Source organism: Boleophthalmus pectinirostris, unplaced genomic scaffold (assembly GCF_026225935.1).
Source record: "Boleophthalmus pectinirostris isolate CB_2022bp ecotype Guang Dong unplaced genomic scaffold, ASM2622593v1 HiC_scaffold_9, whole genome shotgun sequence".
Lineage (NCBI taxonomy): Eukaryota > Metazoa > Chordata > Actinopteri > Gobiiformes > Gobiidae > Boleophthalmus > Boleophthalmus pectinirostris.
Genome location: NW_026571541.1, coordinates 6,594,619 through 6,649,820, shown reverse-complemented (window position 1 = coordinate 6,649,820; position 55,202 = coordinate 6,594,619). Strand labels below are relative to the sequence as shown.

Here is a 55,202-nt window from a genome sequence, read left to right as displayed (position 1 = left end):
TCAACAATCTCCAAAATACTATGTATGTAATTTTAACATCCCTGCATTTGTCGATTGACTGTAAATTATAATAATTGATTGCTTTTAGTATTGACTAGGATGACGAAACCTGGACTCCAGAAATGGAATCTCAAACACAGTCTAAAATCCTCTGAAGAGGACGAAGACAAAGGAGGTGGACTCAGATGCCTCTGATGTGTTTACAGCCAAGATCTAAGAAAACTAAACAATACCACTTGCATTTCTTATTTTCGTCTAAGGTACTTCGTGTTTTTTTCCTATGTATGTATGGCATTGGCTTGGTGAGTGTGAAATGTTTTACTCCAACCCCCAACACAAAGAATCTACTTGGCACATATTTGGGGGTACAAGACTGATCAGATTGTTCTTTTCCTGTCACACCCAGCTTAATGACATTTGCATTTTCACACCACAGGGCTGGGGGTGCACAGAAACAACCATTTTGTGTTGACACATTGCCACAGATTCACATGGATGAAACAGTCCATGATGAGCCTGATGACTGTGAAACAGTGGAAGATGCCGTCCCTCCTGAGACTGCTATGGCTGTTACTGAGGAAGATGTTTTGGGACAACAAGCATCCATCATCTATCATGATCTCTTGAAGCAGCTTCTACACTACCTAATCCTACCTGTGGACAAATGCACAGCTAAGACTTGACAGTCAAAGAAGTTTGCACTGATGCACATTCACAGATATCTTCACTGTTTAGTAAGTGGCTTATATTTTGAAAAGATTCTGTAGTGAGTCTGCGGTGAATATTAGTGATATAATTTGTGGATTTGTTTAATTACAGAGCGTGGAGAATAGAAAGACAAAGGAATAAAACACTCACCGGATATCTGGCATGGTGCTAAAAATCTGAGTAAAAAGATTTTGGCTGTATGTTGATTTTTATAATGAATACATATTTTTATATTATGAATTAATTTTTGACATTGTATGCTAATTTGTTTGTGTGATTAGGCTGGACGTCAAAAGGAGTGCCATTTGCTGCTCACCTGGAACAGGGATATAACGAACCACTTCTGGTACTGCTGTAAAACAGCTGAAACATATGAACACTTCATGGTAACTATAAAATAAAGATGTAATTTTATATCTGTTTTTTTTTTACACTGTAGAAATTTCTACTCAGGTGCATCCCTGGATGAATGAGGGATTATACAAAATGTCATTATTCATACAAGAATTACAGTAATAATCATATTTCTTATACTTCAGGACCTATGGACTGGACTTTTACACCATGTGACTGGTGTTCATCAATGGTACTTTGGCTCTTGCCATTATGACCCCTTGGAAAGCGAAATGAACAAGCCACTGATTCCAAAGGGCTCCGTGGCTCATCAGCGGCTACGTGACTTAGTGCTGGATTCACGATGGCTGAAGACTGTCACAAAGTTCCTGTCTTTTAGGTAAGCTTATGTGTTACACAGAGATGGGTAAAGTAGCCAAAAATTTACTCCATAGTGAGGAGAAGCACAACGTTGTGATCCAAGGGGGAAAATAATCAAGCAACATTAATTGTAAGAGTGTAACTTCTGATTTATAATTTCAAGTTGATGTAATTGGAAGGAACAAAAAATAATTTAATAGTGTCAACACAAAGCTTTGTCAATTATGGAGTTATCATTGGGGAAGATTAACCTAAACTTTTACTCAAAGTAAATGTAACTGATAACTACCCACTTCTGATGTTACATTTGTATACTTGCAGTCCTAATTTACTTTTAAACCAAAATATGACCTGAATACACATATTGTCACACTAAGGTCCACTGCAGAGCTGGAGTCATTCCACAATCATATCTTGATGTATGCTGGAAAACGCTTTGCATTCTCCAAGAAGGTTTATGAGGCACGAGTCTACTTGGCATCTTTGGACTACAACAGTCACCTAAACAGAGGACCCAGGAGGAAAAAGGATGGCTCCACACAGTATGTGTTTCCAAACAACAATCATATATTTATATATCATTTACATTTGAAAAAATAATGCACATAGCTGGGTGTAAATTTATAACCAGTTGTGTATAACCAGTGTGTTTCTGTCTAGAAAGGCAAAGCTTTACAGCAAGAGGACAAAGATGTGGCGTCTGTACACATACAAAGCCCCAAAAGAGTACAAGTACATCCCTGATCTGCAGGCACTCATACTCCAATCAAGGCTTTTGTCCCAGAGAGGAATGGCAGATAGTCACCCATTAAGACCCGAGGATCCACGAAGGCTTGGGCCCCTAGCAGGTGGCATTGCCCCAACAATACAAGAGCTGGAGCAGCAACATGTCAGCAGAGGGCTATGTAAGTTGGCTGTACATCAAGTACAAATTTAAATAGAATATACTTATTTCTACAAATATCTACTGGTAGTACAAAATTTCATTCATCACAGCTATTGTAAATAGTACTTGTTAGAGGTAGCAGTGGGAAAAAAAATCTATCAGCACTATGCTAATACTGTTATTTTTTATGAACTAACTTTTATTTTTTTCCAAACAGGGCAAGCATCTGAATAAAACTCAAAACATGTGACCGGCATGACCTCTGACTGTAACTGTGTATAGTGATGTAAAATTGTGTGTGTTCTTTATTAAAATAATATTATTTCTAAGATTGTTTTACTTTTATGAACATTATTGACATTACTAAAGGAAGACAAAGCAAAAGGAAAATGTCTAACAAAATATATTTATTGGTATTGCACACACTCATAAAACAAGGTTACAGTAAATATGTGATAGTAACTCAATCTAAAACATATTGGCTTGAAGGAACAAAGCCAACATAATTATCATGTGGATCTCTATAACGGTCACGTTTTCCACACACAGCAACTTGGTATAACTATCCTGTTACCTCTTCCAAGAATACCGTACCTCCACACTACAAACTGTCTGTAGGCTGCAAATCTAAACTCCCGATTGCTTTCTCCAAGCTCTTGAGAGTCCTCCTCAGCCCGCAGGTCATTCCAAATTCTGCGAGCAAGTCGCAGAACACCATCCTCTAAAATAAACAGGTCCATGTGTGGCATCAAAGATATACAGTGTTGTGGTGGCTTTCCACAGCACTTGCGCTCTATTAGAGTAGGCATGTCCCTGCACTTTCCGCAGACACACCGGCTCAGAGTTTGTAGAGGAGGGGGGTCTTCTGGATTGGGATCAGTGTCCAACAAATCAAAAAGGAGACTGGGCTCACGGTTGAGGCACCGTTCCAGCAGCAGGTGAGATTCATTGAGGCTCAGTCTCTGAATCCTAGCCTGTAAATACACATGAAAGTCACAGTTATTACTTTTTTTAAACTAACAATAATGCAGCAAAGTAAAATAATTTAAAGTGGCCTATGTCTTGTCTAAACAAGGACAGGCATCATGCTAATGTGATTTTATTTTTATTTGTATATAATAAAAGATTCAATTTAATACTAATGGGGAGTAATGTACTGCTGAAACATACCCGATCACTAGCAATCCTCTGAACTCGAAGATTTTGGACCCTGGTTAGGTCCTCCTCGGTCAAATTATGTAGTATATGGCATTTTTTTCCTTTCTTTTTTTCCTCCAGTTTTTCCTGCTCTGTCGCGGCAGACGTTCCTCTCACGCTGTCTCCTGACGTTGAAGAAGGTCCTGGTCTATCTTTGAACTCCATGATCAAGAAGCGCGTGGCTCACCCACGCTCTACTATAAACCACAGCCGCGTGTCAACGCGAAGTATAACAATGATTATTGCCCGACCATTTGTAGTACAAACAGAAAAGGAAAACTACAAAAAATATATAGTGTTATCAAAAAAAATAGGATTGTAGTGTAACTGTAAATCTTATACTGCACAGGAAATTCTAACTCGCAACAGCATGCTAAATGTCATTAGCCTGGATGGAAAACGTTTACTTCACAAACAAATTCTCCGACGGTTCATCTAAGACTGGTTTTAAGTATAGAATTGTGTTTAGTCCTGGTTTGACCTGGTTCAATTCGGTTTAAGTGTAGATAAGTTACCATAGTTTGATTTTGGGTGGGAACAATATGTATGTCTGCTTGCGATGTTTGTGTTAATAGGCGGCAGCAGCAGGCACAGCAGCAACAGTCGCTATTCAAAAGGGCGCACCGGCTGTAAACAAACCTGTTTCTGGCGTAAGGTGGAGGAGGGAGGAGGCGTTTCTACGTAGGGAACTGTGGGGGAGGGGGGGTGGTTTCACGCATGCGCAACATTTGAAAAAGGACAAACAGTCGCTGGATTTCTCATTCCTTGGAAAATCCTCTATACAACCTTTAACTTAAATGTCAATGGTGTAACTTTTTTGGTAGAGGCTCCTTCAATTGCTTTTCTTCACAGAGATGTTATTGAATGTTTCACAGTATGATATTAAACCTTTGTATCTTCATGGAGACCAAACCAGACCAAGTTACAGGTCAGATCTGTGGAGAGTCAGAATGCCTGTCTTTCTAGGTATTTTTGAGCGATAAAACCACCTGTAATTGAATAAATGTAAGGTAGAGCTGTTTAATGTCATACTGCGGAACCTTCTGCCATTGTGCGGAAATACTTCTTCTGACTCTGGCTCTGATTGGCTTACATTAGGATCTTGTGGCTCCTCTTTCTCTACCTGCTGCAGTGAACCTCGACATTTTGGTCTTAAAATGTTCATATTAACCCACTGTACATAATCCTGAATTTTTCATTTCATTATTTTGTCCCTAAATCAGGAAATGAACATGAATAACAAACCAATCAGGACACCTTCATTGACAGCTGGTGTGTTTCGTTGCTAAGTACCATAAATTACAAACTATAAGCCGCTACTTTTTTCCCACACTTTGAACCTTACAGCTAATAAAACAATGTGGTGAATATATGGACGAATTCTTTGTTTGGCAAATTGTCCATTCATATAAACGGTCTATGGTTTGGCAACACAGCGGATGCGCGCAGCCTGAGTGCAGAAAACGCTGCTGTGTGTGAAGTTACACATGAATCTAAGGTTATTGAGACTAACAATCGCCGTGTGATCAAATAAGTTAAGATGCTAAATGAACATTAGTGAGTGTGATCCATCTTACCCGTATGTCTAAATGACGAGAAGAAACGTCTCAAATGTCAGTAGCCGGACATCCACTCATACCTGATAGATAGAACTAACTCCGCCCCCGAGAGAGTCTGAAATCTGCTGAATTCCTGCAAGACACTGACATGATACAGACAGGACAGAGGCTCTTGCAGGAGACATGTGCAGTAGACCTCGGGTAGAGTCGGGGGTGATGCGTCAAGGAAGATGCTGATTGTGTTTTGAACAGTTATTTTGCACTTTATGCACACACGAAAAAATGCAGATGAGGCAGCTTTTAAGTTAAGGCAATTGATGTGGCTGTCCAAGAAGGAAACAGAGCTGCTGCACGTGAGTTCAGCATCAATAAATGGATGGTGAGATTTTGGCGATGGCAGCGTGACGAACTGACTCAATGCAAAAAGACGACAAAAGCTTTCAGAGCCGAGAAAAGCAGACGGCCCGAATTTGAAAACGTTTTTGAAGACGTGGAAACCTACTGCTTATATTCAGGAACAGTCTATATATGTACAATTTTAAAATTTTGTTAAAATTTTGTTGATGCAGCTTATAATCAGGTGCGCTCAATAGTCCGGAAAATATGGTAAGCCCCCTTTCCGCTTTCTGGTGAGAAGGGGCGGGCACATTTTATGACCTCTATCACGATTGGCTCTTGTTGTTGCTAAGATATTCGCGATCAGATTTCCAAATATGGAGCCTGGGTCCAAATTCGCTCCTGTAAGCATGAGCATCGGGAGCTTCATTTGACCGGAGCTGAACTCTACGGGTGACATCACACTTGCTTAGTTCTTTTACACTGTCTATGTGACAGACCTTTAACCAAAAAGTTACATGGTGCACCTTTAAAAAACACAACAAGTTAATTTTAACTGTTTACAGTTGTCCAAAGTTATTCCTCATTTTCCTTGTACATTCACAATTCGCAATGAGTTTGAACATGCGTTTCTCAATTTTTAGAGGGCAGAGCGGAGTTTTGTTAAGCTGCCAACAACAACACACTTTCTGGTAAGTTGAGGAAAAAAGAAAATGCTTTAAAAACTGACACAGCACACAATGGTCTCATTGCGACCCTAAGAGCTGAAACAAATAGTAGGTCTATATATGCCACAATAAAAGAAAATACGTTTTTGGATACTTTTTGCAGTGTTGTTTATTGTGTATAGTTATTTTTAAGTGACAAGAGAATACTTTGCATTTCCACATAAACCATGAGTCAGTGAAATCATTGCTCAAACAGAGAGATCCACCTCCTTGTAAAGAAAACCACAGACTTGAGCAGTGAGTCTGTGGTTAAATTATAGTGCTTAAATGTGCGGAGGGAGAAACAAAAGCATTTATTCCAAAAGCAAGTGCATGTGTGGACATAAAAGTGAATCCTCTATAAATCTGTGAAATGTAAACAACAACTAAGTCAGAGCAAAGGAATTTACCTCTGCGCAAAATCACAAGCTCAAAACATGCCTGTAGTAAAATAATATGGTAACATTTTAGCTTAGAGGCCCCACATTACGCTTTTTTCTGATCTCATAATGTTTCCTCATCACAAAATTACCAGGAGTTGTGTTTTGTTTCATTCACACTTTTAACACACAAACCCTGCATATTTAGGCCGAGTTCTTCTCTCAAACGGAAAATATTTCCACCTTTTGATGTCATGTTGTAATGCCGAAAGTAGAGCCCGACCGATATGGATTTTGTTGTGGCCGATATGAAACCGATATAATGGGAGTTGGAGCTGCCGATAGCCGATATAATCGCCAATATATTTAGTGATGTAAAAATTCACTGTAAATCTTGAATTATATCAAAAAAACTTAGGTTTGGCTCTGGTGGATTTTAAACTGGGTTTATTTAGGCAACATTTATTGTTATTCTGCCTCTTTACATGATATGTCATAGGACTAAAGCAGGTCTAAGGCAGGTCTAAAGCAGGACTAAACCAGAACTGAACCAGGACTGAAAAAGGACTAAACCATGACTAAAACATATCTAAACCATGTGTAAAACAGGACTAAACCAGAACTGAACCAGGAATGAGTGTCGGGACTCGGTCTCTATCTCTCTCCCTCTCTCGACCCCAAGATTAGTCCTGGTTTATTTATTTTATGCTGAATATATATATATATATGCATATATTTTTGAAAGTTTCGTTTTAAGGCTGCTGCCGCTATCAAACTACCATGAGTCTGCACGCGGTGTGAAGAGAAAAAAAGTGAGAGAAAGAGAAAACACGGCTCCCAATAAGGATCAGGCTCCCGTCGTTCACTTCAATTATATGCGCAAATTTCATCATTCACACGTCTATTTACAGCTCATTTACATATCAATGCAGGTCCAGTAGCAAATATACGGCCAATATAGTCACTTTACAATAGGCCAAAAGAAACAGCCTGTTTAAGTGTGAGAGCTACAGCAGCTAATCGCTAACCTATCAGAACGAACCAAAACCAGTTTCAAAGTCGACATATTATCAACACTCAGCCGCTCACACAGGCTCCTCCTCACATCACAAGTCTGCACTAATAAATGTCCTTTTAATCCAGACTCAAACCGATTGTCCATAAAAACAAATATAATCTCAGTGTTGTGCACATGGATCTATGCCTGCGGGTGTAAACAAACGCACGTGACTCTGGGGGTGTGTTCAAGGACAGTACAGACACACACACCTGACAAATGACTCCAGCAGATAAATACTGATGCAGAGCCACATATTTGGACAGTTTATCTGTCTGTAAATTGGATTAAATGAACATAATGTAGAGAGTCAAAGATTTATAACGAGGTATAACATGCCCACGTGAAATATCGGCCCCTATCAGCAAGTATATTGGCCGATATGGTTTGGTTGCTCATATCGGCCGATAATATCGGTTGGCTCTAGCCGAAAGTATTTTAAAACTCCATACACCTTCACCAGAATCATTTGGTCATCCCTGAAATTGCCCATCTCTACTGAAGAAAAGATAAAAGGTAGCTGTTATCTTGAAAACTACCACTTTGTGACATCACAAGGTAGAACAGAGCATTTTGAGTTTTGGAGATACAGACAGTAGTGTTGTAGTACTCAAGCCGGTATGTGGCCATACCAGCTTGTCAAAGCCTGAACCTGTCAGATCTCAGAAGCTCAGCAAGGCCGGGTCTGGTTAGTACTTGGATGGGAGACCACAGGGAAAATCAGGTGCCACAGTGGGGCACCAGTCACAGTAACTGTCGTTGTGTCCTTAGGCAAGACACTTCACCCAAATTGTCTAGTATGAAAGTATGAAAGTGGTGTGGGAGTGAGTTAAGGTGGTGGCCGGAGAGACAGATGGCGCAGACTGGCATGGCTGCCGCGATTCTGTCAGTCTGCCCCAGGGCAGCTGTGGCTACAATAGTAGTTTACCACCACCGGGTAAGGAGTGACTGAATGCACTGTAAAGCGTCTTTGTGACAAATGTCTGTGAAAAGCATTATATAAATAAAAAACTTACTTGCTTACTCGAGGCCGGTCTCAAATACTACACCATTTTTTGCACTCTTGGTCTTGTCTCGGACTCGAGCATGTTTGGACTTGATCTGACACTCTGACACTGATAAAAAACATTGATATATATGTGCCAAAATAACTGTAAAATACAAATAAATGTCAAAAATGACAAAGATGGTCTCATTTTGGTGTCGATCTTGTCTTGGTCTCGACCCTTAAAAGTGTCAGTCTTGTCTTGTTCTCGACCCTCAATGGTCTTGGTCTTGTCCTGGTCTCGGGGCCCTGTGGTCTCAGACAGGTCTTGGTCTCGATTAGTGCGGTCTTGAGTTCAATACTAATAGACAGACTAATAATAAAATTAGTTATTTATTACTGTATATGCACAATACTGTGAAACATACCATGGCAAAGCAATAACATCTCCATGGAGACAAGTTAACCCTTTACTTGAAAAGTTACACAGTAGACATTTAATGTGACATAACTAGCCCGATAAAAAACACTATGTTTATGTGACAAAGAGGGCCTTTGTCCCCATTTTTCACCTTAGTTCAGTTACATCTATCTATATCAACTAAACACCTAAATAATAACTATCCCGGGTTTGTTTTATTTAGTCTTTGTTTAATTGATCACATTCACACAGTTACTTTAAATTCATTTTATTTGGTTATATCCCTTCATTTTTGTTTAAACTTACCACCTTACCTGTGACTCCACATGGTCTGGGAACAAAAGAGGGGGCGTGTCCTTTGGCAGCCATATTTATAGGCTCAGGGGGAGGTGTTGGCCCAGACCATGTGGAGGGAAGCCTCGGAATGGTTCTCTTCGTTTTATCAAATGGGTTATTAGAATTTTGGTTTCAGTGTTATCTAGTTAAGTTGGAGCACTGTTCAGTTTAAAAGGGTGATTAGGCTTCAGAAAATAATTTAAGGCAGCACACCAGTAAGGAAAGGAAATTGCTACAGTTTTCCCCGTAAGTTGGTGTGAACCCAGGGGGAGGGACTTCCTCTCTGGGGGGTATATAAGTAGAGGCAGTTTAATCAGTAGGGAGGTCACCATCAGTGCAGCCAGGTGCCTGTGGGTATTTTCTTTTGTTGTGTTATTTTCTGTTGCTTTTGTTTAGTTAAGCACAGTTCTTTTTTTTGTAAATATGTATATAATTTTGCCCACGACTTGGAAGGATCCAATAAAGAATTTGGTTTGGTGAAGGACAACTTTGCACTGGACTCTCATTTTGACCACTTGGGCCAGCTTCCCCACAGTTTAGATTTATAGTTTCGGAGCAATACTAAAATTAAAACTACTAAAAACAATAGATTTTGATACTAAGGAACAGACTGGATATTCAGTTTTCCAATATGATGATGGTAAAAATAAAAACAGCACTTTCTTTTATATTATCATGTGGTGTTAGATTTGTGTAATCCCTCAGTGATCCAGGTAGGTTCCATAGAGGTCCATGGGTGTATACTAGTCTATGTGCTCTTATTCTGAAATGGCTCAAAATCTAATTTTTTATTCTAAAACTATTCAGGAATGCTTCATTTCTGTTCTGTAAATGTCACTTTTTTAGTACAGGTACTTCTAGTTTTAATATTGATTAGTATCTGATTTTCGATACAGTTGAACTAAAATGGCTCACTCGAAACTTCCCTCAAAATATGGGCACTTTAAATCACCAAACTTCATCTAATCTGATAAAAACGCACTGATTGAAGCCAGCTGGAGTATAACCTTATACTAACAATTCCTCCATTGCACTTAGCCTTGAAACCTAACCACACAAATCCTTGGTCCAGTCTCTGAGGGGCTCCTATCTATTACATTAGTGCCATTTAGTTTCTATGTAAACAAAAACAACAAAGTTAAAAATACAAGTCTCATTTATCAGCGCGGGACCGAACAGTTCTTTCTCCATCACGTCCAGTGCTTCTCCACATTCATTAAACTGCTTTTTGAATACAATGAACCACTGTACAAACAACTGATCAACCACAACTTCCCCAAAACATAATTACGAAACATTTGGTAATGCCTGGTGCAAAGTGAATAGATGACAGCTTGAGTTTTATGACCTGGTTGAGATATTGGTTTGAAGCTCATATAAATCATGTTTCACTGTTATGCAATAGTTTGAACACTGTTGGCAAATGGGAGTGTGTTCACAGCCAGAAGGGGAAAATCTGTCTCGGAAAGTTAAGTTGTCCTCCTCGTTTTATAGTTTTAATGTTTTATGTAAGGTTTATTCATTTGGTATTTTTGAATATGTACAGAAGTTAAAGGTGCATTGAGTAAGTTTTCTGGTGGAGTGTCTGTCAAATGCTTTTCTCCATCAAGATGTTATTTCTGTGTCTGGAGTGTTTCACAGTATGGTATTAAACCTTTCTATCTTCATGGAGACCAAACCAGACCAAGTTAGAGGTCAGATCTGTGGAGAGGCGACCCCGCTCACAGTCAGAATGTCTGTTTTTCTAGGTATTTTTGAGCTATAAAACCACCTGTAATTTAATAAATGCAAGTAAAAGGTAGAGCTGTTTAATGTCATACTGTGGAACATTCCAGGCAGAGCAGTGGCATATCCATAGACACAGATGACGGACCCCCAGCAAATGTGGAACCATAATGACACAATGCATACTGTATTTTTCAGACTATAAGTCGCACTTTTTTCATGGTTTGAGTTTTCCTGCAAACAAACAAGTAAACAAACTTATAAAGACAACAGAGAAGACTGAACACAAATGCCCCCAAAAAGAAAATCATATTTTGCAGATTACAAGATGCAAGTAGCAAAATATGCACCTGAAAATGGTAATCAAGCAGCAGAAAGAAAGTTTGGAGTGAGTGAGAAACTTGTGACACCGGGAGGATGCACCATGCAACTTTCCTGGAAGACACTGGATGGATCGACAAAGCCTGGACTTCAATGACACCAAAACCATCCTGTCGAGATTCAGAAAGGCCGGAATAATTCTAACTGGAACTGATGCTGAGTCTGACAACAGCTACACAGAAGAGGAAGCGGCGCTCCTTTTACCTCCGGAGGTCGCGGAGTTGCTCAGAAGTGACACCGAGGATGAAGAATTCAGTGGATTTAGTGATTTAGAGTGAGATGGAGAGTTTGGTAAACTTGTTCTGTTCTGTTGTTTATGTTATAGTTATCTGAAGAACTGTTCATATGTGACGTTAAAAGTCTGTTGTTCTCTGTTCTATTGTTATTACTAGAACTTGAATTAACAGATGAAATGTTGGTTTCTGATTTTATAAAATATATTTCCCCCAAAATGTGCGATTATAGTCCTTATATGTTTTTTTTCTTCTTCATTACACATTTTTTGGCTGGTGCGACTTATACTCTAGAGGGATTATAGTCCAAAAAATACACATTCGCAAACACAGCCAAAAAGTGCTACAATTGGTCAGAAATCTCAAAAAAAAAAAATTGATTTAAAAAACACATTTACAGGAGCCTGTGATCTATCTGGTCCTGTTTAGGAGTTTGATTTTCAACAAAAAATGTAGACTGCCTTGTTTAACAGTACAAATCAGCTCACCTGTTGTAGTTCCAGGGAAAATAGTTCTTAGTATTACTCTAACAAAGCTTCAGAAAGAGCAGAGCCTCTAATTAACATCACACCACAGGGAATGTTGATTGCTCACGCTGCATATTTAGGTTCTTCTCTCAGACAGAAAACACCCTGTTCCACCTTGTGATGTCACACGGTAATACAGGAATCACTCCACTGTGTTTTTAAACTCTTAACACCTAACACTAAAGGCAAAAGGAGCTGTTAACTTGAAAACTACAGCTTCATGACATCACAAGGTGGAACAGAACGTAAATATAGATGATAAATGATAATATTGAAACTAAACCATAAAGCAGAATTATCCCCCAGAAAGTATTCTAAATGTACAATGTTGTTAAAAATATGAGCTACAATACGTAAATACCAGATTGCAACATTTGTTACCAGTAATTATATAGTTTTAGTTCATAATTCAACGGTCTACAGCTAAAATCTTATCATATTGCAAAAAAATTACCAAAAATTACCACTTGTGCAAAAAAAAAAAATATACTAATGATAAATAATGACCTCCAAAAATTATTGTTTCATCTGTCATGTATTGACATGTATTGACTGATGATAAGTTGACATACTAATTATCGTGACATGGCTTAAAGCTCAGTGTCAATTTTGTGTAATTTAGAACCTTTAAATCAAAGTCAGAAGTGAAAGAATTAAAAAAACACTTTGAGAGGTTTGTCAAGATCATAAAGTGTCATATCGATCACGTCATTTTGTTTTATTAGTAATGGTGGTTGCGACAGTTTCACAATTAGTCACTACAATACAGTATGTGACTCTTATGAGATTTTGAGTAATTGTCACCTCACAGAAAAGCTGGTGTGAATGAGTCAAGGTCCGTCGGGGAAAAGCACAGACGGTAATTAGCGGTTTTGATTTTAAAAACAAACTTTGTGTTGAGTCAGCTGGTGTTATCGTAAATCTGTCACTGAGCATGAGAGTCACATTTCACACATACTTACTGCCTGATTAGTTTGAAAAGGTGCACTGCAAAACCTTTCACAGTATGGCAGTATTTATTTCAATGTGAGACTCAAAAATACGTAAAAGAATGTTAAGTATGAGACTTTCCACGTTAAGTTTGTTATCTATATAAAGACACTTTACATGAAAATGAACAGTCTGGTCCAAAAAATCTGAAATTTGGATGACAGGAGTTTTAGAGATGAGACAGATCAGAGCTCAGACAGACAAGAAGTTTGAGGAAGTTTATACTTTGTCCCTCCCATAGACTGTACTGTATGTATAAATGGACATAGGTTAAGCAGTAGCCGGTGTGTTGTAAATTGGAAGTGAGCATGGAGGTGCTTCCGGCTTCTTCTGATTCTAACTCTGGCTCCAACTGTCTTACACTTTAAAACTGTCACCCCTCTCTCTGTAACTCAGCAGTGAGACTCGTCATTTTGGACATAAAATGTTCGTAATGACCCGCTCTACATTACACTGGTGTTTTTATTTCACTTTTTATTTATTTATTTTTTTGGGATGCCTTGTCATGATCTGCATGTAGGTCTGAAATATACATTTCTGACAAATGAGAGTGTGAATGAGTCAGCAAATCCTAATGAATGTTCCTGCAGCTAAAGTTGAGAAATGTTTGCTTGTTTGTCCAAAAAGAAAATCTCCTCATTAATGTTCAATAATGGTCAAATCCACCTTTATTTTTTGATTTATGAATAATGTCTATTGACTCACAAAGGTTTGTGACTTTTAAAATGAGTCCAGAAAGTTTGGGAAACACTGTTTGATGGTACCTACATACACTTTTAGTAAGAAATCTATGTAAACTTTTATAAATGTGACCCCTAACTTGTAACTTGGCCTAATCTTATCACCTACTCTTCTCCATGGCGATCCATGGGGGACATTCCCAGCAAAGTAAAAACATGCAATCGAGTCAAGCAGGGCGTGTACCTCCACCAGAAAGGTTACACAGTGCACCTATAAGAGCTAAATTAAAATGTGCCATTAATTTGACACTGACAGTTTCCAGATCCTCTTGTTATATGAGAGGGTGAAGTTCCAGTCTCAGACTGGTACAGAGAACTGGAGAGCACCAGTCATGGCACCTCCTGTGGTCTGGTTTCACTGCACTTCAAAATTTGTACTCCTAATACAGAGAATAACACAGTGTGTATCTTAGCAACCGCTGGCCCGCTGAGGTGATATAAGACAGGAGATAGTGCTACTCTGGAGGTTGTGGTTCCATAAGGAAGGGCATCTGGCATAAAATCTATTCCACATCTGTAGTTCAATAACACTACCATTTATTGTCTGTTCATAAAATTCAGTGGTGGTAGTAGTAGTGTGGCAGTAGTAAAGTGTAACACACTAGCAGTGGTAGTAGTGGTAGTAGTTGTAGTAGTTGTAGTAGTAGTAGTAGAACTAGTAGTTCTAGTAGTAATAGCAGAAGTAGTAGTTGTAGTAGTAGCAATAAAAATGTATAGTAGCAGACTAGCAGTGGTGGTGGTGGTGGTAGTAGTAGTAGAAGTAGTAGTAGTAGTAGTAACAGTTAGAGTAGTAGTAACAGTAGGAGTAGGAGTAGTAGTAACAGTAGGAGTAGGAGTAACAGTAGGAGTAGGAGTACTAGTAGTAGTAGTAATATTATTATTATAATTATTGGCAATCAAAATTCAATAAAAGTGACAAAGTTGTAGTCCAATAAACATATATGTTGTATTCTTCTCTCTCCAGGTGGGTTCTTGATGTAACCATGTCTAATATCTGATTTGTTGTGTTTCCATGGTGAGTGTTTCTCCTCCTCATTGGTTCATCATGACACACTCTTTCCTCGATAAGGATCTTTAAACCACACACTCACCACAAGACCACATCTGGAACCAGTCCAGACCCACAACTGTTTATCTCCAGAGTCAACGCACCGGAGGCCATGACACTGCTGCTGATCAGACCTAACAAGACTTCTATACTCACAGACTATGGAGGAGGGCTGCAGAATCAAACAGTGGATATTTAAAGGTGCACTGTGGAACTTTTTGGTTGTTTCTATGGATATGTCATTGCTCTGCCTGGAATATTCCATAGTATGATATGAAACACTTCCACCTTACATTTACTCAGTTACAGGTGGTTTTATAACCTAAAAAAACAGCATTCTGACTGTGAGCTGTTTGGTCTCCATGAAGATAGAAAGGTTTAATGCCATACTGTGAAAGATTCTAGACAAAGCAATAACATCTCCATCAGAAAAGTTACACAATGCAGAATTTGATAGTGGTTGTTTTTTATGCTTTTGAGTTTTTGTGCTTTCTTGATTTAAGCCAGTGCTTCTTAATAATTTTTTTGTCACACCCTCCCTGGAAAAAAACATTTCTCGCCCTCCCACTCCACAGAACGACAACCAAACGTGGGCAAATCGCATCCTCGCCTTCAGTAACCGACATACAAAAGCAAATGTTTTAATCGCGTCTCCAAAGCGACTCCCTGGACACATGCAGCATGTGTCCGTCCGTATTTCGCGCTGCACTCACCTGCGTCATGAGGTGGTCCGCTCCTGTGTCCTCCTCAGAGTCGGCGTCAGAGCACATCTACTGGAGGGGCGTGGGTCACCAGCAGGGGGGGCACTGCCATATGAGAAATATTTTAATGGGGTGGAGTCATACAAAGCAGAAAAGCTATCAAACACGTTTTTCTTTAACAGTATTAGGCTAATTATGTGTTGTTGTTGTTATTATTATCATTATTGTTAATGTTAATATTATTAGCTGCAATAGTTGTTGAGGCTGCGTGGTAGACGATACGCACACAAGACAATAATAAAAGGTTGAAATTTATTTAAAAAAAAACAAAAAAACAATAAGGCCTGCCATTTGTTGTAAACATTAAACAACAGCCTCCCGTCAAAAACACCTCTGAACAACATCGCTGAAAGAAGCAATGGGCAAGAAATAGCCACGCATCGGGCAGCACCAGGGCTGTAGTGGGCGTGGTACGCGAGGATACGCCAGTCACACACTTCTCCTGATGTGAGATATATTTTTTTAAAAAAAATTAAAAATGATGATGGTATAATTTTTGGGAGGGGCACTAAGGCCAAAATTATAAATATATATTATGAATATTTTGGTTACTAGTGGCTGAACTATATCAGAGCACAATGAACAGCTACGCGAAAACTTTACGCAGCAACACAATGTAACACTCCGCTCACACCCAGACACAACAACGTCAACAAAACTACAATAAGATAAGAGGCTCTGGTCACAACATGAACACACGGCATCAGCGCCGCTCCTACTGCACACGACAGAACAACCTGGAGCAGCTCCATCACACACGAGCTCATTTACGCACTATTTAACTATTAACACTATAACACTATTTACCTGTGAGGCTTCATGTTCAGATTTGCCGCAAACTTATGAAAACAAACCTCTTACCTTCTCCAGAGACTGAAGCAGAGTGTTTCTTCTATCCGCTGTTCCATTGGTTCTGTCTCCAAAAGTTTATTGTCCAATATGAAGAGATGAAACTGGTCCAAATCCTGGTCCAGTCTGGTCCGTGACGCGAGGTCCAGGAGCCGAGTGCACGAGCGGTTGTAAAATTAGTCTTAATTCCACTTCCCACTTAAATCTGAAAGTTACGGTCAGTCCATATCAGCACCAGGACACCAGGTAGAATTCTGCCTCTGCGCGCTCTGCTCAGGTCAAACGTTTACACCCAGAAACGAGCGGGTAAAGGCGCGTAGAGCAGCGAGGGACTGCCCTGGTCCCGGCGGCGGCAGCGAGAGCCCCGGCCCGGTGGCAACTGCCCCAGTCCCGGCAGCGACTGTCCCGGGTCCCGGCAAGGAATGTCCCAGCCCCAACAGCGGTAGTGACAGTCCGGGTCCCGGCGGCGGGTCTGTCAGGTCGGGTCTTTGACTCTGTCCTCGCCATTTCCTGTGTGGAGCTTTAGGCTAAAGTAGCAGCTGCCGCTAATCGTGAAGCTGCTACGAGTTGACGCCGCAGGTTGACGTGACGTGACGTGAGTGACAGAACAGTTGTCCAATCACACTACAATAAATAAACAGAGACTGTGATGTCATTGATGTCACAGTAAAGTTTGTGCCCTTAGCCCAGTGCTTCTCAATTATTTTCTGTCATGCCCCCCCTAGGAAGAATAAAACATCTCGCGCCCCCCCGCGTGACTATAAATAGTATCATGTGTCTATAAAATTGTTATAAGTACACCTCTGCGTAACACTGCCACCTTATATGATGCCAACAACGCTCGCTAGTTTACTGAAGTAGCAGTCACAAAGCGGGATGATTGTCGGCAATATTCGGCACGTTTTCGCTGAAAAAACTCAAGCGGTTTATCAGTGTGATTAGGGTGTGATGTCTTTAAGCGATGCCGTAATTTATTTGGCTTCATGCTGTCCGCTGCCAACATTTTTAGAATCAGTAAGCACAGCGGCCTTTCCTCGTTTCCCACCATAGTCACAGTGAAGCCGAGCGCTACATACACTTATAGTTTGTTCTCTGCACTTCATTTCTCCTGCTCTGTGCTGTGTGTGTGTTTGCTCTGTGTAAAAAAAAAAAAAACAACAAACACGATGACGTCACATCCGGAGTCACTGAGAGCAGCAGAATGGAAAATAATAAAATACGGAGTCACTGAGTGCACCAGAGCAATGTGTCAGTCAGCCAGCCATCTTCCAGAGAAAATGAGTCGGGGAGATGGATACCTTTATTGGCGAGTTTTAACTTTTCAAAGTAACGTTTTTGATCCTCAGCATTCAGTGACTTAGAGTAAGATGATGAAGTCATGTCAAAACAATTACACAGACATACGCAAAGCAACTGTCAACACAAACGAGCGGCCCCACAGATGTTTTGCCTACCAGTCACTGCGCATGTGCGGAAAAGCCGGATGTAAAGAAAAACACAAACACGTTTTCTTGTATAGCGCTAATATTCACTTAGTAGTGGATGTGCAATTACACTTTATTCTAGCACTGCAAAAAAATAAAATAAATAAATAAATAAAAAAGCATGTTCCCCGAAGTCACTCGCACCTGTTTTATCCATATGTTTAACTAACCCTTTGTTATTAGTCTGTCTACAACTCCAAAGCTCAAAATGCTCTTTTCCACCTTGTGATGTCATGAAGCAGTAGTTTTCAAGTTAACCTTTTTCATTTTGGTCAGCTGAGATTGCTAATAATGAACAAAACGCTTTATAATTTAATATAGAATTTAGCCTATAATGGAAAAACTATTAACTTTTAACTATGAATGATGAAAGATAATATCCAGAGTTACATATTGTACCATAATGTAGAACAATAGCAATAGTAGACTCTGAAATGTATATTTTCATAATGGGAGTACTAAAAAAAACAAGCATTGATTGTATTACATAAAAAAATAAGCTTTATTTAGCCATAATTTAATTTAATTACACTTCAGTAGTTAAACTTATAGACAAAAGCTCTTCATACTCAAAACAGCCTTGAAACAACAGGCACATTTTACATAAACATTCAAAATAAATCCAGTGCAGTTGGTCCATTCCATCTTACATGAGCTGGGGAGATGTGATTTACAGTTTCCTCATCACAAACAGACCTGGAGTTGTGTTTTGTTTCATTCACACATATTGAGTTTTTCTCTCAAACGCAAAATACTACTTTGTTCCACCTTGTGATGTCATGTGGTATACAGGAAGTGCTCCACTGTGTTTTTAAACTCTATACAACTTCACTAGAATCATTTGGATAATGTCGTCTCTGGAATCGCCATTCTATTCAACAAAAGGTTAAAGAGATGTAGACAGACTAATAATAAAAGATTACTCAAACATGTGTGAAAGAAACAAAACACAACTCCAGGTCTGTTTTTGAGGAGGTAACAAAATTATAGACAGTTTTGTGAATCTATCATAAGGGCAGTTACTGTTTGTTCACATCACATTTTGAACATATCTACAATCGGAGCAAATCATTGTGTTGAATATCAAGTAATTTTACCTCACTAAAGTCTGCAAGAAAAACCTCCCTGAAAAAAACCCAAAACAACAAAAACAAAAATGCTATCAAGTACTTAAAGGTGCACTATGTAACCTTTCTGGTGGAGGGTGTGTCATTTGCTGGTCTCCATGGAGAAGCTATGTCTTTTTCTAAGACATTATACAGCATGACATTTATTTTTATTTATTTACAGTGAGGTTGTCTCAAAAGCAAAGCAATGGCATATTCATGGAGACAAACAGGTGGTGGTGGACCCTCCACCAGAAACGTTACATAAAGCAGTTTGAATAAGAAGTGCAAAATCTTGAAAACAAAAAAGCATATCTAAACACACACACACACAAGTAGGTGAAAAGCTGGGGCAGACTTCTCTAGTTAAAGAAGCTGCTTTGTAAACTTTGTCTTTCTCTGGACGCAAACCTGGATCCTGCAGTTAGAAAAATAACCGATATCTTCTCCCTAAAAACAAAAATAAATAATGTTAAATTGGAAGTAAATATACACATTTCAATGTTATATCTATCACAAAGTTCACTTGTCACCTCTGCATATATATCGTAGTATCAGGAACATTACAACCATCAGAGTGAAAACATTGAAGTAAAGTATCCACTGACCTGGCTCTGAAAAGAAGAGAATTACAAAATACACTTTATACATTCAACAGTATTGTGTAGATGTTTCAAAAGTTTACAGAATAATGAATGAAAAATAAATGATATATGATAAATGATAACTGTCACTGCAAAATAAAGCCAAAGTATGCTCTATTTCAGACATGTCAAACTCAGGCTCGGGGGCCAAATTTGGCCTGCAATATAATCACATTTGGCCCATGAGATCATATCAAATATGTATTAGAGCTGACCCGCCCACTACAGATAGACTATAGAGACATGATTTATTTAAAATGTTGTTATTATTATTTTATATTAAGTTTGTTCTGGATTCAGTGTTTAAACAAAACTATTATTAAACATTTATTTTAATAAGAAAAGGTTTAACATTACATATTTCAAAAGAAGAGAAAACATGCAGATGTTGTTGAACTTTTATAATAAAGATTTAGTTTGGCCCATGATTTAGTCCCAGTTTTTAATTTGAGTTTGAGTTCTAGTTAGTGTCTGCTACCCCCTTGTGGTTGTTTGTGTTAGTGCAGAAAAAATGCACTATTTTGCTAACTGAAAAAATAGCTCCCTTTATTCAAGAGAAGAATAAAAGTAGAGTTTCTGATGGTTAAAGATACACATATATAGAATAATAGTAATTATAATGGAAACATGAATGTGACTTTATGATTTTAAGTAAGCAGAACTCATTTTCTGTTGCCAGTGCCATAGCAATGAACAATTCCAAACTAAATATTATATCTTTTGAATAGTCAGTTGTCCTCAAATGGGACCACATAACAGTTAGCTGAAGAGAGAGGGATTTCCAAGTAAGGACTTGACAAACTAAGGAGCTGAGTCAGCAGTTGCTCCATGCATGACCTCTTACCTGTAACATGGAGGGTGAATGTTTTGGTGATGGGGGCTGGCAGGGCGCGGTGAGACACAGTGCAAGTGAACTTCCTCCCTGAGTCAGAGCGTTTTGGCTTCAGATAGAAGAAGGCGAACAGGCTGTATGTGCCGTCAGGGTTAGGGGAGTGACCGGAGAGCTGGGCAGTGTCCACCCGCGGGCCCACCTCCGTGCTGCCCTTATGGGACCACTGGATGTCCACGTCCAGCGGGTAGTACCCATCTGCCCTGCACTCCACTCTCCTCTCACTATCTTCAGATATTGTCAGTGTGGGAGCCACGTTCAAGGAAACATGGGGAGGTGCTGTAAGAAAAGTATTGTAAAAAGTAAAAGTATTGTAAAAGTATTAAAACAATTATTATGCTGCACTACACAAGGTGTACTCTGTCATTTTCCTGGGAGGAGTTCTAGGACCTGCTTGTATCCAAGATTTTATTGACCAAAACCCAGGTTTAGTCCTGATCTAGTCCAGGTTTAGTCCTGATCTAGTCCAGGTTTAGTCCTGATCTAGTCCAGGTTTAGTCCTGGTCTAGTTCAGGTTTAGTCCTTGTCTAATCCAGGTATAGGTTGGGATATAGTTCCAGTTATAGTCCCAGTTTAGTCCTAATATGAATGTCACATGTGTAATCAGTTTGCTGTCGTTTATTTGCACACAGAGTCCATTTTAGACACTGAGCAACATTGAAACATGCAACAAGTGAATCATAGTCACCTTCTATTTTCAGATCCACGGTGACACTCCCCAGCAGAGGATGCACATGCACAGAGCAAAAGTATTTGCCTTCACTGCCCACTTTAGTGAGAGGAGTGGTGTAGGTGGCGCCCCCTGCAGCCAGTTGTTTTAACTCCACCCCTGAGCCTTGGGTCTGTCCTGATGGGCTCTCGTGGCTGAACAGAGGGACATTGTTGTGGATTTTTTTCCACTCCACAGTCACTCTAGGAGCTTTGTGGTCAATGTAGAACTGGCAGTGTAGTTTGGGATTCGAATTTAATAAAGATTTCACCACTGGAGTCTGGGTCTGTATCATCATCACCACTAAAGAGAAAAAAACAAAAACAAAACAGACATTAGATCTGGTTGTTTTTTTCACAGCAAAACAGCTCCCTCGACTCTCAAAATGACCAACATGCTTTGCATCTCAGCTGCATTAAAAAAAAAAAAGATGACATAATGATTTGGAAAAATGCTATTCTAATTATTGGACTCTGCACTCCATTCTGCAAAACACAACAATATAGTGATAGTAAAAAGAAATATAATATAATATTTCAATGTTCTAGAAAAAAGTTCAATGTTAAACCATAGGCTGTACAGAGAAGTGGTCTAAGGGAGTGTGACGTTACCCACAGAGGTCCACACAGAACTAAGAAACCTGACGTCTATCCACAGCTTCAGTAAATCTGTGAAACAGCAGCTTCTGGACAATCTGTACATAACGTGGACTAATCTGTATGTGTTTTAACATCATACAGTAAATGTCTCTGTCTTGTTGTGTGATTGTGTTTTGTGTCTATTGTCTTTAATCTGCGTGCTGTGTGTGCTTTTAGTATGTTCTAATTTGACTAATAAGTCTACAGTTATATTTACTTCTTTTGTCATGTGTGATGGACTGAATGTTATTGTTCTGTTTTTGTCTTGTCATTAAACTGCCAGTGGGACTACGGATGAAAATGATCCTGCACGGCAAACTCTGGCACATTTACATGCTGTACTAACACAGCAATCAATGCTCAATGTGCACTGTCCCATATTTAATAAATAAACACAAACATAAACATGAACATAAACATAAAGATAGTGTTCAGCTTTAGTCAAATGAAGCTCATAGTGGCTAGCAGATGTAGAAGTGAATTTGAAGCCAAGTTCCATATTAGAAATAGGAATAACGCCAGAAAAACACCAGGATCATGTAGAGCAGGTTTATACGAACATTTTAAAATCAAAATGATGAGGCTCACTGCAGCAGTTACAGAGAGAGTGACACATTTTTCAATGTAAAATCAATTGGAGCCAAAGTCGCTGGAGCCAGAAGTGCGCACTTGGAACGCAGCAGCCTGCGGGTTAACTATGTCCACTTAAATATACAGTCTACGTGTTAGACCAATCCAGTATTCTATGTTTATTAAAATTAACAAAATGTATATACCGTATTTTTCGGTCTATAAGGCGCACCGGATTATAAGGCGCATTAAGCGAAACTAACGGCTCTTGAGACTGATCCCATAGCCCAGGCATCCACCATCCACTTGGCAGAATTCACTCGGCATTGCCTCCCTGTCTTGGTGAATGTGTATTATGAAAGTGTATTTAGGTGGATCATTTAAGTTGTTTTTTTTATTTCTCACGAGGTGGACTGAAATATACATTGAGTAATAATGTGTTTAATGCAGCTTTGCGCACATTGGTTTACATTTTACAGAAACTGTAAGCTCTGAAAAAACAGCTCGCTCCTTGTGCATGATGTAGTCAGCTTCTGTCAGACTCAAAGACACGACTCAGTGGAATATGAGTGTTCTTTCTGTGACTGAAGATGTGCTGCTGATGGTGAGTCTGTTCTGTGCTTCTATTGCGTTGGAGATGATTCATGTTAACCAGAGATTATAAGTCTGCAGGTCATAGGCACAGACCGTATATATAAATGGACATATATTCTCTGTAGCATTTCACTGATGTCATAAATGCCAACATAGATCTAAACTTCGCCCTTTACTTCGCGAGGCTCCTGACTACGGTAGCCGTAATGCTCCGACAATCCATCAATCGTTGTTTATTTATTTATATATAATTTTTACATTATATTTGGTGGGTTTTCCTTAGCGATGGATAATTTTCTCATTTGTACTTTACATTAGAGCACACAGCCGTCCCATGTTTGTAATATCAAATATAAGTTTTACCTGTTGTAGTGAGGATCTCTTTGTCCTGTATGACCGGCCAGCTCTTGAAGTCGTGCTGTCCGGTGGGGGGCTGGTCAGTGGACTGTCTGATGAAGCTGGTGATTTGAAACAGATGGTTGGAGTGAGAGATGTTGACACTGAACCAGCGGTTGTGCAGGTGCTCCCCTTTGACAGGCCAGCGAATGAGGGACCCGTCTGTGCTGTAACGGTGCAGCACACAGGATAACTGCTCCACCACTGCACCCACCAGCAAATGACGCAAATCCAACTTTGATGCTATTTATAATGACAAAAACAAAAAACAAACAAACAAAAAAACTAAGACTCTTTAAGATGCATTGTGTAACTTTTTGGTTGGGGGTCAGTCACGTGCTTGCTTCCATGGACATGTGTTTGCACAGTATGTTATTAAATGTATCCATCCTTTTTTTTTTTTTTTTTTCATTTGGTGTCTTTTTGTTGCTCAAAAGTACATTGAAAACCCTACAGTCTCTACACAGATCTCACCAGTAAATTGACCTGGTGTCACCTCCTGCCTACTGTGGAACATTCCAGTACATCTTCATGGAAACAAGCTTCTGGCGGACCCTAGTGAGAAGTTACGCAGTACACCTTTAACTTCTGGGGCTGCAAAATCTATTGCAATTAAATGGAACTTGTAAAAGAAATCACAATTATATTTTTAGGCTAGATGAGTGAAGTGTCTTGTTCAAGGACACAACAGAGTGCAACGTTTTTAAAGATGACCAATGTTTTTAGTTTTAGTTTACTTGAATATACACTGCTCAGAAAATTAAAGGAACATTTTGAGAAGGTATCAGATCTCAATGTGAAAAAAAATGCTGGACATCAACAGATAGGTGGACAGGGCAATGTCTTAGGAACAAAAGGATGCCACCTTCTTTAATGGAAATAAAATGTTCACTTTAGTGACAACCTGAAAATCAAAGTTAAATAATGACGTGGCAGGCTAGTTCATTTTGCCAAGATTTAATTTCTGAAACTCAAAATGCTTCTCAATATCTTGTGTGGTCCCCACGTGCTTGTATGCATGTTTGACAATGTTGTGGCTCGCCCCAAAATTTTGTGGGGTGTCCTCCCAGATCTGAGTAAGAGCATCACTGAACTCCTGTAGAGCCTGACGACGCCTGATGGACCCAGACATAATGTTCTAGAGGTGTTCTGTCGGGTTTAAGTCAGGTGGAGAAGTTGGACAATCTGTGCATCTTCTGTAGGATTAAGAAATGGCCTCATACACCCATTAGTGATAATCACTGTAGCCAAAGCAGCACTAGTGGAAAACCAGCCAAAAAACACCAAGAAGGAGAAACCTGAAATGAGCTCCACATGCAAAACCAGTCCTTTGTTGATGCATGTGTGGTTCATTTCCATTAAAAGATGTGGCATCCTTTTGTTTCTAAGACATTGCCCTGTCCAGATTTGTACAGATATACAACATATTTTTTCACATTGAGATCTGATGTGTTTTCAAAATGTTCCTTTACTTTTTTGAGCAGTATATTTAGCAGCATTCTGTTCCTACCAAAGTGGAAGTTATCAGTTTTGATGCAGCAGTAAAAAACTGTAATGTTCTTTCATCTGTAATCAAAGCTTACGTCACTTCACTTCCTTACAAGCTCCTAAATAGAGCTAAGATATATTTTATTACTTTATTATTTTACTGCTTTATATTTTATTTTATTTTTCCTGGTACATGTACATTTGCAACAGACTAGTGCCTTATTTGACACCAGTCTGTTGCTGTTACAGCTACTTATCTAGAATGTATTATTACAATTTATATATTTGTTCTAATATATTGTGATGTGTGACTGTGTGCAAATAATTTCCCTTGTGGATCAATAAAGTTTGTTTAAGTCTAAGATCTTTACAACACAAAAACAATCCAAACTCACGTGTGATGAGAAAGGTAACAATGTCTGGGTCCACTGGAGGGTCTCCTTTCAGTCCAAACTGCAGGGCGGCCGGTCTGGGGTGGTGTTTTGTATCAAAGTAGCCTTTAGTGTTCGCTGAAACTTCTTCATCAGTGAATCTACAGGGCAGCCAGGAAATCTGATCTGCACTCTGGATATCTGTAAGAATAAAGTTAGCATCAGCTTTTACTGTTCACTATCAAATTTGAGACCTTGTGATGTTATGTGGTAATACAGAAAACTTTGAGTAACAGCATTATAACAGCACATTAGGTCCTATATTATGCAAAATGAACTCTTGTGAGCTTTAAGTCATGTTATAATGTTATGTCCTCAAAAACTTACCTGGAGTTGTGTTTTGTTTCATTCACACGTTAGAGTGATCTTTTATTATTAGTCTGTATACCTTGTTCCACCTTGTGATGTCATGAATGTGATGTGGTGTGATGAACTGGCAATTTTCATGTTAACAGCTCCTTTTACCTTTAGTTCAGAAGAGGTTGGCAATTCCAGGGCTGAAATCATCCAAATAATTCTAATGAATGTGTGTGGAGTTTAAAAACACAGTGCCACATGACATCACAAGGTGGAGCAGAGTGCTTTCTGTTTAAGAGAAGAATATTTAGAAAGGCTAAATATGCAGGATTTGTGTGTTGAATATGTGTGAATAAAACTAAACACAGCTTCAGGTATGTTTATGATGAGGAAACATTATAATATGGGAAGAAAAATTGCGTAATATGGCACCCTTGAAGCTCACAAGAGTCAGTTTTGCGTAATTCGAAATGGTAGTTGCTTTTGTTAGAGTTTACTAGTGCAGGTACTAGCGATACAAGCGCTTTGAATATACGCACAGGCAGTTTGTTTAGAATAGACTGTTCCAAACTATTATATTGTACACAGATATAACTCACCTCTAAGTAGAAAGACGTAAATAAAGAGTTTTAAATACAAGCCCATTCTTCTTCATCGGTAAAACAACTCGCGTTCCAAAAGTGGAGCTTTCACTTTCGTTCTCGACAAAGTTACGCCTCCTTACTGTAGTACCAACATTATCCACGCAGAGGCGCTAAAACGTTCCTTATGTAAATAACATCAGGCAGCGACAATTGTTTTGTTTGTGCAGCAGTAGGTGAGAGTAACTTGTACATTTCCACGGGTGAATTTCCTAACAAAATAGAAAATAAAAAGCATCATTAAATAGGCCAAGTTAAGACGTTTCCCCATTTTAAAATACATGCAAAAATATGATTCACACTGTAATTTTTTTTTTTTCTGAATTTTCAATAGTTTAGGATAGACTAGCGTGAACAGATGTCCTTATTTACCCGGGACAGTCCCAGTTTTGAGTCCTGTGTCCCCTGTCCCAGCAGATTTATCCAAAACCAGAGATTTGTCCCAGTTTTATACAAGAAATGTCCCAGGTGTCCCTATTTTTGACCGGTTTGATCTAGAATGAACCGTTTTAAAAGAAGCTTCATTCCAGCCGCTATCACACTTATGAATAAACTGTAATCTACGTATCTATCAATTTTAATACTTTGTCTTGGAAAAATCGTGTGCTTTTTATATATTTAATATTTATTGTGATTTTAGTCAAGCGTGATGAATGAATTTAACGAACTGTTGAAGGAACAAACCATTCTGCACTGGAGCACTGCAATACTTTATTTTGTAACTGTGTTTTATACATGTTTATTTGATGATGATGTGGATGAGTGAAATGTGGGACCTGCCTCTCAAATCTGCGAAACAAATTTACCTACGGGAATGAATAAAGCAACCCAACTTAACCCTGCTAACAGTAAAGAGAGGCATACATCATTTGTTTCAGTAAAATACAGAAAAGCTGCTTAAAAATGACCAAAACACAAAGAAAATGTGACTATACTGACTCATACGTTAGTCATGAATGGTCTCTGCATAACAATTTTCCTTAATTACACACTCATTTTACAATCTTTTGTACTTATAACAATGCAAAGCGCTGGTTGGCGTTGTTATAATGTTTTTTTTTCATCACAAACAGACCTAGAGCTGTGTTTTGTTTCATTCACACATGTTTAACGCACAAACCTTTCATATTTAGGCATATTTAGTTCTTCTCTCAAACGACTGTTAACGTGAAAACTACCGCTTCATGACATCACAAAGTGGAACAGGACAATTTGAACTTTGGAGATGTAAACAGACTAACAAACCAGGATTACTCGAACATGTGTGAATGAAACAAAACACAACTCTGGGTATGTTTTTGAGGAGGTAACAACATTATAACATGAGTAAAAGCTCACAAGAGTCCATGTTTTTTCTAATAAAAGACCTTTAAAGATTCATTGATTGGTTTTATTCACTTTAACTTTAAATCATCAATATTAATATGTGCATGTCTTTGGAAAGTGTTCATAAGTCACTATACCATGACTACAGCTACAGTGCAACTTTTCTGGTGAAGGGTTCAATAGGCTTGTCTCCATGACGATGATATTGCTTTGCCTAGAATGATCCGCAGTATGGCATTAAACTTAACACCGTGAAGACAAGCAGACGACAGCACCATCTGATCTGTAAAAATGCACGTTTTTCAAGGTGTTTTGAAGTCTTAATTGAGTAAACGCAAGATTGATAAGTTAAACGCCATCCTGATGTGCAAAATTTCTTAGCAAAGCATTAAAATCTCCATGGAGACGAGCACGCGGCATACACTCAAACCCTCATAGTGCACCTTTAAATGACCCAAGTGATGTTTGATTGCAGTTTTTGTCCTTCTTCTTTGACCTCGACATGTGTTTTCAAACGTGCAGCTCGTGCTCTGGTCCTGGGAATCCCACAACCTGCTCCTTCTACAACTAAAGTGCAAATACTTTTATCTATTTCCACGTAATGTTGCCAATAAAGGACAAAATGCTTTAGAATTTAATATACAATTTAGCCTGTTATGGAACGAAAATGAAATTCTGAATGAAGTGCAAAGTTTGAAGAATCGAATAGCAATGGTAATGTTTCTGTGAATTTGAGCACATTTAAAGGTAAGAGCAGGTGAAATTTGATGGGAGGTGGGGTGATGTATATAAGGGGTGAGTGCTGTGGTCAGTGACAGGTGCAGAGCAGGTGAGGGGACATTTAGTGCTATCATATAATCATTACTGTAAGCAATGAAAACACATTATGACACTGTTTTAAGGAAAATGGGGACGCTGGTCGGTCTGTGCACTTTTCTCTCACTCCTCTGCTGTGTCTGTGCAGATGTCGTGGAGCGATTTGAGGTCAGTATCACCAGTTTGGCTTCTTAATTTGACAATATATTTTATGCACGAAGGAAATCCGGAGTTCTACTTTGAAAGCATTTATCAATTTATAATAACAACATAAGATAAGAAAATGTAACTTCTGCAATAGTGCAATTATCATTCTTATTGGTTTAATTGTACAGGCTGATATGTGACTAAATCATAACTTACATGTGCTGCATGGAAGGCTAAAAACTCTGTAAATGAGCTATTTTAATTTGAGATTTATTTATTTATTTATTTTATTATTTATTTTAACTTTTTTAACATGACATAACTTGAGGAGTGACTCATGGTTCAGACTCATGGAACATAGACTTGAACCTTTAAAAAAAACTTTAAAATTGTGTTTAATGATGGTTTTAAATTCAAAGCTTAAAGCTGTAAAAAGACCCACTGAATAACACAGTCAGTAATAATAAGAAATCTCTTCTTAAAAGTGCAGGATTTGGTTTTGGATGGTAATGACTGGAACCTTACATTAAATCTGACTTATTCTGCTAAATTGACTTTTCAGAGCTTTTAAACATGTTATAGTTGTTTCCCTTCTCACTGATCTCTTGAAGTTGTATTTGGAGTGATTTTTGCATGCAATCTTTAATTGCTTATTTTCAAGACACCAGATACATCAGCCCGTTTTCACCAACACCGATACACACCCACACTCTGTACTCTTAGTTCTTCAATTTTGTTTTGTTAGGCAGTGATATGCATAAAATTCATAGAAACTCACTAGTGTGATGTGTAGTTATCCTTCAGAGTTGCCTTTTTTTGTTGTGATGACTTTTATGGTGACATCAGCATTTGTGAAGTTATTTTAGGTGAACATAATGATCATCAAAAAAATTTAACTTGACTACAACTCTAAAGACCGCACTAAATCACAATAATGATACTTTCTGTGTACTTGGTCACTGTGTTGAGGATGCTCCCGGGTGCCTGGAGTTCTTCTACAGAGAGAAGGTGCCTGACTGGGGATCTTCTACACCCAACGCTGCACGAATCTGCCAGAGATTTGTGAACAGGTTTGTCAACAGGAGTACATGATACAGCTGGTTCATCTCACATGTATATACAGTTATACTTCTTTATATTCTGTATACTTCTTTATGCATTAGATTAAGAAATAATAATAATTTCTTTAGGTACCACTTTGCCACTCTGTACGATACCAAGCACCGGATTGCTGTTTACTCTGCCTATTACTTCCAACCAAGTAACGGAGGAGGCAGAGAGAAGAGATGGTTTGTGGAGCCTCAGGTTGGCAAGATTCTACACAATTCTACTTATTTCACAATATGTTAAATACTGAAACTAAAATGATACAGTATTACAACTGATGAGAAGTAGGTTGAGTAGCCCAAAAATGTACTCAAGTAGCACCATTAATTCAAAAATAATACTCCAGTAAAAGTACAAAATATGGGTTCAAGAAAATAAAATATATATCGGGAACAGAACACATTTAACACTTGTAATTTATTTATTTGGAGGAAAGACTAACAGTAAATATGCTACCTATACTTTGTGATTCTGCATGGTACACTGTAAACTTGGATACTTGATACTGATTGTTTCAGCTGGTGGACAGTAGTTGGCAGGCTGAGATGAAGGACGGGTACTGGCTGGGACAGGACCACCCTGGGGTGTATCTGGGAGAGAATCAGGCGCTGAACGAGGACTACACCTACTCTGGGTTTGACAGAGGGCACCTCAACCCCAACGGACACCACCCAGGTAAATATACAGGTCATACAGGGGCATGGCCAGCAGAGGGCAGCAGAGCATTCATGGGTTTCAGCTTCTCAGTTAGAAGCAATACTGTATTTAAAGGGCTCACAATCAAAATAATATATTGTTTTGTTGTAATCGTTAATCAGTATGGCAACAGTTGTCATTTTTCCTCATTCTGAAAGCAATGTATTGATAACACCTAAAACACTTGGGGGCCAACTGCAGCCCAGGGACCATGTGACAAGTGTGATTTGGCAGTAATAAACATTTAGTTAATAATTATACATGGTGAACTTACAAAGTAACTTCACCTTAATTAGCTTTAGTAAAGCATGACGAAAGACTTAATTCATAACAAACAATATTTTATTAATAGTAACAAAATAGTTTATTTAGACTTCTTAATTAACAGTTTGCTCATTAGTAATTAAGTCTTTCTTCATGCTTTAAAAGGTGTAGTTGTTTTAAGTGTTACCCCAAAGTGATTTGTTTTGAAGTTTCTATTGCTGCTGTAGCCTATTGCAAAGTAAATTCGTAACGTGATAAAACATGAATGACAAAGCACCGGCTAATTAAATCATTGCTGGTTTTCAGATTCTACAATGTGAGATGTTGTAGTTCCAGATGGGGGAAAGACACAGTTTTTCCTATAGACCTTTTTCAGAAAGGCCGGAAGTGCCACAATGTAGAGTAAACATAATTTTCGTTAATGCTTTTCTATGGCAAAATATCTTTGGAAATGTCTGGCGTATTTCCCACCAGCTTCATAATTCTGCCCATCACCAAATCTTCAACCAACAAGATCCACAAAGGACATATTCTGTCCATGAAGAATTGATCAACAACTATCAAGGTAAGAAAGACAAAAACTTAAAGGTGAACAACGACTAGCATTAGCAAACCCAGTGTTATGGTAATGAATAAAACATAAGTAATAAGTAATTCATTAATAAAGTAACTTGTGAACTGATTCTAGAATTAAAATTAAAAATCGAGTTTCTGATGTCGATATTGGCATAGAGACAGATTTGTGCAGTTCGAATGCTACAGATGTTCACAGATTACATGTCTAGTATTTATACAGCACAAATCTCTCTGTCAATGCTAATACCTACATCAGAAACTCGATTTTTTATTTTAATTCTAGAATCAGTCTGAGTTCACAAGTTACTTCTGTTTTATTCATGATCATAACATTAGTTTTACTCAGGGAGTAGTTCGCTAATGCTAGTCGTTGTTAGCCTTTACGTTTTCGTCATTCTTTCCTTGATAATTGTAGATAAATTCTTCATGGACAGAATACGTTCTTTGTGGACCTTGTTGGTTATAGATTTGGTGATGGGGAGGGTTTATGAAGCTGGTGGAGAATACGGCAGACATTTCCACAGATATTTTACAATAAAAAACATTAACCGGAAGCGATTTTAACACCACATCGCGGCACTTCCGGTCGTAGTGAAAAAGGTCTATTGATTACTCTGTACTTTGCTATGAAATATTGGAAAATTAAAATCCCAAATATGGATCCTAATCATTTCTATTATTGACTAGACCTAAGCCCTGCTGTATTACAACACAAATATTACAGCAACAGGAAACAGGAAAGGATGACATACCAAATACCACATCATCACATTTAAATTCCAATAGCCTATAACTTTGATATTTTCAACTATTTTCTTACAGTCCCGAGCCGTAACGCCACTTTCACTCTGACCAATGTCATCCCCCAAAACCCCAAACTGAACCAGAACTCGTGGAGGATCTACGAGTCCCAGCTCACCGACCTGTTCCTGGACACATGCTCCAAGGCTTACGTCCTGGTCGGCGCGATCCCGTCCGCGGATAACTGGATCATCAAAAACGACGTGAAGCGCGTCAACATCCCGCAGCGCATCTGGAACGCGTGGTGCTGCGTGGACAACAACGGACAGCCAGTACAGAGCGGCGCGGGGTCGGCCAATAACACGGAGGAGGATTTTGTGGAAGAGATGTCACTGGATGAAATGGGAGAGCACCTGCAGCAGTTCTCCAATCAGCCAGTGGGGGAGCTGTTCTATAATAACTGCAGGCCATAGGGAGACCAAGACACAAGCTGATTTTAAATGAATTTTAGACTTAGGCTTGGATTTGTAGATCGTAGCTAGGCCTGTCACGATAAACACATTTGTAAGTACGATATCGTGATAAACAATAATATTAACTGTAGTTAAATAACAACACTGTTCCTATAGTAGGGTGACCAGACGTCCCTATTTATCCAGGACAGTCACAGTTTGGAGCCATGTGTCCCTTGCGTCAGCAGATTCATACAAAACCAGTGATTTGTCCCATTTTTTTTTTTTTTTTTTTTTTTTTTACAAGAAATGTTCCAGGTATCTCTAATTTGATCTAAACCAGGTATAAACCCAGAGTAAGCTAAAACAAAACCAGGACTAAAACAAGACTATCAGAATTTTTGACTGCTCTGATCCCCGCTAACAGTAATGAGGAGCATAAATCTTCATTTCTTTGATGGACTCATTACCAGGCAAGATGAGAGGCGAGCGCTTCTCTGAAGACGAGACAATATTGTTTGGTGCACGAAGTGAAAAAGCTTGCCCAATTAATATGTGGGGACATCAAAACACTTTACAAGCCCCGTGATGTAAGTACATTGTTAACTAGCCAACACTAAAATAGCCTTTTAGCCCACTACTCACACATATTTAGTTATGTTCTAGCCTACAGGCTTTTTGACAATAAGGTGTACTTTATTCTTGAACAGGTGAAGCAGGCGTGGATGGAGGTGGCAGCAGATGTCTCCTCGTCTTCTGGCATCAGTAGGACCGCGGAGCAGAGTCGCAGTTGGTACAGTGATATCAGAAGATGGGGGAAAGAAAAGGCTGTTGCCAACCGCCGTCTAGCCGCAGCAACGGGAGGTGATCAGTCCACGTCAGCGGAGCTCACACCCGCAGAGGACATTGCCTCAGCGTGGAGGGCTTTGGTGGCGTCCAAGTAAGACATTAAGCAGAACTTCTCCCACCCACAATCACACCCAAAGCGAAATTCACAAAATTAAATAGATATGAGTATTGTTAGAGTCTTAGTTAAAATCCCTGAATTTAGTCTTATTTAATAACTATCCTAAAATAGGCAAACTAAATGACTAATTAAATTGGAGTCATACGTGGGTCTAGGCCATATGTTATGCTGAATGGGCCTATCAGCGCACCTCTTCACAGGCTTGGACTAATCTATTAACTATAATTATCTGTTTGAAACTGTGTATAGTGAGTGTGCTGGTGTTGTGTACTTTTTGTGTGATTGTTGCTGTACTTTTCCTTGTCCTATAGATGATTTTACCGAGGGACTGAAGATGGAAATTAGCCATGTTGGCTATAATCTTTGCATATTTACATTTTTAATGTTCATTAATATGTACTGTCCCTTTACAAATAAATAAAATAAGAAATCCCCAATATGTTGGTGCAATTGTCCAAGCCTACCTAAAGAGCCTATATATTTTTCGAAATAGGCCTACACCCCTTAAGGCATGTTTGATTTATAGCATAGGTCCATTACAACAAATGCACAATTAAGAAACAATTGACAAAAGATTTGCAGTTTTAAATGGATGATAGAAATGCAAACATCTTAATTGACATTCGGCTGTCTAATTTCCAACACACTTCATTCAAACAATACATTTAAGGCTATGCTCAGTCATGCTCTCTTGTTCAGCTCCGCAGCCACAAATATCAGAGGCTATCGCTGCTACCCGGGAGACCGTGGAGGAAGATGCGCACGAAGTAGCGGAGGGAGAGATGGAGGAAGACTCCCGTGAGAGGCTCCTGGAGCCCTGCTCCAAGCCCACATTCTGCTCATTGTAAAATAAATTCTCCTTTTTTCCTTCATTGTTGTGCCATAACACATGCTCTCCTTGGGGTCACATTGACCCGAAGAAAAAAAAAAATCATTCCCGCTCTCTTGGGGCAGGTCAATCAGACCAAAAAAAATTACAATTTTTTGATTATTAAATTAAATTGTTGGGTCTGATTGACCCGCCCCAAGAGAGTGGGCTAAAGAATGCCCCTCCTCTCTTTGAGCTATTTAAGGGGACGCGGACTGTCTACAATATTCTGTAATTGTTATTACTAGCTGTTTTCTCTTTCACTAATGATGATAATAATAGTAATATTAATAATATAAATAATGATAATTGAACCGTGGTGAAGTTAGTTTCTCGTCAGACGTTAGATATTCAGTTACGCATCAACAGCAGAGATGTTCATTGCCTGTGCCCCGCTTACTCGATCACGGTGCGGGAACTGTACACCAAAAGCTCCGCTGAGTCCGCGGGTTAGGGACCGTCAATAACCAATTACCATTGCATTGAATGGAGTCTGCTAAAAAAAAAAAAAAAAAAAAAAAAAAAAAAAAAAAAAATATATATAATATATATATATATATATATATATATATATATATATATATAATATATATTATATATATATATAATATTATATATATAAAAAAAGAGATTGATAAAAAAATAAAAAAGGGTTTTATGAAACATTTGTTATTTTTATGTATTTTGAGGGTTAATTAGTTAATGCATTTTTTCAATATCTTCCTGCCCACATAGCAAAAAATATCCGCGGCGGATACGCGGCGGATCCGCCCGGAGATTCGCGGCGGATCAGCCGCGCGCCTCCGCCGCGGATCCGTCAAAATAAGCCCGGATCCGCGGCGGAGGCGCGGCTGATCCGCTGCGTATCTCGCGGATCCGCCCAGGACCCGTTTTGGATCCGCTTTCAGAACCGGGTTATCTGCCGCGGATCTGTTTATTGTGTCGTTAGGAGCCTAAATATGCTTCAGATTTAATACTGATCCACTTCCTACTGACCTAAATACACCAGCAGCATTTGCATTGTAATTGTACATAAAACTTTTACAGCAAGTATTAAAACTAGGATATAAAGGCTTAAATTTAAAAACATAAACTTAAACAATTTCAAAGTTGGATCAGTGATATCCTATCACTAAAACTCTCATTAGTTAAGAAAAAAAGAAACTTTTTTTTTTTTTTTTACATTGTAAACAATATTTATTTAAATCATTAATTAGAAATCTTAGGACATGAATAATCATTATTAATGTTATAGGACTTATATACCCTTTGAGTTAACCAATGCTTCATTCTTAATATGAAAATGACAATTTACAGTTTTTACTAAAAATAGTTCAAGTTTAGCAAAGTTTTAGTTTTTTTTAAATGGCAAAAAACAAATATAAGCTATATGAGTAAAAGCCTGGACAGATGAGACGGAGTGTGTAGCCATACCATACTGTTTAAAACTAAAACTTAACTTGTGTTTACCACCACAGAACAATTAGACGGGTGGTTGTTCTTATAGAGTGTGCAGTGTGGGAGCTTCAGAGCCTCTGTCTTTAGCTTCAGTCTGAGGCAGAGGTTTTGAGGCAGAGGTGTAGTGAGGCTGGCTCCTCTTCAGTCCTACTGGTGAAGATCCAGTCTGTCAGTGTCCAGCTCTGGACTTCCCCTTTCTCACAGCATCTGAAATGACACCAGTGTGTATTAAACACCCCACCACTACACCTCTTATTCTTGTAAGGAGTTAGAGTTCAGGTTTGTGAAGAACAGTGTAAGTCATGACAGTGGCTGTGTGATTTGAATATGAAAGGTAAACACTTGATTGGAGAAATCTATGCACTTACAGAGGGTCAGTCTTTAAACTCCACCACAGCATGTTCTGAAAGAAACAATATGCACAACAACAGGTGTGATTATAATGTGCATATGTTTAGTTATGAAAGTTAATAAAAGTAGGATAATACAGTAAACTTACAGAGGGTCTGTCTCTACATTTTTGGAACTTGGCCCAGCAGAGGGAATTCTGCAAAACATCAAATAAGAGAAACACAAATATCAGTTTGGATCATTTCAGGCCCCAGTGTTTAATCCAAGTGCAGTATTTACCTCCAGAGGGTCTTTGTCATGCTGTTATGTCCATCTTCTTATTAACCATAGTATATTCTGAAACAGAGATGAAAAACATTATTTAACTCATAGGAAATACTTTAGCGCAGTAAAACTGAACTCTTTTGTTTTAGTTTGAGCCTGAGTATGAACATGAGACATATTTCACTGCTGTTAATACACAATACTCTACTACATTTACTTTTACCACAACATTTAAAATATAATAATCAATTTATGATGGTGTTCATAGTCAATATCAGTGTAATATAGATGTGACACATTAGTGTTCATGTCAACATCTCTCACTGAAAGTCTGAAGCACCGTCTCAAGTCCCATAACAGAAAGTTAGAGACAAAGTCAGATCTGGCTCTAAACTAAATCTTCACTGTCACAGAAATCATTAAAAGTACTGACTTCTGATCAGCGTGCCGGCCTCCTGATGGGGACACTCAGCAGAAGGACAGGGGCTCCTGATGTCATCTGGGGAAAAACAACATAAGTTTTGGTTGGTTAGCTAACGTTAGCTGTTGTTAAAAGTTGTGCTTTTTATTACGTTACGTTATTGTATTATGGCACGTTGCGTTAAATTATTGTATTAAGGCACTGACATGACTGCACTTTAGTCTCAACTCAACAGTCAACACTCTAGTCTACACAAATAATAATTATCTCTGGTTAAAAACACAACCAGATCAGACACCGGTGTCACCGTCGCTCCACAGCCGAAGGCAGAGCGCCGAGAGCGGCATCCAGCCAGAACCGAGCCCGTTAGACACGACCAATGATCACGGAGCAGAATTACAATTCTGTGATCGTAAAAATATACAAGAATATAAGTAGCGTTATATAAAAATAGTATTTAGACTGGGATCTACCTCAAGAGATGGAGTTATCCTGACTCCTGACCTCACATCGTCTTCATCACGTCAGCTGCTTCTGTCGCTAACTTTCCTACTGCACTTGTCAAAACTGATAAAACAGTCACAGATGTACACACACCACAATATAACGTTAACGTTATGTACATTAATGATGACTAATATACAATTAACTTTTAAACTATTACTTACAGTGAAATCCACGGACAACAGGTGGATGTTGTTTCTTTCTCTCATGGTTCTGATAACGGCTGATGAGTCAGTGGCGCGTCCGCGCAGCGAATCCGAACCGGGTTAGCCGCGGATCCGCGCATTGATAGTACAAATCATTGTGTCAAAAACAAAGTGTTGTGTTAAAAGTACGTTCACAGTGCGGATCTAAGATGATTTAACCGCAGATTCTCTCTGTAACAGCAGGCCATCCAAGGGTTAGGGTTAGCAACAGTCAGAATGCGAATACGGAACAAATACGCAGCGGATCCGCAAAGCGGACGGACTGTGGGGCGGATTTGGCGGAGCCGAAAGCGGATCCGCTGCGGATCCTGATGCTAGTAGGGTGGTCAATTAATCTAAAAACACTAAACCAAGTTGATATAGTAGTCCTACTCCGCATGTATCACGCACACATTTTGGTTTTCCAAATTAACCCTTTGTGGGATTTTTAAGAATTTTTAATCTTGAAAATCTGTGATTTTTTTTTCAATAGCTTCTAAGGTAGATGACCTACCAACTCCAAACTAAAAATCCCACAAAGGGGTTAATTTGGAAAACCAAAAGGTGTGCGTGATACCTGAGGAGTTGGACTACTATAATAACTTGGTTTGGCGTTTTTAGATTAATTGACCTGGAAGATATTGAAAAAATGCATTAACTAATTAACCCTCAAAATACATAAAAAATAACAAATATTTTATAAAACGTACATGCACAATCCCTTTTTTTTATTCCTTTTTTCTTATTTAATTTATTTTATTATTATTATTATTATTTTTTTTTTTTTAGCAGACTCCATTCAATGCAATGGTAATTTATTGACGGCCCCTAATCCGCGGACTCAGCGGAGCTTTGGTGTACAGCTCCCGCACCGTGATCGAGTAAGCGGGGCACAGGCAATGAACATCTCCACTGTTGATGCGTAACTGAATATCTAACGTCTGACGTGAAACTAACTTCACCACGGTGATAATTGATGATAATCATAATCTTAATGATAATCATAATTACTTATTTCAGGAAATATCTTGAGTATGTTACACTTTTAGTGCACTACTTTTCAGTTTTATGTTTTACGATTCTGGCTTTTCGCAAAACACGCCACGCCCTCAATTTGCTCCACTCCACCTGATATTTAGGCACTGCACACCTCTTCTTTAGAGCTCCACGCCCTGTGGTTGCACCAGCGCTGAGACTGGGGGCAGGATACGGCCCCAAGACACAAACTGATTTTAAATGAATTTTAGACTTAGGCTTGGATTTGTCGATCGTGTAGCTAGGCCTGTCACGATAAACACATTTGTAAGAATGATATCACGATAAACAATAATATTACTGGTAGTCAAATAACAACAATGTTCCTACAATGTTCCAAACATCCCTATTTACCCATAGGACAGTCACAGTTTGGAGACCTGTATCCTAATTTCATACAAAACCAGTGATTTGTCCCAGTTTTTTTTTTTTTCTAATTTGATCTAAACCAGGTCTAAATTCGGACTAAACTAAGACTAAAATTCAAAATTTTTTTACTTATCTGATTCCCTTAAAAACAGTAATGAGGAGCATACATTTTCATTTGTTTGGCCACAATACAGAAAACTGTGTTTGCAAATGACCATAAAACAACAATAATAATAACCCTGGAGAACCCACGGGGTCAAATTTGACCTCTGTTAATTGCTGCTACCCAAAATGAACAAACATTTTAAAAAATCGTCAAATTTAACCTCAAAAGCCCAGAATGCCACTTCTGGCCCCTGCATAGAGACACCTAGTGGATGAATATCGAACTGACACGAGCCAGAGTGGTAGTGACAAGATGGCTGACCACATGGTGTTTTGTTGAGCTGGAACAATACCCAAACAAAATCATCTTTTCAGCAAACCAGCGGTAGGTAAAATTGTGTATTGCTTGTTAATCTATTTAGTATTAGCCTGCAGAATGCCTAGAAGTACTTTTTATGTTCTTTCTGAGCTAGTCCAAAAAACAATGGACCAGAAAAGACCCTTTGGGTGGATGGGTGAAAAAAATAACGGGTCAAAAATGACCCTTTGGTTCTTTCAGTGACTTTGTAAATGGAGAATGGTGACAGTCCTGTATTTGGCTAAAGCCTTGAATTACATTCATTTGTAGAATATAATGTAACAATTTGAAAAATGTATGATAATATATATAAATAGAGTATATAAATAGTATAATAGTATATATAAATAGTATAAATAGTGTATTGGCAATGGCTACTGTATATATAGAGGCCTATAGCCATGCATGTAAATACATAATTTTATAAAGGGGTCTGTACTCTATTGATTGATTTCATTCAATACCAAATGTCTGTGGGCATATTTTACTAAGTTACCAAGGTAGTACAGGGCCAGAGACTAATAAAATAAATACCTATTATCTTTTCAGGGAATATGGTCACTCCCTTTTCAGCACCGGGAAAACAACAGAGAAATTTCACTATAAGACAAGTATTAGAGCAACTTCAAGTTGATGATAGTGACTTTGGCCCTGAATTGGACAGCGATAGCAATTCTGATGAATTGTTTCAACCACAAGAAAGTGATGATGTGAATCTTCTGTCTAAGACAATGACTCGTCCAATGATGAAGATGTGCAATTTGCCGAGACTTCTAGCCCACAGACGGAGCCAAATCGTGCCGCAAAAACCTACAGGTGGCAAAAGAAAGGCTTTGAGTTGCCTGAAGTGAGCTTTCAAGGTCAAACAGGTTGAGTCGTACCAGGATGCTACAACAGACCAGATCAGCCGATCATCATCAAGGAGTACAACGCTTCCGTGGGAGGAATTGACATGCTGGTTGCGCATCGTGCACGCTGTAAATTTCCCATCTGGACCCGTCGTTCGTATATGATACTTTTCTGGCATTTCTTGTCTGTTACGGTGATCAACATTGACAGTGTTTGCTATTGTCATTCTTTGAAATGATATGACTGTAATCCTAAATGAGGGAATTAAAAAAGTGGATATTTTGGTGTTCAGTGAACTTATAGCAGTCATTTAATGCATTGTTCATAATTTTCCAAAGAAGAAAAGGGTTCTTGGCTTCTTCAGGGATAAAGGAACAGAAGTCCCTTATGACTGACAGATGAATGCACAATGTCACATGCTTTTTTTCCTAATTTTATTCATACCAACAAACCCAACCCCAGTGTCCCACTTTTGGATTTTGAAAATCTGGTCACTAGATTCCAGAAGTTGCCGTGGGCGTCGCCATCACATTTATTATAGTTCTATGTGCCATCGTTACTCAGGTGTTATTATTTTGTATGGGGCTGCTGATCATGACAGCTCAATTCAATACAGACGATAAAACCGTTTTAAAGCCTCCACAGAAATTGGTGCAGTGTGACTTGTTGGTGCACATGAAAATTTTACATTTTACACAAATGAACCTGCTTCATGTCATATTTAAGATGTAAAATGTTTCCTAAATTCTCAGTGGAATAAGGTGTATACACGAGGGTAACTAGACCAGTCCCTGTTTACCTGGACAGCCCCAGTTTTGAGCCCTGTGTCCCCTGTCCCAGCAGATTCATCCAAAACTAGTGATTTGTCCCAGTTTTATACATGAAATGTCCCAGGTGTCCCTATTTTTGATCAATCTGATACCTTCCAACAGTAAAGAGAGGCATACATTGTCTGTTGAGGTAAAATATAGAAAAGTTGCTTAAAAATGACACAAAGAAAATGGGGCTATACTGGCTCACATGTTAGTCATGAATGGTCTGCATAACAGTGATTGCATAACAATTTTATTGTTACCAACCACCAAAAACGGGGATGTAGCAGTTTTTAATTTTGAAAATCTGGTCACCTGAGTGGCACACTGTCATTTACTGAGTAATAAGTCGATTTAATACTTATGGTGACGGGCCTAAGTCCACCAGTTATGTAGATATGTAATGATAATAACTGATGTAGTAATTTATTAATAAAGACACTTGCCAGGAGTGTTACTTTTTCAATAATAAATACTGTAAAAACCTTGATATTGAAGACTCCTTGAATGTGAATCCAGGTATTCATAACCTTACTACATGGTGCCATTTTGAGGACAACTGACCATTAAAAAAATATAATATTTAATTGTGAATTGTTAATTACTATGGCAACGTTCCTATCTTTTCATCATTCTGGACTCGTGGATTCCAGCCCAGTTTTTGAAGTTATTATAAAGTGGTCTGTATTATTCCTCAAGTAGGCCTAAAAAAACTCCCAGATTAGAGTACAGGAGTATAAATTACAATCCCTTACTGTTATGCTCTTGGGCAAGACACTTTTGAGTCTGTCATGCATTAGTGGTAGCATTAAACTACACTCTCAGTCCATCTCAACACAGTGGTTGTGTGTATTGCTCTGAGTAAATGTATATGGGTGAGTGTTTGATGGGATTATCTAGGCATTGTCCTTGGTGCACTGAACCCCATTATAGTTTCTCTGATGCCCTCCCCAACCAAGAATGAAATGATGTGGCCTAAATCTCCATTGACTATGAGTGACGACCACTTGGTGTCATTTTCAACTTACTTTAAAGCTACTAAATTATATTCTATGTTATTTTTATTGTAAGAATGTTGATGACAAAAAATGACAGTTCAGTCTCCTAACCAAGCAACGTTTGACAGGTACAGTACATCTTTTTTTTGTTTCCAACAGTTAACAGTTCCTTAAAATAAAGGTGCACTATGTCACTTTTCTGGCGAGGGCACTGTTTGTCTCCGTATCTTATTGCTTTACCTGGATTTATAGAGTTATGGGTGTTTTTCGTGTTCAAAAATACCTCGAAAAATATTGTACACTCCACAGATTCTGCTTGTCCTCATGGAGATACAGTAGTGCACACGTTTAATGAAATATTCTTGGTACAAAATAGCAAACCCTCCACTAGAAAAGTTACATAGTGCCCCTTTAAACTATATCTGAAAAACAAACTAGACAATGCAGCATTTTTATAACATTTCTTATCATGTCTTATTATCCTTCATGTCAAATTTGTTTGTAGACTTCAAACCCAACACCAGTTTTACACAGATTTCAACCAGTATCACTTGTACTGGGTCATGGGGTGGTCGGTCCAGGCTGGCAACCTGGAGAGTTTCTGCTCAGTGGCGTCCTCTATTGGCCAACCCCAGGCCTTGAAAAACCCGCTCAGATTCTTGCTCACAGTCTCAGAGAAGGTCACACAGTACAGGTTCATCTTGTCTTTGTTGTTCTTGGGCACATTGGTCATTGTGTGGTAGGCAGCGAATACCTTTTTAATGGAGTCCCAGCCAAACTTCTCTTGGAGCTGCAAAAAGAGAAATGCATGAAAATAATCAGTAGGTAAATTATTAGTGGTAGATTTATAAAGGTCAACAATATATGATATATATTTTTAAGTGATTAGAGAATTAAAGGGCCCATACTGCACTATTTTCTGATCTATGTTATAATGTTGTTTCCTCATCAAAAACATACCTGGAGTAATACACAAACCCTGCAACACATGGAAACACCTTGTGATTCCATGTTGTAATGCAGGTGCTCCACTGTGTTTTTAAATTGTAATACGTGGTGCCCAGTGGGAGCTGACGTCACTGTAAACGTCATCAAAACAAAGAGTTGGCAACTCTCATCATGCCATCAAAAATGGACTATTTTGACTTTTTCAAAATAAAACTGGAGAGTGAAGAAAGTACAGAGCTGTACAGAGCAAATGTCGGTGACAGTAAAAACAGCCTGATTCATTAGTCACTAGTCTGACCTCGCAGCATTAGGATTCTAGGCTTTAAATCCTTGATCTTGGGAATCGATGCCAACACAAAATGTATATCTTCGTCTACATCCATCTCGACCGCTTTGTTTACTGTTGTGCTGCACCATAAAAGGGACCCAATCAAGGCTTCACTGATTGCCCGGTGCGTGGTCTACAACTTCTGGGTTCTTGCAAACTGTCTAGTGTATTCCGATTCCTGACCTAGTTGCTGGAGAGAAATGAAATTGAGTGGAGACACTAGGTGGCGCCAGCCTGGCCAGTAAAAACGGATTGATCGGCAATATGGTGTTTTGAATATAAGTGATTAAAAATTACTTAAACATGGACTAATCACTCTAATAAAACCACTGGTGAGTAAACGGTGAATGCTTTACTTGCTAACAGAAAAATAAAGATTAAATTAAGGGAATTATATTTATCCTTCTGTAAAATGATAGGCAAACCTGAAGATAAGTCTCCAAAGCCACAAAAGTGTTCCACTTCGCCAGGTCTCGACCGCCTTTCACATACTCCTTTATTCGATTGCGACGCTTCTCCAGCCGCATGGATGGCTCACACTGTCAGAGATCAGAGGAATACATGTGTTCAAATATGAATTCAAATGTATATCTATTTGCCTATACATCGTTTGATTGAAAAATGATCTGTTTCATCATATGTCAAAAGGCCTCTGTTGTCATTCAGCGATGGTTATATTGGGTTCTAAATAATTTTCCACTATGTCACTTTTTGGTTGGGGGTCCGTCACCTGCTTGTTTCTATGGACATGTCATTAGTCTGCCTGGAATGTTTCACAGTATGACATCAAACAGCTCTACCTTACATTTATTCAATTACAGGTAGTGTTATAACTCAAAAAATACACAGAAAAACAGCATTCTGACTGAGAGCAGGGTCACCTTTCCACAGATCTGACCTTTAACTTGATCTGGTTTGGTCTCCATAAAGATAGAAAGGTTTATTAATGCCATACTGTGAAACATTCCAGACAAAGCAATAATATCTCGATGAAGAAAAGCAGTTACAGAAGGTTTTCCAGTTTGTTATAGTAAATCATAGATATTCAAATTCAGTTAAAATTCTACAAAGGCAGATCTTTATAAAAAACTTGGAATATTTTGGGAAGGAAGGAAGTCGATAGGATGAGGCTGCTTGGAGGTGGAGTGACTCATTCCTGGTTCACAGAAGGAAGGGTGACGGCTGTTTTCCATTTAAGATTAGCATTTCTCTGAACATTGCCATACTAATAACTACATGGACTGAGTTCACATCACAACATTCTTAACACCCATATGCCTAATGTCTGTACACTTTCACTAGAATCATTTGGATCATTTCAGCCCTGGAATTGCCAATCTCTACTGAACTAAAGGTAGAAGGTAGACATTAATTGAAAACTGAGCTTTGGAGAAACAGACAGACTAATAATAAATGATTACTCAAACATTTTACATAATATAAGACCTTTAAATAAACTATTGAGACAAAAACTGATGGTCAAACACATTGATCTTGAACTGTGTCAGACTTTTAGACACAAGATTATTAGACATAATTTCTGACAAAAAATAAATAAATAAAAAGGTTTTCTATTTAGTTATTCCTTTCAAAACTAAGAAGTGAGCATGGACAGACTTCCGCCTCCATCAACTCTAGCTTCAATTGGCCAACTGAAAAAATTGTCACCCCAATGGTCATTTTGGTCTTAAAATGTTCGCATTAACTCACTTTACGTGATCCTGGTGTTTTTATTTTGTTATTTTGTCCATAAATAAATTCCTATTCCTAACATTGAACTCAGCTCCAATTTCGCTCCATAACCGGCCTCCATGAGCTTCATTTGACTGGACCCGAACGCTATGAGTGACATCACTCTCCATTAAGGCCTCCCACACCCTACAGGATTTTTCAGTCTTAGATGATTTTTAAACATGTGACAAAAAGCACACACCACAGTCAAGAGGAGAATCTTATGAGATTTTAAATCTCCAATCGCAGCAGGATATGGATGTATAAGTAAGATGTATGGAATTAAAATAACAGTCAATTGGTCGTCACGCCTCTGCCCCTAACGCTCTGTTTTATTGGCTGTTACTGTAGCATTGCTGATTTTTTGGTGGTTACCATTTGACAGAGCAGCTCAGAGTAAGACACGCACAGGCACACACACAAGGAGTGTAGCGTCTTTAAAATCATATCGGGTCAAGCCTCCCTGAACTCGAGGAGAAGCAAATCGCAGCCTAAATCTGGCAAATTTAATGTAGTGTGTGGCAGCCTTTAGGCCACTTTATGCAGTCTATGGTTGAGCCTTTTCTTTGTTATAAATAAAGAGTCATGACACAAACATGAAATACCTCTTCTCTTGGGAATCCTAGCACAGTCTCGTGCACATACAGAGACCACAGGTTGCATGTGCACTCGGTCGTGTGAGGAGGGAATTCCCAGCATCCTCTCTGCTGGTTGTGGCCCAGTTCGTGGATGAAGCCCCAAATAGGTTTGTTTTTTATAAGTTGAGCATTGACGATAGTTTTAGCTGGTTCGCTGAAAGTCATGATGGGGTAGCCTGCATGCATCCAGCCTGAATGAAAAACATACAGAATACAATTTGATAAGAGCCTTTGGACACAATATAAGTATTTAAATGAGTTAAATAAGGTTTTTGGTTCAAATTTGTTTGTCATTCATAATAGGTATTGCTTCTATATTGATTTGTTTACTGGTTGAGAATGAGAGATTGGTAAATAGTTAATAATAACTCTATTGTAGTGTGTCATATCAGAAAATAATATAAATCTAAAAAAAACAAAAAAAAAAAAAAAACAAAACATTACCATGTGAGATCTGCACATCACAGACAAACCGCTCCTTCCTTTTAAACTTGGGTGGGATAGCAGCCAGGTCTGCAATGCCCCTCATGATCCTGTCCCAGAGAGCTGCCAACTCATCAGGACGCTCCAGGTTCCGCACCACCTCAGAGGGCACAGCCAGGATGATGTTCTCAAACTCCAGCTCTGCCCAGGGAGAGGGCGCCGTACGGAGCAGCTGCCAGTCCAACAGAGACGTCACTCCTGGGGGACAAAAAGAGGGTCCTTAAAGCGCTCTTCATTACAATGCACTTTACATGATTAGATTTAAGATTTTACTACAAGCTTGCCAAGTTTTTTCTGTTTAAATTATTTCAGTACTTTATAGTTTTACCTGTTGGACATGGGCAGCTGATATGACACGGTATATATGCACTACCACTCACTCACTTTTTTTTCTTCTATTTTTTTTCTTACCAATTTCTACATTTTAGATATACATCAGATATATTAACCAAGATAAATGTACTTATTTAGTAAAGAAAGAAACTAAATTGATACATTTTGACAAAGTAAATGGTGGCTAGTTTGAGGACTTAGTTATAAAATATTTCAAAAGATACTTAGTATTAGTTACTTTAATTCCATATATCTTTGTACATTTTATGTCTTCTGTATGTATAGAAAATGCAAAAATTTGTAAAAAGTAAAAAAACATTGAATGAGAGGATGAATCCAAACTTTCGACTAGCAGTGTACAATAGTTGTTTCCATAACTACCTAGTAACCATACTGTAAACAAGGGCCAACACTCGCATTATGTAACATTTATTTAATAGTCATGAACTGAATTTAATTTAAAAAAATATCACAATTCATTTGTGCTCTCTGTCTGAGAGTAGGCAAACAACGGTTTACAGGTTTAACAGCGTTTGCATAGTACAATCTAGTCAGTGTTGATCATAAGTACATAGATGTCGTGAGAGAGAATGATTTTCAGTTCTGATACAGACAGTATTTGAATATTTCCTATACAAACAAAGTGTTGTTTGATCTGACTGAGTACCAGACTACATGTGGTACAACTGTCAGTTTAAACTGTAGAATGTGACTGTGAGGATTGGATATGAACACAATGGATAATTATGCATATATGTTTTATTTATATACAACTTTTTTTTAAGTACACTATGTCATTTTTCTCGTTAAAGGTCTGGAGATGATATTGCTTTATCTAAAATGTTTCACAGTATGTTTCAGTAATGTCTCCTATGAGACAACGAGACAGGTTACATGACAGATCTGTGCAGAGGTGAACCTGCTCATTGTATTTTGCTAAGTATTTTCAGCTATAAAAACAACTGCAGTTGTATAAATATAAGTTAGACAAGTTTGATGACTTACTATAGAGCATTCTAGACAAAGCAATAACATTTCCACAGAGATTAGAAGGTGGCAGACACTGTTGGTGCCATTTTCTATGTTGCAGTTTAGGCCCAGATTCAGTTCAGATTCAGATTAATATTATAATTTATTTTATATGTAGTGACTGCATGTCATAGCATATTTAGGATTACATTACAGTACTATATTTGATCATTTGTATTTAATGTAATTTTAATTTAGTTTGAATTAGTTTAGATTAATTAGTGTAGAATTTCCAGATGTATAGTCAATAGGAGCTGGCACTTTGAGCTCGCGCATGGGTGTAAGGGAAAACCATTAGTCTGTTTTTGCTTGTGTGAAAATTTCAGTAAAGACGGGGTGAACACACACTGTTTTCTACCGTCGTTAAAACCTAAACACGAGTAGACTCGTTCTTTCCGTCTGAAAGTGGTTAATTTAATGAATACGAAAAGGAGAACTCACAGAACACAAGAAGGGAAATTTAGCCACTACAGACACTCTATCAGAAAAGTTACATACTACACCTTTAAGTTGCTATAGTTTAATATAACTGTTTATGAATCTTCAACATTATCCAAGTTTTTTTCTTATAGTTATTTTTCATTCTGATTTAGGTTGATCTAAATAGTACAAGGTGATCCTGGTGTGAACAACTATACTACATGTGGATTCAAGAAACGACCATAAAAATATAACCATGATTACACTCACCTGATTTATAGTATGGAGCAGGTACAGCCATTTGAACTACGACCTCCGCTCCTTGCACCTGAGTTTTAGGTGGAGCCACCAGGTAAATGAGCCCGCCCCAAAGGTTGTGCACCTGCATCATCTCTGAAGTGACTGGGAACCTCTCACAGACACATGGAGCCCTCTTCAACTCTGCAGGCATTCACAAGACTGTCTGTCTGGCATCCAATCTGCACCTGCAAATGTATGGAAAATAGTTGTTCATAACTAATGTAACTACGGTAGTATGATTACATGATAACTATATGTTTGTTAGTATACTGTACATTCCAGCCCTTGTTGACGATGCTTGTTGGTATGGATATGTAGGTTTTCATCCCAGGAGACAGATACAGGCCCGTGCTCACCCACTCTGCTCCACCTGATAGAAATGTTATCGAAAACAGATTTGATTCAGTACAGAAAAACAAAAATATTCTTAAAAACATACCTAGAGTTGTGTTTAGTTTCATTTATGCATGTTTGAGTATCCTTTATTTTTAGTCTGTCTACATTTCCTAAGCTCAAAATGCTCCGTTCTGCCTTGTGATGTCTTGAAGCAGTAGTTTTCAAGTTAACAGCTACTTTTTTACCTTTTGTTCTGTAGAGTTTGACAATTCAAGGGCTTTGATTGTCCAAGTGATCCTATGGAGTTTAAAGACACAGTGGAGCACTTCCTGTATTACCACAATGACATCACAAGGTAGAATGTTTTCTGTTTGAGAGAAGAACTGAGCCTAAATATGCAGGGTTTATGTGTTAAACATGTGTGAATGAAATAAAACAAAACTCCAGGTCTGTTTGTGATGAGGAAACAACATTAGAACATAGATCAGAAAACAGCTTAATATGGATCCTTTAACAGTCTCCATCCATATCATAACTGTATATACTTGTACCTGCAGTGTCTACGCTTATGTTGACCCTGTAGTTGTAAACGACCGGTAGCATGGGATTGTTTTTGATGAGATAGGGCAGGAGTTCTTCTTTGTTTGGGTAGACCTTATATACACCTCTGTCCCAACATGCAACAGAAACTTGTCTCTGGGAGTTTTCACAGGGCAGCTCTGACATGCCTACAACAAAAACAATATTAAAAGTTGTGCAAGTTCTATAACGGAGAAGAAATGTTCTGGCTTGCTAATTATCGTTGATTGTAGTGCAAAATAGCAGAGAAGACATTGTAATCACTGTGAGAAAAATGAAAAATCTTTATAGGTTGTCAGTTAGTCACAGTGAAAATTGGTCAAAAAATATATGGTGCATAGTCAATTTCACAGAAGCAATATGAGGGAATAAAGTGTACAGAGGAGTAGTGTCTTGCCCAATGACACAACAACTATATGAATTTGTTAGTGGGATTCAAACCTCCAACAACAGCTCTACTTATGCAGCTGAGATCTTATGTATGTTAGAATCAGGGACTTTCCTCAGAAAACAATTTCTTTAATTTTCACTTGGGAATCTTTAAAGGTGAACTTGGAAAACGCCACCTTGTGATGTCATGTGGTAATACAGGAAGTACTCCACTGTGTTTTTACATTTACAACATTACAACATGGCTTAAAGCTCACAAAAGTCAATTTTGTGTGATATAGAACCTTTAAACTTACCTCTGGCATTCCACATTTTTTTATCATTTCTGTGAAGGTGCTGAGGATCTGCTTGTAGTTGTTGTTGCTTGAATCCAGTCGCAGGTAGGTGGTGCAATCTTGGCTCAGTTTTTTCAGCCACTCTTCTTCGTGTTTAGCCAGCTGCTCGCCTTTAGTCACATGACCAGCGAACTTATGCAGGATGTGTCTGAAGTGGTACGTGTTTTTGATGGCCTGGCTGGGAACTGGAGGCTTATAGGCCCCGTCTGTAATGTACTTCTCCAACAGAGTCATGCCCATTTTGTTCAAGATCTTGTTTCCTAAAGGAGTACAATGGAACATATTACGTCACATAGAAAAATTATATATATATATATATATATATATTTTTTTTATTAGTTTAATTTAATTTCTATTAGTTATTATTATTATAGTTTTGTTTTTGTTTAATTATATTTACTATGAATATTTTTTATTAAGCTGGAGGAAAAATGTGATAAAAATAAACCAAACAAAAACACATATATACTGTGTCTACTGTAATGTGTCAACAAAGAATATAATAATTATATCACATAGAAAAATAGACCAAAGTTACAAGGAATATAAAAGCAAGTGCAAAATTTATTAGCAATGTCACAATATATTTTAGTATTTTGATTAGTGTGAAGGACTGTCACTATTCAATGATTATTATGAATTACACCAAGAAAAACAACAGGGAAATCTTAAAGGCCTTGATTAAAGTCCTTGCTTCTTCCCCCTATATTTGAGCAAAATGTCTTCCCCCAGTACAGTTATATTGTATAAGTAGCTGCTCAAAAGTTTGCCCTATACTCTCTGCATCTGATTAGAAAGAGTGATGAGGAAACAACATTATGACATAGATTATAAAATTGCGTAATATAAGCCCTTTAAAGCTAGTATAGCAATTATGTAGTCCTAGTTTAGACTTGGTTCAGACCTATATCCTATATCCACATCTGTTTAAGTCTCTGCTGCTAATCCTTGTGTCTGTGCATGCAAGCCTAGATCTCCAAACCCCTGCTGTGATTGGTGGGTTCAGTTGAAGCTGGCACCCAGTTCCTCCCTAGCTGATTGGTGGAAAACCTTAACACCTGGCCAATCCTGGGCCTACCCCTGCAGCACCAGCCCCATAAAGGATCCGGCCCCTGCCACTCATGGCAGCTGTTCTGTCTGTGGACTGCATGTCATTTGCTGTGTCTCTTGTGTTGCACTTAATAATTTTGTAGTTGAGACACTAGTAGTTCTTGCGACTTAGTTTGGAGACTGGTTTTGTATTTCTGTTATTTCTGTTATTGTCATTTTGTATACTGTTTTTGATAGCCTACTTTTAGTTATACTAGTTAGTTTGCCACTCTGTTTAGAGCCTCTTTTTTTAATCATTGTAAATATCAGCTTTTGTTAGTTTTACCTTAACAGTTTTTTTTTTTTTTTTTTTTATAAATTACCACTTTAGTTTTACCATTTTTACATCTTGGTTATTTTGTTACTTCCCCTGTCCCTAGCAGAGCTGGGTTCTAACAGGTTTAGACCTGGTTTAGATCTGGTGGTATTTGGTGTGAAATGTTTCTTTCTCAATGAATGGGTAATGTTAATATAATGTGACACAAAAAGTCTGATTAAAAAAAAACAACTTTTAATATATTTTTACTTTTTTGGTGGAGGGTCCATCTTCGTGTGTGTGTTATTTACCCCATGTGCTATTTTTAGGGTTTCCAGCTTTAGGACTTTAGGTCCCGCTCTCCTAAAACATCATCACTGTTTCAAGTTGATTTAGAGAGCACAGCTATTTAATGTTGAAAATGCTATTCTATTTTATAAATAATGAATTTTCATTGTGGTGTCTTTCTCCTCAAACATCTTGAGAAGGTCTGCTGCTTCAGGTTGATTAAGAAAGTACTATTATTTACTGTTGAAAATTCTTTTCTCTTGCATAAAGAATACATTTTCATTGTGGTACCCCTTTCCTAAACCAGCTTGACAAGGTCTGTTGTGTCAGGTTGATTTAGAAAGTACTATTATTTAATGATGAAAATCCTATTCTGTTGTATAAAGAATTAATTTTCATCCCTCTCCTGATTCAGGTGATTCAGGTTACCTGATTCAGGTCGATTTAGTAAGGTTAATTTAGTAACAGCAGAAACAAGTCTATAATTGCAAGTTGTTGTTTTTATTGTGGTGTGGAAAATTTTGACACAGGTATATCTAGTTTGTCTGCAATCTTGAACCTAATCCTATTAATCTCCATGTAAGGAACACTCCTCATTTATCTCCTTACACGTGTTTTGTTTTTTTCCAGTTCTGTATGCCAGTAACCAGACAAAGTAATAGAGATACTGATAGAGAAGTTATGGTCCAACACTGTACATACCTGCAAACTCAGTCATATAATTCTTGTCTTTGTGAGTTTGGGCCCAGTGCCATGAGTGTCCTCCCAGTAGCAGGCCTCCTCCCTCAGCCACAAACTCATGGATCTGCTGTATCTCGTCTTCCTTGTAGGCCGTGCACACATACACGCTCAGGTCCTTACGAAGCGTAGTCTTCTCACAGTTAAGGCCAAATTTCTTGAAGACTTCGTAGGCCTGGTTCAGCCCTGGCACAACCCCGATGACGCCCTGCCTGCCCTCGTCCAGCCAGTGCAGGGCATTAGTGAAGAAGGGGGCAAGAGTCTGTCCAAAAACAATAAATAATATAGTAATGTAGTTTATAGTTTATTTAGAATTTTGGCAAGTAATACACAAATAAAACATGTATTTAATGAGACAAATCAGCAAGGATCGATCCCTAGGTTTCAGAATGTTAAGAGATTAGGACTGTTGCCATAGCAATAAACAATACTTTTTTTTTTTTTTAATTGAAGACATTTTGCAGACAATTGTGAAGAATTATTATCTTTTAAAAAAAAATGTAATACTATAACTAGGAATGCATCGGTCCAGCTTTTTCTGTTCCGATACTGATGTCGATACTTTTTCAAGTATCTGCTAAATCTATATAGCCAATATCAACCGATATCAGCTGATATTATTATATTATGAGAAACTGAAAATATTATTTATTTCCTTTAAACACGGCTTTACACACAAGTTTAATATTATGAGACGTTTTGGGGATTAACAAAGACGTAAAGGTGCACTGTGTAACTTTTCTGCTGGAGGGTCCGCAGTATGGAAATAAACTTTGTAATCATAATAGAATGGTAAGAATTCATGTTTCTGAGGAATTTTTGAATTTTGTAATTGAACAACTGCAAGGGAGATATGTTTAATGTCATACTGTGGAACATCTCAGGCAAAGACAAAGACATCTCCATGGAAATAAGCAAGGAGAGAACCCTCCACCTTAGAAGTTACATAGTGCACCTTCAATTCATAATGAACAAATGTGATTAATTATACAGCCATAATTATAATTTTACACTTCTCTACCTCTCTTTTCATCAGTCCTTCATGTGAGATCACCACCACTCTCCCCTGTCCGTAGTAGGCTCCGGCCAGAAAAGCTCGTCCGTCTGGGGTGGTCCCAATGGGGAAAGCCAGAGATCCATGGATCAGAATCTCAGACGCCACCACGCCATTCATCAGGTCAAACTCTGAGACGCCCTGGAGCAAGAAGTCCAGGTCGTCCTCAAAATCTCTCCCAACTCTGAAGTGTATAAAGCAAAATATATGGAATGTAAATCTTACATTTCATGAAATATATTACTTGTCAGATTAAATCTGAAGAAGACAATGGAGAACAACACCTGAAAGTAGATGTAAGTAGAGATTTCAGATTTTAGACTTTATTTTTACAATTTGTTTAATATTCAGTATTCTAAAGGTACACAATGTAAGTCTTTCGTTGGAAGGTTTGCCACATGCGATATATGACATCAATCTGAGACAAGTTACTGTTGAGATCAGTGGAGAGGCAAGCCCTATTAGTAAGAATGCATGCTTTTTAAAGTAATTTTTAAAATTTTGTTTAAAAAAATAGTTTAGGTAAATATATTGTAATGCAACACTGTGGAAGATAACAGGAAAAGTAATAGCTTCTCTTAGAGACTTGCCAGTGTCAGACCCTCCACCAGAAAAGTTACATAGTCTGCAAATGTATGTCTACTTATTTAGCTGACTTGGGCGATTTTTGTAGTAAATTTCAATATATATTGAACTCATTTGGTCATTGTGCCGCATATATACACATACACATGCACACACACACACACACACACACACACAGGCACATACACATATACACACATATATGAATAATCTTAAGAACTTACACAACAGACATCCAGGAGGCAGGGATTTGGGGATAGACCAGGATGATCTCTGCGTCTGCTGTGTGTTTGGAGAAGTAGACTCCAGTCACTCCGGACACTTTATTCCCCGAAAACTGCAGCAGCGTATTGTCTTTGGGGTGTTGCGATGCCCATGACCAGCTCTGCCCCCCGATCAGCACCCCTCCTCCACATTTCATAAACTCTATAATGTCTTTGGCTTTCCCCTCTACGTTGTACGCATCAGTTACATACACCCCAATGCCTTGACCACTGCTAAAATCATTCATGACGTTAAACTGGAATTTAGAATGGAGCTTTTCTGCAACGTGTTTGGAATACACATGAACACCAACAGGCTGCGATTTCCCCTGGTTCAGCCAATTTATAGTGTTCTCAACCAAAGCTGGCTGCGTACCCAAAAAACCTTCATGCCCTAGAACAACAATGCGACCAGAACCGTACATAGAAGCCGCTAGAACTACTTGACCGTGACTGTTCATCGCCAATGGAAATGCGTCATCTCCAGTTAAAACCAGGTCACATGGGACATTGGAACCACGGAGATCCAGCTGTTTAATTCCTCTCATTATGGAGACGTAGGCATTTTCCAGATTGGATTGTGAATGTGAGGAAGGCATAGTGACTGAATGATAGTGTGTACTACAAGCAGCTAAACTGGAGGGTCACAGAGGTGGGTGGTTCACTGCATGATCTGAAAAAACGAGAAATAGACAATTTTATAAGAACATTATTAAAAGTAGAGCCCGACCGATATGGATTTTGTTGTGGCCGATATGAAACCGATATAATGAGAGTTGGAGCTGCCGATAGCCGATATAATTGCCGATATATTTAGTGATGTAAAAATTCACTGTAAATCTTGAATTGTTAAAAAACTTAGGTTTGGCTCTAGTGGATTCTAAATTGGGTTTATTTAGGCAACATTTATTGTTATTCTGACTCTTTACATAATATTTACATACAGTAGATTGGCCCAATGGCATTTTTGCATCACATTACTA

The 55,202-nt window shown here is 38.4% G+C and overlaps 4 protein-coding genes, 1 long non-coding RNA gene and 1 pseudogene across 11 annotated transcripts; 2 read left to right on the top strand and 4 right to left on the bottom strand.

Moving 5' to 3' along the window:
• Positions 1-601: 601 nt before the first annotated feature.
• On the top strand, positions 602-2,563 carry LOC129407298 (uncharacterized). The gene is made up of 7 exons (XM_055148011.1): positions 602-734; positions 820-905; positions 990-1,094; positions 1,248-1,441; positions 1,800-1,964; positions 2,083-2,327; positions 2,526-2,563. The coding sequence occupies exons 3-7, from the start codon at positions 1,092-1,094 to the stop codon at positions 2,540-2,542; spliced, it is 624 nt and encodes a 207-aa protein (XP_055003986.1). The 5' UTR covers positions 602-734; positions 820-905; positions 990-1,091; the 3' UTR covers positions 2,543-2,563.
• A 275-nt stretch (positions 2,564-2,838) lies between these two features.
• Positions 2,839-3,670, bottom strand: zgc:195170 (uncharacterized protein LOC100170800 homolog). The gene is made up of 2 exons (XM_055147853.1): positions 3,479-3,670; positions 2,839-3,282 (listed from the first exon to the last, which is right to left on the bottom strand). Exons 1-2 carry the CDS (start codon positions 3,668-3,670, stop codon positions 2,839-2,841), a joined length of 636 nt encoding a protein of 211 aa, XP_055003828.1.
• A 15,189-nt stretch (positions 3,671-18,859) lies between these two features.
• LOC110160365 (tapasin-related protein-like) lies at positions 18,860-26,512 on the bottom strand. Of its 3 annotated transcripts, XM_020925003.2 has the most exons (7): positions 26,386-26,512; positions 25,454-25,630; positions 23,538-23,813; positions 21,352-21,675; positions 20,619-20,942; positions 19,664-19,744; positions 18,860-19,580 (listed from the first exon to the last, which is right to left on the bottom strand). In XM_020925003.2, the coding sequence occupies exons 1-7, from the start codon at positions 26,429-26,431 to the stop codon at positions 19,555-19,557; spliced, it is 1,254 nt and encodes a 417-aa protein (XP_020780662.2). In that variant the 5' UTR covers positions 26,432-26,512; the 3' UTR covers positions 18,860-19,554. The 3 variants fall into 3 exon arrangements, with proteins under 3 accessions (XP_020780662.2, XP_055003919.1, XP_055003918.1); XM_055147944.1 differs by lacking the exon at positions 19,664-19,744; XM_055147943.1 differs by lacking the exons at positions 18,860-19,580; positions 19,664-19,744 and adding an exon at positions 19,874-19,932.
• A 2,017-nt stretch (positions 26,513-28,529) lies between these two features.
• Positions 28,530-32,696, top strand: LOC110160371 (endonuclease domain-containing 1 protein-like). Its single transcript, XM_020925011.2, has 5 exons — positions 28,530-28,737; positions 29,686-29,786; positions 29,907-30,021; positions 30,342-30,498; positions 32,182-32,696. Exons 1-5 carry the CDS (start codon positions 28,627-28,629, stop codon positions 32,571-32,573), a joined length of 876 nt encoding a protein of 291 aa, XP_020780670.2. The 5' UTR covers positions 28,530-28,626; the 3' UTR covers positions 32,574-32,696.
• A 3,116-nt stretch (positions 32,697-35,812) lies between these two features.
• Positions 35,813-37,853, bottom strand: LOC129407230 (uncharacterized). 5 transcript variants are annotated; one of them, XR_008631464.1, is made up of 8 exons: positions 37,550-37,853; positions 37,355-37,448; positions 37,168-37,285; positions 36,894-36,959; positions 36,476-36,532; positions 36,345-36,392; positions 36,214-36,248; positions 35,813-36,052 (listed from the first exon to the last, which is right to left on the bottom strand). It is a non-coding gene; the product is annotated as an uncharacterized LOC129407230 (long non-coding RNA). The 5 variants fall into 5 exon arrangements; XR_008631461.1 differs by having other exon boundaries at positions 36,894-37,285; XR_008631463.1 differs by lacking the exon at positions 37,168-37,285.
• Positions 37,854-41,474: 3,621 nt separating this feature from the next.
• LOC129407229 (TRPM8 channel-associated factor homolog) lies at positions 41,475-54,888 on the bottom strand (annotated as a pseudogene).
• Between the last annotated feature and the right edge of the window lie 314 nt (positions 54,889-55,202).

What these genes read in the sequence shown, in the direction of transcription:
- LOC129407298 (XM_055148011.1), top strand. An exon ending in ACAAAGTTCCTGTCTTTTAG is followed by an intron (nt 1,442 to 1,799) that starts GTAAGCTTATGT and finishes TGTCACACTAAG; the next exon opens with GTCCACTGCAGAGCTGGAGT. An exon ending in AAAAAGGATGGCTCCACACA is followed by an intron (nt 1,965 to 2,082) that starts GTATGTGTTTCC and finishes GTTTCTGTCTAG; the next exon opens with AAAGGCAAAGCTTTACAGCA.
- LOC110160371 (XM_020925011.2), top strand. Translation starts at nt 28,627, where the DNA reads ATGAAAACACATTATGACACTGTTTTAAGGAAAATGGGGACGCTGGTC. An exon ending in ATGTCGTGGAGCGATTTGAG is followed by an intron (nt 28,738 to 29,685) that starts GTCAGTATCACC and finishes CACTGTGTTGAG; the next exon opens with GATGCTCCCGGGTGCCTGGA. An exon ending in TGCCAGAGATTTGTGAACAG is followed by an intron (nt 29,787 to 29,906) that starts GTTTGTCAACAG and finishes TAATTTCTTTAG; the next exon opens with GTACCACTTTGCCACTCTGT.
- LOC110160365 (XM_020925003.2), bottom strand. Translation starts at nt 26,431, where the DNA reads ATGGGCTTGTATTTAAAACTCTTTATTTACGTCTTTCTACTTAGAG. An exon ending in TTACGTCTTTCTACTTAGAG is followed by an intron (nt 25,631 to 26,385) that starts GTGAGTTATATC and finishes TTATTCTTACAG; the next exon opens with ATATCCAGAGTGCAGATCAG. An exon ending in ACTACGATATATATGCAGAG is followed by an intron (nt 19,581 to 19,663) that starts GTGACAAGTGAA and finishes TTTTGTTTTTAG; the next exon opens with GGAGAAGATATCGGTTATTT.
- zgc:195170 (XM_055147853.1), bottom strand. Translation starts at nt 3,670, where the DNA reads ATGGAGTTCAAAGATAGACCAGGACCTTCTTCAACGTCAGGAGACAGC. An exon ending in AGAGGATTGCTAGTGATCGG is followed by an intron (nt 3,283 to 3,478) that starts GTATGTTTCAGC and finishes GTGTATTTACAG; the next exon opens with GCTAGGATTCAGAGACTGAG.